This window comes from Limanda limanda, chromosome 7 (genome assembly GCF_963576545.1).
Source record: "Limanda limanda chromosome 7, fLimLim1.1, whole genome shotgun sequence".
In the NCBI taxonomy this organism is placed as follows: Eukaryota; Metazoa; Chordata; class Actinopteri; order Pleuronectiformes; family Pleuronectidae; genus Limanda; species Limanda limanda.
This window is the reverse complement of record NC_083642.1, coordinates 11,079,153-11,151,241: the sequence shown is the minus strand read 5'-3', so window position 1 is coordinate 11,151,241 and position 72,089 is coordinate 11,079,153. Positions and strand designations below refer to the sequence as shown.

The 72,089-nt window shown below is 40.9% G+C and overlaps 2 protein-coding genes across 2 annotated transcripts; one reads left to right on the top strand and one right to left on the bottom strand.

The window, feature by feature from the left end:
- Positions 1-16,456: 16,456 nt before the first annotated feature.
- Positions 16,457-37,241, bottom strand: slc9a8 (solute carrier family 9 member 8). The gene is made up of 16 exons (XM_061074244.1): positions 36,923-37,241; positions 36,029-36,207; positions 34,845-34,925; positions 33,693-33,751; positions 26,645-26,728; positions 26,337-26,438; positions 26,106-26,140; positions 24,499-24,642; positions 21,277-21,418; positions 21,074-21,179; positions 20,868-20,984; positions 20,696-20,778; positions 20,492-20,603; positions 19,769-19,989; positions 18,909-19,055; positions 16,457-17,725 (listed from the first exon to the last, which is right to left on the bottom strand). Exons 1-16 carry the CDS (start codon positions 37,150-37,152, stop codon positions 17,612-17,614), a joined length of 1,956 nt encoding a protein of 651 aa, XP_060930227.1. The 5' UTR covers positions 37,153-37,241; the 3' UTR covers positions 16,457-17,611.
- A 2,049-nt stretch (positions 37,242-39,290) lies between these two features.
- b4galt5 (UDP-Gal:betaGlcNAc beta 1,4- galactosyltransferase, polypeptide 5) lies at positions 39,291-66,026 on the top strand. Its single transcript, XM_061074590.1, has 9 exons — positions 39,291-39,879; positions 60,700-60,819; positions 60,989-61,102; positions 61,609-61,736; positions 63,462-63,578; positions 63,747-63,934; positions 64,017-64,139; positions 64,438-64,539; positions 65,195-66,026. Exons 1-9 carry the CDS (start codon positions 39,774-39,776, stop codon positions 65,340-65,342), a joined length of 1,146 nt encoding a protein of 381 aa, XP_060930573.1. The 5' UTR covers positions 39,291-39,773; the 3' UTR covers positions 65,343-66,026.
- The last annotated feature ends 6,063 nt before the right edge of the window (positions 66,027-72,089 follow it).

Genomic DNA, 72,089 nt, shown 5'->3' with positions numbered 1-72,089 from the left:
TCTGGAATCGTAAATATCGAAGCATATATTTTTGACGGACTTCTGAGCAAACCCAGAGAGAGCGAGCTGACTGGGAAGCGTCCCCACCAGGAAGTCACGTACTTGAACAGCTGCGACTGAAAACAATAATGCATGTCCAACTCACCTCCAGCTCGCGGTTCAAAAGCTTATTCTGGCTTCAGTCACGACTTCATATCTTTTTTCTTTTTCACTGCAAATCAGAACAAACGTGAGTCTCTCTCTCTCTCTCTCTCTCTCTCTCTCTCTCTTTGTCTCACAAACACATTGACCCATGGGCAGCCCTGGGAAAGATCCCTCCATGGTGGTTGACCAGTGGACCATGCAAAAATCAGCTTTGAGTTCAACTGTGCGTGTTGTCCATGCAGTTCTCAGCAGGCGGGTAAACCTCAACATATCCCCTGTGTGCTCGATACTCATGAGAGAGTATTGTGTGCATGTTCACCTGTCCATCACTATGATCATGCACCCTGCACGATTCCCATTCACCACCTGTTTGCAGTTACCTCAACCATGGAGGTGTTGTTTTCATCTATGGATTTTCAAGAAACTTGGTGGAAGGACAAAGGTCGAAAAAGAACCCGCTACGCTTTGACAAGGATTCGATGAACGGGACCGATCCAGGGATTTCTTTTTTTCGTTAACCGTGTAAAATACATAATTTAGTTGCTTTCTCACAGATTTCTCAGAATAATCTATGGATCTTAATAACAACAAAACAAACCAGGCAAATCTCAGATACAGATATCCGTGATTCTTCTGCAGGTTTACTGTGCACTTTAGAGGTATTCATCATGCTGCAGTTTTTCTGTTGATTGAATTTAAGATAATTTCTTCGGGGCAGGACTTTGGAGGAAAAAATCTTTTTTTGTAAATCCGACACTCTGGGGGCCGCAGATGTTACACGGTGTCCAAGGGGTGCGGGAAGGCCCTACACCATCTCACCCTGTCTCAGAACAGACAGGCTGGGTGCTGCTGGGGTCCAGGGCAGAGAAACCCACTCATCACTGAATCTAATTAATGCAAAGAAATGTACTGCAGCATAGTGCAACTCCAGCTTACCTCATTTAGAACAGTCATGTCCCATGTCCTGTCTTGCTTCCTTCTCCATGGGGCAAAGATTTTCTTTCTTCCCTGTAATTATCCCCCTCTTTTTATTCATATTGGTTAGAATTATCCTTCACTTCACAGCTACATTTCATAACCTTAATCAATGTGTCTCATCATTCATTAGAGCAATTCTCTCTTTGCCATATCTGCATGTCTGTGCCCCCGGAGTTCCAGGCACCTACTTTTATGAACTTCTCACAAAGATAATTCCACGAAATACTGTGATATTGGCATATTTTTACCAGAGTCCAGTCTCATACCATGAAAAACCTTGGCACACTCGGACATAGTCTTCACATTAACATTAATAGCAGAAGCAGGAAAGGTTACTGAGGACAGCATAGCTCCAGTTACAGTTCCCCTGAACTCCTCTGGAGCTTTTTAAATCATCGTCATTATCTTCTTTTTTATGTTCTGGACACAGGCATTTTTCTCATCTACACAATATATCACACGCATTGTATGTAAATCATACATAGCTTGCAACAAATCACATATACAACTAGAATGGGACTCAGGAGGGCACATACCTCTGCCAACACTGAGCAGTACGCTCAGGAAACCACATTTAAATTCATTACATTTTGTGTTGGAACTGCACCAAATTGCACACACTAATAAATATCAATCCCTTATTCATATCACTATTTTCAATAAAGCTCCATGAATTGTTTCCAAGATTTCATGGGTTCTCTCTTGGCCCATGTCCCATCCTTCCTCAAAGTTCTGTGGTAATCTGGAGGTTTTTTTTACATTATGCTAAATAGCAAACAAATAAACACAAGCAAATAACCTCAAATGAAAACATGAGCTCTGTGTGGCGGTAAATGGCACGCAGTAGAACACATACCTCAACCTAATATTTCCTGGGAAATTGGGTGCAATCCTGCTGATTGATAAACAAACAAACCAACCACCCGCCAATAAAAACAATCATACCCTCCTTGGCAGAGTTGAAATATACAAAATCTCCTGAAATCCAACAGGTAAAAGCTTAATTTCTCCTGTTGAAGGTTAAATGAAATAATTCATATCAATTCCGTATTAAAACAAATTCTTGGGTCCAGACAAGTTTCAGCCTTTGATCTCAACAGCAAACTCCAAAATGCAGGAAAGGCTCACCTGTGCATTTGGCTATGCACTGTTGCATTCTATAGGTCCTTTTCCATGCATTTGCATTAGTGTGGATGACAGCACACAACCGACCTTGTAATGTATGAGCAATAGCTTATTTCACACCAATTTTCAGCAGTGGTTGTATTTCAACTGAAGTCTTGTGATGGACAAACGTGCAGGGGGAGATTTGCAACCAATCTCTGTCCACCTGAAGTGCAGCTCATTGTAAATCCAATCACGCCTCAGAGTACTTTAGCCAGCCAGCACCCGACACTCACGGTCAATTATGATTCCTCTGTGGCTTCACAGGGGGGCTGTTTGGTCCGAATGCAAGGGATGTTTATGTTCAAGGTCAGCCCCCCCCCCCCCCTCCCCCAGCAGAGTAAATAACACTGACCTCCATCCCCCCCCCCCCCCCCCATCCTCGCCTGCTTCACTGCCCCCCCGGTCTTCTCTTTTCATTGATCCACAGTGGAGACCGTAAACAGTCAGGCCTATTTGTCAGCGTAGACAAAAGTTACAAATATGATAAATCCTGTGGAGGATAATCTGACTTCAGTGCACGTATGGACCTACAAGCCTCGGTTTAAGTGATCCTTAATTATTTTCCTTTCATCCACAGACGAGATATGGTATAGATATGGTTGGGCATGATTCAATCTTCTGGTGTGAAATTCTTTGACAAGAAATGTGAAGAAATGGGAGATAGGATGATTGTGTAAGTAGGACGATCACCAAGACTACAGTTTGAGCTTCTTTTCCTTCTTTGAGACAAATGTCTTTCCTGATACTTGACTTCATATGAGATCATAGCATTTAAAACACGGCGATACATGTCATGGAAACATGGAGGATCTTGGACAGAAAGGTTGACCTCGTTGGACCAAAGAGATTTCGGCCAATGTCAATATATAACTGTGGCGTTTCAGAGGATCCTTCATCCTTCCCTTTTCAATCACGGTGAGAACCTCAAATTAAAGTCTGAATTTAACACTCAAAATTAATCCTTTCTCTCAGACTTTTATGAAAACATTTAAGGGTAATTTTAAGGGAAAGAGGTTTCGCCGTTTCACAACTTAAGATCGTTAAATTTGCTCTCCATCCTTGAGAGGTCACTGCTTACACCTTCAAACACTTTGTCATTTCCCATCGCGTGGCACAGCATGGCTGTTGGAAATCTGTCCGTGGCTCGCACATGTTGAGGTTTTGAATTGATCCACTGACCAGATCTGTAATTACTTTTAAACCCATGCTGAAACAGAGAAGCTCATCCGGACCAAAAACATCAGACTCGGATCAACCATCGTTCAATTTCTGCTTTTAATAGACCATCTTAAATCTAACAAGCTTCTTTAACTGCACTGTTGCCTTGCACCCGAGGAAAAGTAGTGAAATATGACTTGCCAGATCTAAAGATTTGGAGTAGTTGCAATACGATTGAAGCAGTGAGCTTTCTATGACGATCTATACTCCCCTATAAAGAAGACTCTGACCATGATAGAGGATGTTGCAGTATTCAAGCAAGAGATGATGGATATAGTTAGTCAATAAAGGTTCCCTGAAGAAAGACAAAGAGGTAGAACATACGCTATAAATTCAGGCTCTATAAACATTGGACAAAGCCAGAGTGAAATTCTATAACTGCAGTCAGTGCGTGGAGATTCCTCACACATCCCTTCCCCCGAGGGCATTTGTGTCACACACACACGCCTATTGCTGTAATCTGCACATTTGTGGCAGACGAGGGACCATCATTTTTAGTGATTGGATATAACAGACACTGTGTGCGTTGGTAAGGTCCTCTTGGGACTTCCAGCGAAGGGGGAAAGGAAAGAGAAAGCAGGAGTGAGCTGAGCACGACGACATTGGTAACAACTGTTGTTGTGTTTACACAAGTGCACTTCAATAAATTCTCCTCTGTGCACTTTAACCACAAACCACAGAATGTTATGTCAGACCTGTGAATGAAGCAAGGACAAATCACAAGTGCATTTTTTCACATTACAAAGCTCAAACCTTAAGCGCAGATTTATAACTCTGCAAACAATTGTTTTGAAAAAACTGCAAACTCCAGCTAAGTGAAGAGGGAGTCCTTCTGCTGAACCGTTTCGAGTCAAGTTAGACAAAGACGATGGCGTTCTATCTATCGAAGGCTCCTGTCAATACCCAGCAAACACATCATACACAGTATGTACTATAAAAGCAGGATACAAAGAGAATGTACACTAAAGAATGTCCTCACTGTCTCACAATGGGAGCAGCAGCAGAGAAGAGAAAGATGCTGTGAATGTCTCCCTGGGCTTAAAGCCAGATCAGCACCATGGACAGCAGCTAGGGCCTCCACGCAGTGTAGAAACTGAAATGTTATTACCGAACCACACAGAGAATACATGTTTTTAAAAAACACATGACTCTGCTTCTCGTCAGATTTGAAATAGCCCAAATATCTCCACTCTACTGAATTCCTCTGACCCTTCTCTTGTCCTACAATCATGTGGCGGGAACTCTATTCCAGCCACATGATTGGTTCGGCATGGCGTTATTCTCATTATCATTGGCTGCTCGTGTTGTCTGTCAAAACATGGACAGAATGATCTTTTCGACGTTGTATTGACCATTGACATATATTTCTTTTGAGGAAAAGATATTTTGCTATAATTATCTTTAGCTATTTATCGCCCCGCCCTACATCACCACTATTAACCCTCCTTAACATGAAGCATTTCATCAGGTCTGCTCCTGAGTTGGGTCCAAGCTTTTTGGGTTGGGTTTCATTAGAGATACATTTCCCTGCTACATTTCTTAGATGATAGTTGTCCCAAAATAGATTTCTAAAACGATTTTTTTCTTTTGTCCTTTCCTTTTAATAATCTCACACCTCCTCAGATTTAGCCTGTCACCTTTAGGAGGAGGCAGACCCCTTGTTATTGCTCTCTTAACAAACAATGACTCACCTGGAGACCGGAACATGTCAGAAAGGATGTCAAGACAATTGAAAATAAAGAGGATTAGCAATTATTATACCCAGATATAAATCAAGAAACACCTAGGATTGGAGAAGTAGAAGCTACTGAGCCAGCCTTCACAGTGGGGCTGTCACACTCATCCTTCTAAACTACCAAAAACAGTCCAACTATAAAACTAAACAAACAGATAACTGGACTACTGAAGACCACCAGGCCAAAACTAAAGGAGTGACATGCAACACCCCTTGATTGTGAACCAGTGGGCTACACTACTTTAAGTGTATTTAAAATTGTCAAAACATACGATAAGCTGCAGCAGTAAAATGCTTGAGGTGTGTGTTCCTGTTACAAATCCTTATTCATAAAAAACTGTGCTCGATTTATGTAGGTTTTATTTTTGTCCAGCAGGGGGTGTTTTATGTGGACATAACACACTAGTATAACACTTGAAAACTATTATAAAGGACGCAGGGGCATGACCTCAATTCAGTTTGTTTATCAGCAGGATGATGGCTCGGCTGGTGCACACTTATCTGTCACTGCGGTGGCATATTGTCAATTATTGATCTGAAAAAATAACAGCTCCATTTCAATAATGTTGATATGACCATGACGGTTTGTGTCACTTCAGCCTTCAGAGGAAGAACCAGTCTCTTTCACATTCCTCCTCTCCATCAGTCTTACAGCATTTTGATGTATTCCTCCTTCTGTCACTCTTCCAATTCCTCTCTTTACCACCTTCTCCTGACTCACAGAGCTCTGATGCAATGCACACTTTGTCGACATGCTCCTGTAGGTGAGGCCATTTTTTTGATGACGCAAATCCCGAGGTTATTACACTTCTCTCTGTGCTTGTCAGAAAACACTTTAAATACTGAGTGGGGATTGTTCCAGGAAAATGCTGGGGATGCACGTCTCTCGTCATTCATTCACATGCCTGTAATGCTGCACGTTTACACACACTCTTTCTTATGTGTTATAGAAGCAAAGGTAAACATGTAATTCTCAGCATTGTGAAACACTATCTCAGGGGAAATGAAAGTCTAATATGTATTGTGAATGTGTGTGCGTGTGATTACGAGTCTCTGCACAACATAGGGAGTTGCTGTTATGGTGTCGCTTCATTTATGTGCAACCATGTAAGAGTAGATAGGGGCCGCTGACATAAAGAACATCCATGCATGCAATATTGGATTAAATTGCTTCCTAATCAATGCCAAGCTCACAGAAGAAGGAAATGAAAGTAGCGACAGGAGATGACATGGGAGCTGGATTGCAGAATGGAGAATTGATGGATGGTTCATCTGCCTTTATTATTGATATGAGTATTTGTATGATGACCCCACCATAACATACCGCCCATAGATCTTTATCTGTGATGTTTGTTAACCAGAAAATTACTGATAAATCCATTTTAAGACAGAGCGGATGATTACAAAAAGGTTGATCGGACATATGTTGCTTGATGTATATGTTCCGGTTGATGAGGCAAATGCAACGTCTGTTCAAAACAGAGCCGGCACATTGGAAATGAAACATTTCACAGCGTGTTTGTGTTTTTCACTTATTCAAATCTGAATAGTGTGAGTCAGATTGTCTCAAAGTATAGGTGACAGGAAACCATTTGAGGTGCACCTGAGAGAGATGTATTCACATTCATTTGATTTGCATTAAACAGGATAATTTCTATGTAATCCCCCTGGAGTTCTTCCAGTATTCCCAATGATGCCAAAACAGAAAACAAACAGGTTGTAGAAAGGTTTTGATTTTTTTGTTCATATGTTGCACTGCAGAGCTGCCTTCCAGTATGATGTAGTGCACACATTAACATCTATTCTCAAAAATACCATTTCACTTGCATTAATTCTTTCCTCGATTTCAGTTATTCATTTCATAGTAATTCCATTAAAAACAAACAAATAATTCTGATAACCGAGATGTACATGTATGTATTGACAAGGTGCAGCTGGCCAGTAGTGCTCGTGAAGGTTTGGAAGATTTGCGATGCCGGACACTAAATGAGTCAGACTGTTAGAATGTGTCGTTTGCAGCAGCAACGCCAGCAGCCATAATCATGTATGCACCATGTGTACACTTTCTTTCACGATTTTGTTCATTTATTAACTTGTTTGGAGGACGTAAATTGCAGAAAACGAGACTGGAAGAAATATTTAATTATAAATGCCACAGTCCATGTTTAAAGATGGATGAGGAAGAAAAAGAAAAGCCAGGTATCAAAATACATAACATGGAAGCAGCAGAACAGGAATAAACAGAATCAAGTCAACAGAGGAACTAACACAGAGGCTAAATACACAAGGGAGGCAGGTAAATGATAAATGGACGATATTTATAGAACGCTTTTCATGTCTTATCGACCACTCAAAGAGCTTTACAGTAAATCACACACACACACACACACACACACACACACACACACACACACACACACACACACACACACACACACACACACACACACACACACACACACACACACACACACACACACACACACATTTATATAGCAACAATTTATGACGACCCACTGACCTTCTGGTTCGAGAGAGCCACAGACAACCAGGTTAAACACAACAGGGCGGGCAGACAATCACATTCACAGGAATTCAGTAGTGACTTCTTTTAGCATTACACAAAAAGCGTTTAGACATAACCGCTCCCACTAGCACCTTTCAAACCTGACGAGAGCTGCTGTGGATTCATGATGAATCATGGTCATGAGGCTTTGTTGTGTGTCACCTCAAAGTCAACAGCTATAGCTGGTTAGTGTCTGTCACATGTTGTTCTAGTCATTATACAGTGAGGTTGACATTCATCCCACCTTCTTCAAATCAACCTCTCACCCCAAGACTCTCCCGGTTCCCTGTGAACATGCATTATAATCTGTATACTATAGATTTATTCACGTTTGGCATTCATAGGTGTACCTAAGGTCTGTGACCCCTTCAAATTAATATACAGTTAGGAGCTGAGCATCACATTCATTATGAGAAGGGACAATTATACTCAACACGCACACACACACACACACGGACACACACTCTCACACAAACGCACACACACACACACACACACACACAAACTGGATCATTTAGAATATAGGACATTATATTGAATATCTCTTGTACTATTGAAGGTTTTCTGCAAAATTTAAGTTACCAACTACCAGTAGATGATAGCAGGTGTTAACGGCCAACAACAGGTGTCAGGAACAGAACTTCAGTGGTTCCCCCTTACCTTCATCAAGTGTTTTGGTCTTGGTAGACGCCAAAATTACAATTTCTGTGATTGAAAGCAATACTATGCAACTTTTTTTACCTTAAAATATCAGATTGAAAATTTGTTTGACGCTACACTGAGTGGAAATAGGGAGATTTGTGCAGTTCTAATTCCTGCTCCTCACCCTGAAGACTTGTTTTTACTCTATGCAACTTTAGTGAGTTGGTCTCGTGTGAGAAGTGTGAGAACAATTTTGAGGTGATCAGGAGAACAGCAGAAAAATTGGGTATTTTTATCATTTAAGATTTTAGTTCCAGTAACAATCAACTCAGTCAGTATCGCTCAGTGTCAGTCATGACAGATGCGCATTGATTTGAAGTTTCCAATCCATTATTTTGATTTGGATAAGTTCGTTATCAGCCTAAATACTGACTTAAATCTATCACTGAAATAAAAAGACCATCAATGAACCACGATTAAGAAAAATACAAATCAAATCCGTTCACTATGGGACCATCAAGAGAGGAAAACTCACATCGGTCGTGTACACAGTCCAAACCTGAACGACTAAGACCTCAACCATGATGCCAATTCTGGTCTTTTATTTCATCTTTAACATCTTCTTGCTGTCTTCAGTAGTCTCAAACAAGACTTTCACAATAAAGCTTTTCCTGACATTCCTCAGATAAACTGTGGCTCAGTTACTTCATAAATGTGCATGAATCATTTATTTGTATTAATAACTCTTGAGCCAGCCACGGAAAAGGGGGAAGGCATTAAACAGTAAGTAGTTTTGGATTAACTGCATAACTTTCTTATTAGCGGAACTCTGCTGTTACTTTGACTCCATCTTCATCAACCCAGACGTGATGTATCGATTTGCTTTGGAAGGAATTTTCATCCTCACAAATGAGCAAACACTTCACAAAAACTCCCGAGCTCCAGCTGGTCAATACTGTGGAACAGTTTGAAGTTAACGGTTGCCAGACCGTACTCGAGTATCCCCCCCATATCTCAGTCTTTCTCTTCAATATTGCGGAAAACACACTTTTCAGAAACTGCCGAGATCGTTCCAGTGAGACAGAGGGTGGTAAGACTGTTTAAGATGGGTAAGTATATATTGATAAGGACAATTCCAGCCTCTGACATTGGTTGGGACACGTCCTCTTATCTCAACCAAATCTACACCCATGTATCTTACCCTCTAGGGGGGTGCAGTGCACTTGACACAAAACAACCGCCATATGTTGCGTTGAAAAAATGTGATATATGATAATGATACCTAATTCTCGGAAAACAAAGGTTATGGACGGCGATAGTGATTTTTTTGGCCACGGGGAGCAGCTATTGATATTCCAGCTGGACAGATGTCCAATAAAATGTCATTGTTGTTAGCCACCATAAGCCTCTTAATCCCATACTCCAATTACCACCGATACGTTAACCATAAATCTGTACTGTGCATTGTTAATCACTGTCATTGCCACCACTGACTTTCTGCTGAGAGGTCAATTCAGTCCACTCACATCTACTCCATGTACTCTCTATCCAAGCTACATCATATTTCCAAGTGGGCCAAGCTTTTACACACACACATACATGGAGACATGTGCAAACATTCTCACAGCTACACACACAGGCTGTAGGACGTATTGGATAAGTGGCAGACAGAGCAAACACACATTCACCAATCTGTCACCTCCAAGCCAAGGGCAATATCAGCCTCGATCAGCAGTCGTATATCATCATGTCTTATAACGCAACATGTGTGGAACAGAGCTTGCATTTGTCCCATTCATAACCAGACGATCAGCTCATAGACACATAGATCCATTAATATGGAGGTCATTGAAATCGTATTAACTGCAAACAGCAAACAACACTTTTGCTGAATTTGAAATAATATAAGTCAAAATCACTGCTTGATATCATTTGTGTTAGCTCCATGTTTTCAAGTAACATTAGCGTAAAATTATTGATTATATATCTAGGTTGGACCTTAAAGTAATGTTAATTTGTCATTAATTTACTACGTCGGTGTTACAATGTGATGAAAGATTTGTTTTCAAATCTATAGAAGAGACAAGGTTCTATCAATGTTCTAAGTTGCAGATCTATTGTATCATGTTCCTTTCCTCCTCCTCCTCCCGGGAGGGAAACTTGCTTGTTATGCTCATAGCCAAAGAGTTGTGTGTTTTATTTAGCATCCTCCACCTTCTACTGTCTCCCACTCCAGCCTGTTGATGGCACCTGATCCTCACAGTCAGTCCACAACAACAACTGCTTGGTAAGTGCCACATAAGCAAATCTGGCAGTAACACTGCTGTTGTTTGCATCATGACAAGGTCACATAGGGATGTATGATCTTAAAGTCATGAGCACATCCAACCCAGTTTTTACTGCCAACTTGTGATCAGCTTGCAGCCTCAAGAGGATCCCACAAGCTCTGAAAATTATCATTAATTACATTTTATCCATCTTTTTACATTTTTAAGCACTTTATTGACGTCCACCCTGAGACAGGAACAAAGGCCAGCCCGGTCATGTGGTGTTTAAGAAGACTGGAGAATGTACTCATGTACTTTAGACTAAATGGAGCCTGACACATCTTCCGGGGACAGGGTACATGACCTGCGGTCTTGAACTGGTAAACAGTTTTTTAACAACTTGTTGATTGTTTTGTAGGTTTGATTCTCCAAGAATTTCATTAGAAATGACAAAATAGAAGTAACTGAACGTGCTTAATGTGTAGGCTTTTTCAAATATGGTCATCTATTGGTAAAATTAAATAAGAGAACAGAATTCATGCAGATTGAGAACCTGTTCAGCATGAGGACTACTGCATTTTTATGGATTGCTTTGTATTTTGTCAGTTATTGAATATGTTTAATATTGTATTGGCTGGTGGCCGTGACTGAGGGGAGAGAGCGGTGGAATTCTAACCAGGTCAGCGGTTCAATCCCAGTCTACTCCATCTACCAATGTAATATTGCCCTTCATAGAAAGCGCTTGTCCATAAATGCACTGTATGAATGTGTGAGTGAATGAGGGGACAACAAAAACTGTACTGTGAAGTGCTTTGAGTGGTCATGAGAAAAGCTCTATATAAATACCGACGATTTACCGTTCAACAAAAAACAAATGGTTGAAGGCAATTTCTTGCCTGAACCGCTTACATGCTTGCAATTTTCAAAGGTTATGATTGTGAAATCTAATCAAAAGCTTCCAGCAATGTTTTAGTGTATAATCAGATTTCCTAGTAATTTGGTATACACCATGAACGGAAATTACACTAGGAACAGTACATAAACAATAAAGTGGCAGCAAAACATTTAAATACACAGCATAGTGCTGCAATATCTTTTACAGTAATAAACCGTTGTAGAATTAAGTAGGTACACTGTAGAATTACGTTTTCTTGCTGGCGACTGTAGTTGCAAGTAGTAATACTTTATTTTCTCACAGCAGCATTCATGTCTCGAACAGAAAGACCCTCAGGAGACCCCCCTTTATCTGTTTGAGGCTGTGAAGGCTGAATATGATAACAATATTTCATTCATGCACTTAAGGGTTGAAATATGAATTAATTTCACTTAAGTTTATTTCTTCACTAACACTCTAAGTGGCCCCAAAGGAGTAAATGTGGTCATGTGGGTCCACTTTCCTGTTGTCAATTACCTCAGAGAGTGTTTTAGCTCTGGTGCTGTGCAGCCGCTGCCCTCAGGCTACTGTCAGAATGCAGTAAGAGTACAACCAGTTGAGCGGCTCATATCAAAAACAGGTGGATGAAAGGACATGTCATGAAACCAAAAGAGGGCAAAGGTTTGATTTGTGCTCTGCGTTGTGATCAATGAGTCGTGCCCCTAAACACAGAGGCTCCCTGCTTTGCGAAAATTAAAAAACCTTTAATAAATTGCTCATTTATTTAAGAATTTTATTAATTAAATTTGTTTTTAATTTGTGCTAAGTACCGTGCCTTAGTATTTATAGATATGTTTTGTGTTATGAGTTATCGATACCACGCAAAGCCCGAATTTAATCTTGCTCCCTTTTTGTAGTTTCATGTTCTGAAAGATTTATTCTGTGTTTGAATCCAAATGTCGAGCTCCGAACCTTCTGGGCCTCTACTGCTTATTCTGGGTCTCTTGATATACTAAATTACTACAGAACTACTGCCACTGATATTATTATTGTAATATAATATAATATAATAATAATAATAATAATAATTGCAATAAAAAGACGTGGATCAACAACATCTTATGAAAAAAAAATTAAGTTTCTATTCAATTTTAACAATAAATAAATCACAACATGTCAAAGTTTGCTTAATATCATTACACTTCAGATATTATGTTAGTAACACAACCACTGTTCTTTATCTTTGGAAAGAAGTAAAATTGGTCATTTCAAGTCGACCCCGACCGATGCCACAAAATATCCCTAAAGATATTTCTAATCATTGATAATAATTAAGATTGATAAGTTAACATCTACTTGTATAACATGATTAAAGTAGTGAAGGAAAAAGAGGAAGAGACTCACTGTGTTTCCATCATAACACAAACCTAATCAGCCGCTCTCGATCAGTGTTCCTTAAACAAACATGTGCACATTGTTTAAAGTTCCCTTTTCAGTGGAAAGGCCAGATATGTTCCCAAAAATGTATCAAGCATTAATTTGTGTGTGACGCACTTTTACTGATGAGTTCATGATAACTTAGTCATTCGCAGAACTAGTATTTTTGTTCCAGTTTGCTGAGGTTCCAGGTTTTACTAAAAAACGTCAAGGAGATAATATAGTAAACCTGCTTCTTGGAAAAAATCCTGCTTCTAAATACGTTAAAAACACACACACACGGATTTGTATGAATATGCTCTATAAGGAGATGTTATAGTTGTTTACATCATTAAAAAACTATAAAAGGGTCTTTACAATAGTTTATTTAAGGTACAGTTTCAGTTGGAGAAGGTTTTTGCCTTTTTAAAATATTCTCTACAGGTTCTAGATCATTATCGTTGATATAAACAGAAAGGACCAGGTGGGTTTAGCTTCTCTGTTCGAATGAGCTATTTTTAGGAATCTCACTGGCACCAACTTTCTGATGTTGTTCTGAAAACCTTTCGTATCTCAAGAGGTCGACAAGGCTGTCGACTGTTCACGGCTAAAAAACGTATCGCTGACCTGAAGTCCGTTCCCATGGCAACTCACTGACCTTAAATCAGAGGAAGCCAAGTCTCTCACATCCACAGACTCGGCCCTGGCTGCCAGATACATAACCACCTGCATCTGTCTGCAGACATGAGGAGTTCAGCACCGGGCTCGCTCGCTCGCACACAGGACAACCAGACAGATATGCATCTGCTCAAGTTTGGTTCCTCCTGTCAAATGACTAGATCGACATGATAAAGTTTGTGTTGACTTTAATAGATTGTCCAATGACAGAGAATCTGTGTCCTGTTGGCTCTGGTTTATTTCCCCTGAATTCTTGTAAATTCAAAGAAAAAACAATGCAGTCCCTATAAATCCCAGATGTTCAATCAGGGAAAGCAATTCACACGTAATGATGATTATCCAGATGTAACAACCCTTATGTTTAACAATTAAACACTGTACTTACTGTAAGATGCACTTTAGCTGCAATGTTGGCTCAGCTCTAATATGTTTTTCAGGTTTTTTTTATTGTGACATAAACTACACATCCTCGTAGTCTGCTCTGCTTTCACTGACATTCAGTCTCTTCAAATCTCTCCACCATTAATCTTCTTGAGACAAATAACTCAGGTGAGACTGGAGCTAAAAACTGAAGATTTGGGGAAAAAGACTGAACACATCAAAGAGAACTATGAGCTCAAGTCTCATCCTTCCACCAAGTTTCGGAAATCCGTGCTTTATTCTGCTTTCGAGCGACGGTCAGGGGTGAAAGCATAACGTCCTTTGAAAGGGGCAACAAAGAGACAGACATCGGGGACATGTGACTGAGGTTCAATTGACCTCAGGTCATCCCACCGCAGCCTGTCTGTCTGAGTCCGCGAGCGCTTTTGTTGCTGTGGTTTTATAAGTTTATTCTTGAACAGTAGTTCTGCTCCGACCCTCTCAGCCGGCCTGGTGACTTCCACAGCAGGAGATCAGAAGCGGCCAGTGAGCAGGAACATGTCACATCTTTTCTTTCTTGCCTCGGTTCTAGAGGCTAACATCAACAGATAAGTTTTTCTTTTAAAAAAAACAAACAATATATAAGTAAATTCCCACGGTTTGTGGACGAGCCCAAACTAAAAGCTAAATTCATTTCTGGATGGAGTCTGAATTTACAGATGTTCAGCAACTTCAGATTTTTACTGTGGATTTTCACATCCCTCTATACTCAAGGCATGTCAATTATTATCACGCTGACGTGTTCACAGTCCAGTACATAATCAGAAGATGTCAGCTCTCTGCAAGTGTGAGCGATTAATCAATCACCTTTACAAACCAGTAGTGTAATTACATTCTCTCATTTACTCCACCAACATGTTTTATTGGTTAGTTGCCCACTGATCCAGCTGGATTCACGCTGTGCGCTTCACAACCTTTAACCTTGAAGTGCTGGTATTTGTTGCTTTCTGATTTGAAAAGATTTGACTCATGTATCTGTCCTTAACTTAAATAGAATGATCTTTGGGTACTTTGCAGTTTTACCCATAAGCCTATCCGCTAATGCCTGTAATTTCAACTCCACCACATCTTTGCAATGCATTGTGTTACATGTTCTCATATGCTTTCGATTTTTAAACTGGAAATTTTTAAACGGGAAAAGAAGTTGACCACATTCTTAAACCTATTTGTATTTTTACTTCAGTAGAATAATAAGTAAAAATACCCCCCCCCCCCCCTCACCACGGCTGATGTGTCTATAAAAGAAAACTGAAATCTGCGTCATTGAAACACATGGAAATGAAGAGCAAACAGAAGGAGGATTAACAAAATAGAAAGGTATCTTGACAGACAGATTACTAAAATAGCATTTCAATGTAGCAAAAGATAAACAAATATTGGGAAAATATTAGAATGTTTTGTAAAATTATCAATGAAAAACTTTAGTTTTTGCTGCAAATGTGCATCACTCACTGTCCAGCTGAGACTGGAAACTCTCATACATTCATCTGCCCCTCTTGAACTCTCACTTCCTATCTTTCAACCAGTTGCAGTGGACATATACAGTGGAGGAGTAACTGGGTGTAATGAATAGTAAATAATGCAGCAGTGTAATCCACTGCGACCCAGCCATCATTCATTTTTCATGCACCATGGTGTGGATTTAGACCCCCCTGCTGGTTATACATCCTCATTACACAAATCTAACCATCAGACAAATGAAGAGCAGTTGCACACTAGTTTGGACAGAAACGTGACAGAGCGTGCATCAGTCTCCTCACGTTACATAGACATGCACCACCCTGAGTTACAGTGCGGAGCCAACACCAATTACACCACTGGCTTCAACACTGATATGACTTCTCCCTTCAGTTTAACGCCCTCATCAATATGTACAATGAAATCCCAGAAAGCGTTTCAAGGGTATGTCAGCGCGTCGTTGAGTCATGAGAGCTTCGCCTGTTCCCCAGCATGACCACACATAATTAATTCATATTCTATTCACTAGACATAATAACCTCCAAATTTACAATGTGCGAATCAAATACCTGCAGATGAAATAGGTGTAGTGACAAGAATACGATTGCAGCTCAAAATGAAATATATGGATATATTTATGTTGTAAGATAAAGTTATTAAAGTCATAAATAACATTGATTATCAAGGTGACACTAAGACACTAAATCTTTACTGACTTCTTCTAATTCTCTTACGTTATCAAACACGTGGTAGAGTATTAACGGCACTTCTTTGATTTCAGTTCCTCTAAAAACATCCATAAATCACAAAAAGATGCAGTACTTCACGATACTTCTCTAAAAAAGCAGGAACTATTTAATTTTGTCACAAGACATTTGCAACCATGAATAGATATGTCTTCTATAAGTCTGAAATTGCTCATAGAGCTTGTATAAAAGCTTTCATCCCACAAAGAACACAAACATTTGTATAAATAAATAGGAAGAAAATACATTAACATTCACATGATCAAATTCCCAGTTACCCTCACATTCTTCAGTGGCTATATCCTCAACATAAATCCACGAGGAAAACTTACAAAAGCAACATTTCGAGTTCTATTTTATAGCTTGAATTCAATTAAACATTCACAGTGAAGAGGCAGGAACCTCACCAGAGAACGGAAACTGAAAGAGAAAAGTTGATTTAAGGAAACCATACTGGGACCATCCTTGAAAAAGAAAGCAATTTCCAATTTGCTTAATTCTTCATTATTATTCTCCTGTAAGCTGTGTTTAATGATATGAATGGTATTGGTTTACCCGTGCACATTTTGCTAGATTCAACTCTCTCCTGTATTTCTCTTTGTTGGCTGTTCGCTGGAGGGTGAAGCCGATAGAGCACATCTTGTTTTATCTTCAATACATGTATGCATGCATGCATACAGTATGTGTCCTTCAATAAATTAACTCAGAACCGTTACTCCACATGCATAACCCAGTGAGAATTCACTCTAGGAAGATATTCAAAGCAGCAGCTTGTGGCTTTTAACTGTAGAAACAGAGGCTGCAGCGACTTTATGTAGACAAGTACAAATTCCAGCAGATTTAAAATAAGCCGGTGCCACATAACAACGAACACAAAAGTGAAGAGAACAAGTTGAGAAAGGTGCTCTAGTATTGCTTTACATCAAAAATTGTCCACATACCTTCCTGATTCCCCACCCCCCCACACCAAACCTTTAGAAGAGAAAAGTTTCCCTGGATTAATAAAACTTCCCCTGTGCTATAAAATCTCATTTCGAAAAATATGGCATTCATTAGAGAAACACACAATTTCACAGATTTTTTTTCCTTCATCCAGTGTTATAACTAAGTAAAGTTCAACACCTTCCAGGCCACTGAGTGTGTTGAACAGCCACAGTGGGCACCGAGGAAAACTCCTTTGTCACGTAAACATTGTGGCAGGTGAACAAAAGAAGAGTGTCCTCACACACACACACCCCCGCCGCCCAGGGACACACAATGTCCGTCCATTGTTTTCATATGAACTGAAAGTGTCTGTTCAGTTTAAAGAATTTCGGCCTCATCGTCGTCATCCTCGGAGCCTGAGGGTCCCTGGCGAACTTCATCGTACCACTTGTTGGTCAGCGTCTTCATCTGGATCCGGCCTCGTAACAGGTCCTGTCAGACACAGACCAGTTACATACACAACACAGACCCACACATCGGCATGCAAGCAAGAATAAACAGGACCCTGCAGGAATACAGACATGCACAGGAGCAGATGGATGAACTAAAACACACATCTCAGAGTAAAGTACATCTGTGAGAACGCCTAAGTTGGTGAGCCCCTTGTGGTTTACTGAAGATAAAAGCCTTCTGAGTTTGAAATGTCTTTCCTTGGCAAACAATGTAATGTTGCTCTGTTAATGACCAGAAATTTAGAAAGTGCGTCCCATTCTAAACAGATATTTGCTTAATGTCAAAAAACAAACTGAGTCAAACTGTAAATCTCCATCATGGGAGTAAATATTACTGTGGTCGTGGGAAAATTTACCATGACTAATAATGTTAATGAGCCCAGCCGCAGTTAAATTGATTTGCATTAAGCGCTGTGAAATCAGATCTGAGGCTGGGCTGTTTAGACACAAGTGTTTTCTGCTGCTGGAACAGTAGTTAAGTGTTTTCGTCCAGGAGAAGGAAGTAAGTACAGTGTGTGACGAAATGTTAGATAAACGATGTGATGTTATTTTAGCTCAATAAAAAGATATATTAATGTAAGAGGGGATTTTCGGGAGTTCTGTAATAATCATTTTAAATGGCTTTAACTATATTACTGTTGTAAACATTCGCATAATTCCAAAAATCTTAGAATAACAATTCATCTTATAAGCTTTACACTTGGCTTGTGTGTTCTTCAGGGCCCAAAGAAGTGAGGTGTCCAATTTGATGTTTGAGCATTATCAATAAAATTGTAATAAACCACTGGAACTCATTGACATAAGTGACGTTGATCATGACAACAGCGTGTTGAAGATAACGGCAACTGGCTCTCCGGGTCAGGGTCCAGCTTCACTGAACTACACCAACAGGTGAAGCAGCCACTGCTTCAGGATTCTACTGACGGTGTCCAGCAGCCGGTCTTTACTCAATTACTGCAAGTGGCTTTTACAGTTACTGGTGAGTATCCTTGCACAGCTTTAAAAAAAATTACAAGCCTCATAAAATAGGAATTTACTGGCTGGGTGATGTACTGTGAAGCATTTCTATTTATTGGAATCTATATAACTGCAAACAAATGTAATGTGTTTAAGTGGTCGCGAAAAAAATCATGTCACCTCACAGGACTCCTGTTCTCACTCACCTCTTGCGTAAGCCTGCGAGTGAAGAAGGGGTTAAGGTACTTTGCATCAAGCCACAAAAAGCCCTTCAGATCTCGTCTCTGGTAGATGTGAGCCTCGTACTCCTCCTCTGTCAGTTCTGATAGGTGCTCCGCCTCAATGGTGTTACCCTAGAGAGTCAAAGGGAGAAGAAAAGAGGGGCAGAGAGTCAGATAGATGGATAAAAAGAAATGAAGGGAGATGTGCCAACAAATGAGACAAGAGGTGAAAGACACGGAGGAGAGAGGAGGTTTGGTGCAAGGAAAAGTCATAATGACAGGACAGCGCTACGGGTGCAGGAGAGTCGAGATCACACGCTGAAGGATGAGGGAGAAGGAGCAGAGGGAGCAAAGAGCGAGAATCACATCAAAGAGGGCATGAGAGCCGTAAGAATAAATGCAAGATCCAGTCGCTGGTACCCTGGGGTGTAGAACTTCACTTTGGAAGACATCAAACATGCAAATACTGTACACACAAGTTATGCAAACACACACACCACAAGCTGCCTGTGACATCAATGGGAGGATGCACTTAGAAAGACCCATCAACCAGAGCCAATGGAGTCTTGTGAAATATTTAACACAACAGCTTTCAGTCAATTCTGGTGAATTATATTTTTACTAGTTGTAGGGTTTTATCCGTGCGTGTGCATCTCTGTGATGAGAGTGCTTTGCTTCCCACTGATTCAGTGTCTCTCACAAAAAACACAATAAACCCTTTGATGCTTCTCTCTCTGAAGAGGGCAGTAAGTGTCTGATGGCAGATGGGAGGAGGGCACAGCGACCTTCAACAAATTGTCTTTATGTCAAGCAAGCAAGTTGAACCAAAGTGCTTCACCCATTACCATTTTCTCTGTCTTGCTGAGATTAATGTCTTTCTTGCTCTTCCGCCGTGTCTGGCTTTCCTCAATGTCCATGATGCGGATGAGCGGCATGGTCCCGCCTCCCATGAAGAGGATGGTAAAGAGCACGATGATGATAGTGGTGGTGCCGATGAGCTGCCGCTTCTCAATGGGCTCCAGGCCCAGATGGAGGCTCAAAGCGTACGGGATGGCTCCTCTCAGACCTAACAGGGAAACAGACATGAGTGAGACTCTGGAACAAAAACATGTGATTATGTAAACTGAAACCTGATACTTGTACATATACAGGAAATGTTTTAACGCTCGTTTGGTTTTCAGTGAAAATATTAGTGCTGACAATATGGATTTTTTTCTTTAATTCATTATTAACAACACAACCCACAGCTTTATGAAATTATCTGCTGGTATATTCTCGATCTATAAAATAGCAGAAAATAATATAAAGTGGCCTTCACTGATTACAGAATCCATCAGGATATCTTTTAAATGTTTTTTCTGGTCATAGGTCCAAAAACAAAGTCTATGAAATGATGACCCAAATAGCTGCTGCTTAATTTTCTGTTGATCTAATAAACAATCATCACTATCTGTTTTAACCTCTGGTTGTTACTACTTTCACTTGGTGCCTGAAACGGGCCAATTATGTTAGGGGAATGATAGCCCACTGGTAACACACTGGTAAAAAGGTTCACTCTGTCATCTCACCACTAAACCACATGATGAACATCATTTTGGGTGTGATCTTGTGGTCTCTGAAGAAGTTCAGCAGGAATGACAGAGGAAAGATGTTCACCGCTCGGCCGAGAAGAACCAGGAACTGTTGAGAGAACAAGAGCTGTAACACCGACTGTCATGGCAACAATCTCAGATGCCACTCCGATAAAAACAAGGAAGTACAAGAGCACTTACTATGCACCAGCTCACAAAGGATAATTCAAAATTATGTGGGAAGCTAAAGATGGAGAGACCCAGGAAGGCAAACACACACGTCTCTGGGGAGAGAAATTGAGAATTTGTGATGAGAACGTATTTTAAAAATGAAAACAAAGAGAAAACAGGAAAAATAAGAATTGCTACTGACCACACATGAAGGCTACTGTGCGCAGTGTCTGCTGCATGAGGATCTGGGTGACAGGAGACAAGTTGTGATGGGTGTAATGAGACATCACAATCCCCGCAAACAGGATGGACATAATCCCTAAAGATAGAGAGAAAGCATGGTATTACAAATCAGTCCTAAAAAGTCTAACGTGCAAAATGCTGTAAAATGTGCCTGTGTATGCTCACCAGATAGTTTTAATCCCTCTGCCAGGCCATAGGGTAGATATGCAAATATGATCATCATCCCAAACTCCAGAGAAGGAGTCTTCCTTAGGTCAAAGTGTTTCAGAAACTGGTCACAGAGTTAGGGAACATTTAACAAAACCAGACAATACAGAGAAGACTGTCAAGTACACAAACACACACGTGCACAAAAGAAGTCAGGATACAACGGCCGAGATGAGTCCGGTGAGGGTTCCCAGAGCAGCAGATCCAAAAAACATTTTGAGAAAATACCCCAACGCTTGCACAAAAGTCTCCCAGCCTGTAACCGTGGAGTTTTCTGAGTTGGAAAAGAAACCCTCTGCTGTGCTGAAAGACAAAAGAAAAAAAGAAAAAAATGAGTGAGTGACGTGAAGTGAAGCCCGATCATTTTTGTTATACCTCTATCTGACTCTAGAGGGCAGAAACACTCCACCACTGAATCCTCAAAACTCAGCAGTAGAGAGAGAAAGAGATAGAGAGATCTTATTTTAACATAGTTGTGGGGTCCAAAAACAAGGAGCCCACTATACTCAGACCTGTCCAGTTAAAATGGATTCTTTGAGGGTTAAGACTTTGTCAAGGGAATTATGAGTACAATTAGTTTCATGGACAGGTCTCCATAGCTTGTAATGTCATCAAAGTCATGTTGCCTAAACAGAAGTTAGCTGAACCACCCAAGTGACTCTCCTAGAATTTAACATGAAGGAACTTATAATTCTAATCAATTTATTTTTGAATGTTTTATGTCCATTACTTCTTCAAGAGTCGTATGTACTTGTAAACACATCAGGAACTGTTAAGCAGCAAAACTTTAAGGCAAAGATAAACTATTATGACAAAATAATGCTTCCTTATTTCAAATACAACATCTGTGACTTCTCTTGTAGTAAATACAATCCCATGTAATGAGCTACCAAATTCTCCCACTTGACTCATTTAGTTATAGACTTTGGACTATAATTGGGTGAAAATAATCAATAATTATCACCATGTCCAAAAAGTTGCATTTTGGATAGTTTATATTTATTGTAGTGGGAAGTAGGAACAGAAACAATCTCTTTGTTTATTTGTCAAATTGAAATTCTCCTTAAAATTGACAGTTATTCAGACAAACAGTCGTAATTAATAATCTGGTTTTAATGCTCAAGTTCCCAAGTGAAAGCTTTAGCCGTGTGGTTGCATTGAACAAATGATCCATCTATAGAGTAGCTTTCCAAGAGCTTGTCTGCGAGGTGCTATCAACAAGCAAATTGCCAGGATTGTTCAGCCAATCTATTATTCATGTGTTCATTTACCCAACATGGGCACGCAGACACTTGAGATCCGTTTCACATATAGCTGGTTGTGAGCAGGAGAGATAAAGCCAGTGAATACTGAGACAGAAGATAAGATGAGGTGATATGTACAAATAAGGTTTTCCTGCCAACTGTCCGTTTCTGTCAAACCTGTCTGACAAGACTTTGTTTCTGTGTTCATACTGGGCCACCAATCTGACAACAGTATTATAACAGATCACAGTCAGCGCGGTCCTGGTAACACACGGTGATACTACAAATAGACTGCTGCTCAAGTATACAGTACCCTTTCTGACAGATGTGAAGATCTGAGGGTGTCAAAGGGACTTGTATTCTCTGATGAGTGAGAAGATGATTTTCTTATCTGACACGAATGCTATGAAAACCTTCCAGTAACAATTCAACAAACCTTATCTGTGATCGCCATGGGTGTCATCCACATTCATCTGCTTGACAGATTGATAGAGCAAACAGCAGGTGGCGTTCAAAGGTTGAAAGATGTCACTGACATCTTCCCTTAATCACCACTGTGTGTGAGGTGTACTGCACTGGAGGTGATCAGTGCAGCAGAACAAGGACAACACAAGTCCTCTTAGCATCAAATGCAGTGTTGGGAAGGATACTTTCAAAACGTATTCCGTTACAGAATACAGAATACATGCACAAAAATGTAATCTGTAACGTATTCCATTACATTAACTAATCTGAGTAACGTATTCTGAATACTTGGAATACTTCCGGTTCGTATTGCATTTTTTAAGTGTATGATTGCGGCGTTGTTATAGTCAGTGGAGCAGCAGCAGTTTAAACTCTCTCTCCACCGATGCTGCGGGCCCGCTGGATGTCCGGCTCCCATCCACTCCCACCTCTGTGCGGGTCTCACCGGAGGCTGAACCCCCCCCCTGCGCCAAGGCTGCCTCGCGCCGTGCAGCGATCGTTTCGGCGTCGGGTCTATTTTTTGCGCTTGACGCGAGCATATCGCTCCAGGAAACACACTGAAAAAGGATTTTAAACGATATTGATGACATATTTTATATGATATAAATGATAAAGCATGCATCCCATAGTTTGTATTCCCCTTATGTTGTCCTGGAGTTTTAAATAAAGAGAGGGGGGGGGGGGGGGGCGGAGAATACGTAATTTACCCTCGACACCCGACATTGAACGGAGCAAACAGCGGAGAAGTTCTTGAAGATGGATGACATTAAATTGGGACGCTGTTGCAGTTAATGTTGGAGCAACAAGTGACCATATGCTTTTATACTACTGGGTCAACGGGTGATATTATTTTAGCGTCGCTTCAGCGTCCGGTGTGAACCCTGCGTGCCTCGCTGGTCTCCTGCAGAGCCATGACAGCGGAGCTCTGGGAGCGCAGGTCGGTCTTCTCTCACCAGGCGCTGGAAGGGCAGCTTGCGGATCAGCAGCTCCGTAGATTTCTGGTAGTGACGGAACTCTCTCAGAGCCAAGGTCCCGGGGCCTGTAACGGTCCCGAGCGGGTAGCGGTGAGGCTTCTTCACGCCGCCGGGGTCCGGGCGCTCTTACGGCAGCCCTGGTCTCCAGCTGCTTCCTGGGGGCTTTGCCTCCGGTGGATTTACGAGACAGTGATTAAACTCGTGAAACAGAGAAGTACCGTCATGTAATCCACTGATTTCAACAATGTAACTGTATTCTGAATACCATCTATTTAATTTGTAACTGTAACGGAATACAGTTACTCATAATTTGTATTCTAAATACGTAACGCCGTTACATGTATTCCGTTACTCCCCAACACTGATCAAATGATAAAATAAATATAAATATATTTTCAAAAACCTGAAAACTTAATTACAAGTAATTCTGAGAGTCTGGGGGTGTTTTGAGACTAGTCCCTATCCGGATGTTCATCACTAACCCTAACGTATCATCACCAGTCTTTCTGCCTAAACCCAGGCAGGGTAGGTAGAATGTACATCCACCTATGACTCAGAGGGTTTTTCCATGTTCACAAAATTTAGAGGGTAGTGATGTGAAGCTGAGTAAAGTTCAAGCACGGGCAACTGTACAGTAAACATATCCAGTGTATGTGTTGGAGAACAAATAAGCCATGAGGGGGCGGATAGGGGCTCTTACTTGGTGAGGACAATGGAGACGGCGTCATTGAGTATGCTTTCGCCAAACACCAGCATGTTGAGGACCGGGTCCACGTTGAGGGCATTAAAGATGGCGATGGTTGCTACAGGGTCGACTGCTGAGATCAGCGAGCCAAAGGCAAAGCTACAGCAGGGCGGGGAGGACAGAGAGTAAGTGGAGAGTTACAGTTTAATAGTGGTGAAAATAACCTTTTACAGGCATGAACGTACCTAAAAAGCATTCAGAAACAAACATTAATGAGCAGGGACAAAACATCTACTAGCCAACAGAGACAAGGTATGCAGCACAATCATATTCAGTCATTTGAATCACATAAATATGCCTCTGAAACAACCTGAAATACCGCATCAAGGTTGTATGCCTCCACCAACTACTGCAGTTTCCTTCTATCACCCTTTTTTTTATTTCAGATTCACAATTTCAGTCTAAGTGAATGTTTGTACCAAATTTAAAGAGAAAGTCCCTCATGTAGATCTGAGAAGAATATAAACATACGTTGAGGCCACAGTGACCTTAATCTTTGACCTTTGACTAACAAAATCAAGTGAGTAAATCCTTGAATCCAAGTGAATATTTGTACCAGTGTTCCCGAGGCATTTTGTTACTCTTTCTATGAAAGAGTAAAAAATGTCACAGTACAAATGAACAGCTTTTTAAAAGGTTATTTACACAAAGTATGTGCCAGCACAGTGTCTATTTAGGGGATTATAGAGGAGTATTAAAGTGTGTAGGCAGAAATTGATGGCTTGATACAGTACAGTATGTGCAGGGACAAGAACAAACCAGAAAACAAAAACAGTGTAAGTCATAACCTTTTGGGACTTTCCCGACCAAATCTAATCTGTTCTTACTAAGCCCATGTCCTGAATTCCCAAAAATATCATTAAAATCTGCTGAGTCATTTCCGCTATAAGGACAAGTGAGACTATAAACATTCTCATTGCAAACGGCAACACCCTGCTTGAATACATAACAACACACACACAATTTTTTCAGACTGTGTACAAACAGGGATCTTGTGTACATTTACACTCCAAAGTTTCACCAAAAACACATGGGTGTGGAAAAGCGTGAGTCTCAGTTATAGTATCTCCAGCAACCCTGCCAATGAATGGAAGTCAAAAGCTTTCAAACTTAACAAGAGACTGAGGGGTTAACAGTGATGCTGCTGTAGATTAAGAATGTCCCTTTATGTTGCTTTTGACAGAAAGAGTGAAAAGTATAAAGGTACAAAAGTGAAATCTCTAGAAGTGTGTAGATATTCTTAATCTACAGCAGCATCAGGTGAGGGTTGGCACAACAGGCTGAGGCAGGATGTGGAGACCACATGTTTCTGTGTACAGCACATCGACGTCGGGCATTATCACCAAACTTTCTTTTGACATCTTCATCAGGGTATCCTACGTGTTTCATACACAGATATTTGTGTTCTGGAGAAACTGCGGAGAAAGTCCTAAGCCTCTGAATCGCATATTTTTGTTCTAACATACAGCCGCCTCCTGAGAATGTCAGTAAAAGCATCCAAAGTATGTCTGAAAAGCAGCTTAAGCGATACATGAATGCTAGTTAAGGGGTAAAACTCTCACCTATCAGTCATTGACATCTTGTAGATCACATCCACCTGAGGAAACACAAAGACACCCACATTTACACAATTGTAGCACAACTGAGACAAGGGAAATAGTCTAAGATTGTAAGAAAAATAAGAAAGTATTAATGGTATTAAAGTCAAAGAGAAACGCATAAACAATGTTCCCGCTCACAAAACAGTCCCTGACAACGACAGAGCTGAAAGCAGATGCTGTTAAAATCCTTACCTGTCCGAGAAAATAGATTCCTCCTCCGACGATGAAGGCGGAGATGGTTGTGCCAATCACAGCGAAGAGGGTGATGGAGCCAATGTTCTGGAAGAAGTTCCCCTGAACGTACATGGACACATATTTTAAGTATTCATGGGCATAGTAGCATGACATTTGAAGTAGCATGGTGTTAGATAACATGTAGCCAGCATTAAGTAGGGCACAGTATAGGTACAGAGAAAAGGGATATAAGTCATGGAGCTGAATGCATCAGAAAGAGGTTTGGAGGTTTGTCAGTTCAGCTTCATGCGCACACTCGGTTGTACCTTGTGTAAAGAGTATCCAGACTCGAAGATGATGGGAGGCAGCAGCAGAAGGAAGAACATGTTGGGCCGGAACATTTCCTCCTCCTTTAAGAGAAGAAGGACAAAGTTACAAACAAAAAAATTCACATTCAATGGTACTAAAGCTGCAGGGTTAAGGTGATAGATTATTAACCTTGGCTTTGAGATCCACGCTGGCTGGCCAGCAGAAACAAATTGTTAAGATATGGGGGAAATTCCACTTTAAGTGAAGAATAGAATAGGAAATTCTTATTCAAATCATACACACTTTGAAAAGGGAATGTAGCCTTTTTAGTAAAGTGAACAGGGACATTTTGTATGGAACAATTTAACTTGGACATGGTTATTACACATGTAATACTGCAAATCAGCACCGTTAAGTGCCAGCAAATTATATATGTTTTATGTTTTATTATTATGTGTGTCACAGAATAATAAAACATAAAACATTTTTATCACATAAATCACATGCTTGTGGTTATTATTATGTAGTCCTCAACAAATACTACCAACTATCTGTCCGACTGATGAAGGTCGGTTCAGTGATAATCATAACTTCATACTTAGTCATGAGAAAGGGGAAATTGTGATGAGGGAGGCCATGAATGAGGTGTGAGTAACACCCCTTAATGTGACAAAACTCATTTGGAAGTTGACCCAAGGATGATGATGTGGCACACACACACACACACGCACGCACGCACGCACGCACGCACACACACACCCGCCCACCCACACCCGCAACATTTGAAAGGCTATCTTCCACTTGCTTTAAACAGGATGTGAATACCAACATATGCTTTTTGTACTTCTATCTTAGTGAGGATACTTATTGACATAATGTATTCCCTAGACCCTTAACCTAATCTTAACCATCCAAATGAAATGCCTTACCCTAACCCTTACCTAACGCTAATTCTAACCCTAAAACCAAGTCTTAACCCTCAAATGATCTCCCAAATTGTCCTCACATGCTGAAAATGTCCTCACTCTGTAGGGTCTATGTTTAAAATGGCCCTCACAAAGATATTGGTACACACACACACACAAACACACACAGAGTGAGAGAGAATCCCTGAGACCTTAGCCCTTTGATTATTTCAGCGATATAATGAGATCATTGTTGCTTCTCAGTTAAATGGGCCAACCTCACAGATCACACGTAGGAATCATGTGCCTATGTGTTACGCTCTGGCTGCCAATGTGTCTATGGATGACAGTGGAGTGTGTGTGTGTGTGTGTGTGTGTGTGCGGTCTAAGTATTGCTCAATGTAATGTACTAATGTAAATGAGACACGACAGTGTGTGAGTGAGTGTGTGTGCATGTTTATATGAATAAGGAGGATCTACTTCTAAGCTGTGATGAACGTTAGTTGTGTCTGATGAAAGGATGGAACAGAGCAACAATCTCTCATTATATTATGTAAGCAAGCTTTGACAGTTGGTGGAGTCTAACACTAACAGGAAGTTTCATGTGAGTTTTTATCAAAAAGGAGTTCATTCACATATGTTTCTGTAGAAAAGAAACAAAAAACTTTTGCAGAGAGAAAAATCTAATTTTATGATTTTTTAGACTGAATTTAGCAGGGATGCCATTAAGTCTTCAAAACCGTATCAACTAACCTGTTAACTGATCGAGAGATTACTAGGATTAATATTGATATTATTATTGATTAGGCGATTCATCACTTACTTAATAAATTCTAAAAACTATTTAAAATGCACATCACAATCACTTAGAGCCCAAGGTGGCATTTTCAAATTGGTTGTTGTTTCAACCAAACAATTTCAGAATATATCGATTAACAATGATATAAAGAAAAACAGCAAACTGTGACATTTAAAATGCAGATTTTTTTTGCATATCTGCTGGATAAATAAACAATTCTTTAATTTATTCATAAAAACTCTTGTTGATCAACTAATTATTCAGCAGGTTTAGAAATCGCCACATTGACCTCCTGAAACCACGAGGAAAGTTGTGGACCTATGAGGGGTGAGATGTCAGGAACATGGATGCTGAAAGACAGCAGAGAAATAAAACGTGTTGTAAAAGAAGGAAAGATGAAATGAATCCAGAGAGCAGAGGAGGGGCGTACTCTTGGGAAGTGCTGAGACAGAGATTGAAGTAAATGAGAAAAGATGAATGCCAAAGATGAAGAGAACACAGTTAAAAGAGGGTCGAAAGATAACAGGAAAATATGAGCGGGAGCGACGGAGAGACCTTCATTCAGAGTACAGGCTCCCTGAAGGATCAGCTTTGACACACTGTGACATCGCCACATGGGAAAAAGGCCCCTGAAACCACAATTAAAACTGCTCTCCTTGTGTGTCTCTCTCTGCGGCATGGGAGATATCTATTAAAAGTATGTGCTGCCCTTTGGGGCTTAAAACACACCACTGCAGTCACTGAGGAAAAATGAAGAGCCTAGATTAAACAACGGATGCTAGAATGCCAAAACAGAAAGCAAACCAAATTATTATCTGAAGCACACTGGAGATGCAAATATTTTCACCTATGCATCTCTCTCTGTGCTTTGCCTGCAGAGACAAATTGCTGCTAGCGAGTTGCTTTGCACTAGCATGCTATTTCTTCTTCAATCTGTGTCAGAGCACAGGGGAGAGATGGGCAGATGAGAGAAAAGGAAAAGCAGTGAATAGTAGCAGGAAAGCACATGCGGGCAAAAGAGCTTCTCTTCACACGCTGGATTGTACGAAGGGGACTGAAAATAGAGCGGTTGGTTGGAGGAGGAGGAGGAGGAGGAGGAGGAGGAGGAAAAGAAAGCAGATTGTTGGTGACAGGATGCTGCCGCCTACGGGGTTTGCACACCCTTGGTGGTTTGTGAGGAAATCCTGGAGGCTTGCTAGATTAGCCAAGTAGGCCAGATTTAGAAACGTGCTACTGACTGGAGATGTCACACGGCTTGAAGGTTATACACACACACAGGTCTATATATATATATATATATATATATATATATACACACACAATATTCACTGCCACTAGATGTCGCACCAGCAAAAGAGAGAAGGAAAAAAAAGCTTTGTTGGTGACACCATTGGCTTCACTTGAGCTGTAACTCCCCATCCCCAATGAAAGCACAATGAATTTGGTCCCTTAACACAAATGAATAAAAAAAATCCAGGTAGCTTGTGTGTATATATATATAAATATAGATTAATTGATTGATTGTTGATGATGCATAAAAAAGGTTGCCAGTGGATGTATTCCTTCTGTGATGGTGAACCTTTAAAAGGTTCCATATGAGATTTTAAACATTAATAAGGCCAAATATATTCTACTCAGAGAGTGAAGTCACACTCCCTCTGTGTGTGTCTTGTTATCTCAGCATCAGCATTGTTTGTTATAGTGGCTGGGCGAGTTCATTTCAGTGCAGTGTCCTGCCCTGTAAAACGGTTGGCCCCTCCCATGTTTATAATGTGTAATGGCACCATCTCTGATTGGCAGGGATAAATTACATCTAGGTAGTCAGCAAATAACATTTTTATATTGTTCTGAGATGCTAGTGGCGACATCAAGTGGCAGCGAATATTGTCAATAGCCGATAAATAAGTGCACTGTAGACACAATTTCAAAAGAGTTGAAAGTGAAAAAAGTGATGCTGATAGAATGACAGTTTTTCCACTGGCTGTGTTAGTCACTTACAGGTGACATGGCACACCCTCCTCTAAGGGGCTCGCTCAAATACAAATAGGTCAGACATAATAGATTTGCATCATGGCCTGGGTCTCCATGGACCTAGTTTACATGCTCCTGCAAAGAAGCTACTGAAAATCACAGTGTAACCTCATAACGCTCTACTCAGACAGATTTTTTATGAAGTTGTACAGAGATAATGGATCATGAAGCCATGTGGATGGATGAGCAGGTATGCTTACTCAAAGTTAAACACAAAAAAAGAGATATCGGTGTAAAAATCCACAGGACAGGGGCAAACAGGGGAGAGGGGCTCCAGGGGCTCTGGTTACTAGCGCTGATGACTCAGCAACACCCTGGGGCCCCCAGGATAAAAAAACAATGGCCCCCTGTGTGCAAGAAACACTAACACAACCTGTCCTGTTTTCCTCCCTCCCCCTCACTCTACACATCCCTCTTTCTACCTCTCTTGTTCATTTGTTCTCTCACTCAATGGCATAGAATAAGGAATGTTAATTAAAGGATGAGATCCAGGAAGAAATAAAGGAGGGCTCACAGGGACAGGCAGGGGGAGACACCCAGCAAAGAATAGCGGATGCCATTATGGATAGGTAACGGGGGGGAGATAAAGAGATGGGATTTGTAGCAAAATAAGCGAGCAGGAAATGAATGACTGAGGAAAACAGACAGGCACAGAACCAGAGATGAAAAAGTGCAGCACAGGAACATCACATGTTTACTGGGTTTGGGTGGGTAGGGGATTTCCTGGTGAAATTTGCAGTGGGATGAATTGTATCATTCAAGAAATAGGGAAAGCCGGTTTTCAATAAACACACACTTCAGCGTTTGTGTTAGAAAAGTGATAATAGGCCCTGTATGGATGTGCATGTGTGAACATAACACAAAGTGCTTTGACTGGTTGTTGAGACTGGAAAAGTCCTGTATAAATAAAGTCTATTTATCATGAACCGTTTTCACACCAGAAATGTTAACATGTCACAAGAAATTGTAAATGAAAATTAAATGAATGTTGGTTGAATTTCCTTCAGCTGTTTCAGACTCTTTTTATGTCAGCCATGCAAACCTTGTGGTTCAATAATGAAATGGCTTATCCTGAAAAAGATCTACTATCTACAGCAAGGTGAATCCGAGATTTTTGTCACAGCCAATTTTAATATAAATACTAGGGGTGGGAATGTGACGATTCAATAGTATTGCGATATTTGGGCCACGATTCAATAGTATTGCGATTCTGCGATATATTGCGATACTGCAAGTATTGCGATTCGATTCTGCGATATATTGCAATTCATGTCCCCCATATTATTCAAAGGCATTACAAAAAATGAGGAAAATAAGACTGCTCAACTCACTTCAAATGTCACATTTAATTCTGTGAACAACATTGTCTTCTACACATTAACTGAAGTGCAAAAACTAAGAAAGGGTAGTGCAAAAACTTTGTCCTTGAACATTCAGGACACAGGACCTTTGTAATTTTTTCCAAATAGGAGACCTCTCACATGAACACTGAGCTCAATCATATAAATAGAGTAACCTAGAGCTTCAATCAAATTGAGACCTGCAAGGTCATGACCCAAAATGTTAAATTAATTTGGGAATAATGGCATTTTTGTTCAGAAAAAGGAGTTGGTCAACATGCTCATATGTTAAAGTGCTCCTCTGGGCCGTAACTATATCTCCTGCGGTGGAGAACATCCTTTCCTCATACACACTAGGTATCTTTTAAACTCTGAAACTCTCCTCGTCATGCTTTGCCAGCCAAGGGATCGATCGATATAATCGCGGGCGCAAAATATCGCGATACTGAACTGAATCGATTTTTTCCCCCACCACTAATGAATACGTCCAAATTAACCATTTAAATTTCTCCGGCTGTGCTGATACTGTTTTAAAATTATGTTTGGACATCTGTAGGCTTACTATCTTCAGCTGCAGTACTCACACCATCACTTTTTTTTTCTTCTAAAAACTGGTGGCAAAATAACTGCTTTGACATGTCAAAATGAAGCTGGTGGAATCAAGCATTTCACAAGACCAAAAACACTAATTTTCCCAACCCTGGAGGAAGTGTGGCTTTTCTCAAATTGCAGCCGTTGATTATTTCCAACAAATAGGACAACCACACCCAAAGCCTGCTGCAAGCTGGCAATCCATTTGATTTCAGATTTCCCGCTTTTATTTCGATGTAAATGTGGAACAGAATTTAAGACACTACACCTTTTTATAAACCAGACCACTCAATTTTCAGTGGGCAAAATTAAAAGGAACAAATGGTCTTAAATTAAGGATTGATTTCACAATCCTTGTTTGAAAGAGCAACATCAAGCCTGAAAACCATCGACTTCCTCAAACTGTTGCATTCGTCACATCCTTTAACTGCAGACTCTTTGGTTTCCTGTTTATTTTTGGTCATTTTTTTCAAGAGGAATCTCATCTTAGGAAGGGGAATGCTGTGCTTGTGATTAAGGTCTAGTGATTGACTTGGAAAGTCTAAAACATTAAATTTCCCCTAGATATAAGCCTTTGCTGTGTTTTGAGTTTCAGTCTTGCTGGATGATGAAGTTTCTCCTGATGAGTTAAGCTTCACCTCGCTCTAATTTGGTGACAAAATGTTCCTGTGGACATCAGAATGCTGTACTACCATCATGAGTTACCTTATCAATAAAGATTAGTGAGTCTTTCAGTGTCCCAGGAGAAACAGCCATCCAGGCTTAAGCCATGATACCACCTCAATCGTGCTTCACAGAGATTGTTTTTTTCTGGCTCGTGAGCAAATCTGTTGTTTCTCCACACTTTGGCCTTTCTCTCACTTTGTAGAGGTAAATATAAGATTCATAAAACTTTATTTCACAACTGTTGTGGCTCATCTCAATACTTCTTAGCAAATTACAATTTGGCCTTTTGATTCTTATGGTGTTTTGCATCTTGGTGGTACGAGCTCTACATTCTGCTCTCAAAGTCTTTGAACAGTGGACTGTGAAACCTTGACCACTCCTCTGTGGAAGACTGTGATTTTATGTGTTCTTCACAGCTTTCACAAAGATACTTGTTCGATGTCTGTTGCTCAGCACAACAGTTGTTTGTAATTGTTTTATCGAATTTAGCTCTTGTCTCATATTCATCTTTTCATTGTAAACCCAAATGCCTTGGTATTGCCAAAAATGTATAGAGGCTGTGTGTCTGCTGTTCATGTTTGTGTATGGAGGACTGTGGTTGTTTGACTCAATGCTAAATTAATCAAACCAAACTAATCACCATTCATTGCGATATCGGTAATTTATTGTGTAGTGCAGCCAGTGCAGAGTGGAAAGAAGAAGAGAGGCTGTGTCGACTTGTCAAACACTGTACCTTCCAGTTGGCTAGCTCCTGGAACTCGATAAGCTTGATGAAGCCTCCCATTAAAATCCCTGGAAAGAACAAAAGATATGAAAAACAATATCACTGTTTAAATAATATACAACTTCATATGGACATTTCAAAAAAAACAGAACACATAGAGTGCAAACCTGAGGGAAAGGGCTATTTTAGTGGTTAAAACAAATGGATTTCTGGCAAATGACCACCATAGTTCTGGCATAAATTAGATACAAAGGGTATAAAAGGGCTATAGTCTTAGTTTTTGTCTTTGAGAGAGTCCCCTTGGGCCTTCAGCTCTCCTCTAACACGGCCCACAGAACATTAATTAAAAGGGTGAGAGAAACACAAAGATGTGTAAAGGGCAGAGAAAAGGAGAGAGATAAGATTGGAAAAGAAATAAGTACAAGCATCAAAGCTCTGTGTAAGACCCAGATTTACAGGTGCTGGCAGGAGCTAGCGCAGGGGAAGACACTGACAATGACTAGATGAGAAAGAGGAAGTTATGAGGAAGGAAAAGTAGTCCTTCCTGATTTGTAAGCAGAGTGTTATCTCTATACAGCAGAGTCCCCTGCGCCAAACACTGAGAGGAGTGCCGTCTCGTGTGCAGCATGCCGGGCATGCAAGAGGAAAAGACCTTCAGGGTCAAGACAGATGTGTGTCACTGAGTTTGAGAGAGTGTAACTGCACAAACATGTGAAAAGGGAGACAGTAGAGGGGTTTGGAGGAAGTAGAATTATCCTCAAGTGACCTCAGAAAAAAATTCAACTTTATCGCTCTTTCTCTGATTACTTCCTAAATCCATTTTCGTTCTAAAATACACATTTGATTTAGATTTAAATTATTTGTCTGCTATAAACCTTACAAAACTTTAGAAGATGAACACAAACAGTCAATAATGTTAGGAATCAACTATGACGTACAGTCTGGTTTAGAAAGGATTGATAGAGCACAAGATGTAAAACACTAAGGCATTTACTTCATAATTTAATCAGGCTCTTAAAAAGCTACGTTTTTTCGGGAAACTACCAAACAAGTTCAACGTTAAAAAAAAACATACTTTCCTAGAGAACTCTTAAGTACAGAAACATTTTACACTCCTAGATTCAGCCTGCACAGAGGAATGCTTATGTAAGACTTACTCACCCAGGGACACAACAGCCACACTCTCTGGAAGCATATTCAACTTGAACTTGATAAGCAGGTGCACCAATATGATGCCGATACCTGAGGAGAGGAAAAAATAACCGAGTGAATATTTGGGACAAATACATCCATGTCTGCACTGCCACATGTCACACCAACTCAGATCAGCCCAAGTAGTCCCCACATCATCTAGTGTTAAGATCTGGGCAAGGATGTATTTGAAAAAAAAAAAAATCTACTTGCTTGACATAAATAGGACTACCATGTAGTGGTTTGATATTAAAATCTAAGTTGGGAAATGGTGCATTCAAAGATAACTGCCCCAATATAAAACATGTAATTCACTTCTGACAGTAGCCAAGGAAACAATGTTTATCAATGTGCTAAATCCCGTGTATGCATATTTGCATAATTATGATGACAAATCCCAGGGCCACAATGAAGTAAGTAAGCAAAAAGGCAATTCATACATATGGTAAAAAATGCAGTGCAGCAAATGAGATCATCATACGACACTGCGTTGGCAACACGAGAAGTTACAAAGGTCAGTCCATCAAGAAAAGCATTTACACTCAAAGGGGGAAATAAAACATCACAGGAAGCTCTATTTAGGACTTTCTAGATGGTTCTTTGTAGATTGTGTGGACAGTTTACCAGTCAATCCACTTTGTGAGTTGGTATAAAAGACGAAAAAACGTTGTGCTTCTCAAAATCAACAGAATGTTTTTCATGATGAACTATTTGGACCAAGAGAAAATACCATGGTCGTTTAGTAGGGAACAATAGGCATTATCTATGTATAGAGTTAGTTAGTAACCCTATGCATGATTTATGCCACTTCCATTCTATAAACCCCCACAGTGGTAAGCGTTTGACTTAACCTGCAGTGAACTAACTTGCCTAATGGGCACTTTGTGAGCCTGAAGAAGCATTTCTTGACCTCACACATGTTAATGTTCAACCACATCCTCTACTTTGTCCACTTCCTCCATCCGGGATCATCCACACTTAATTTAGTTAAACACTCAAATGGCTGTACATTTGCTGTCTATTATCCTTCGCATGAAGTCTAAGTAATGCATTTTTTGTAAACCACATTTTTATTGAGCATAACGGATTGAAGCAGAACCAAAAAAAAGAGTCAGGTAGATATTCAGCAACACTGTAACAGAGAGTCTACCTACCAATAACCAGCAGGCTGAAGAATATGGTCAACCCATTGGACTGCTCTTCTTCTTGGGCCTTGACCCCCGTCTGCACAGGCAGAATGGGTTTGGGGCTTGGAGGAATTGGGGTGGTCGGCTTGACAGTAGTTGTGGCATTGCGGAGGGTCTCATTGCCGTAGTTGTCAGTGCCATTAGACCTGTGTGAGAGGGAATGAGAGGGAATAGTTAGTTGTCTCTATGCGTTAGCACCGGGATACCCTGACAATCTGTCCTTGGTGTACCCCGCCTCTCGCCCCATGTCAGCTGGGTTTTGGCTCTTATAACTCTTGTAGATAATGGATGGATGGATGAGGTGGAACAGCCGACTAAAATGAGGAAGACTTGGAAAAGCGTAGTGCAAAGATAGGTGTCAGAGGCAGCTATGTGAAGGTGGTCACCTGTTGTGTTTGTAATCACGACTTTGAATGATTTCCTGTAAGGTGATGCATAAAATCCACATCCTTTGCATGGAATACAGACAATATATTCATGACTCAAATCAACATATATAAACTGACATGAGCATATTCATTAGTAGATTAGTAGAGTGTGTATATTATACTTGTGAGGCGGTGTGTACATAGTTGTATGATTTCCAAACTCGGTCAATTTAATGTGCTGTAAGATTCAGGCAGGTATACATGAGGGAATATTGAATTGTAGTTGATTCATACTTCACGTATTGCAGTTTCTGTTATAGTACGTGTTAGGATACATATGCACAATGTCTATTTAGCTACATTAAATGGAAATATGCAGTGAATGTCAGGTGATAACAACAAGGTTTGTGATTGGACTGCAGTACATGGGAAATACTAAAGAAGCTATCAGCTAACTAGCTTCACAGTGCTACTAGTGTTAGCTGTGTCCGACCTGACAGAGTGTCCGTCCTCTTGTGGGACGTGTGAATCGACTCCGTCTTTTTGCTCTAGTTTCACAGGTGTTTGTCGGTTTTCAGTGGGAACTTGTTTCACGTCTTCTCCGTCGACATCTCTCTGGTGCAGGTCCAGATGCTGTCCTCGCTCGGCTCGCACGGGTACGCACGGGTTCAGGAGCAACAACACCAGGGACAGCAGCAACACGTAATGGCCGACGCCACTCATCCTCGAAACGGTCCTTTTGAAGCACAGACCCGCAGCGTTTTGTTGTAAAATGTCACTGACAGTTTCATGTCGACGTCTCCTTGGATCTGTCGACATCACCGCTCCACTTCCGGGTTGAAAGTGGCGCCGGGAGCTGTAGTTTCAACGCAGCGTGTCCAGTATCGAGGAGCAGCGCAGAAACAAACACACGTTGTGTTTGTTTTTGCAGCTGTTCGGTTTAAAATGTGCTTGGTATAGTTGAAGCGCTTCAATTTTAAATTTTCAACTGTTCAGATCAAATGTTAATATTCACAATCATTCCCGTACTCAGTTTCCCATCAGCCATTGCAGTGTGTAGTCAGCCTTCCGCCCGCTGGTTCATGGATGTTGTAGTTTTATCGTAGCCTGCACTTCCTGCAAATCCCCTGCAGATGTATGAAAACTACACGTCACCTTGTAAGGAGTCACATTTTGTTGGACGCGAATTGAAAATTATATTAAATAGGCATATTGTTAATTAAATAAAACAAAAATAATAAGTATGACCCTGTATAAACAATAATCATATTCTTATAATAGTTATGGATTTTTAAGGTAGGTAGAAACCACCATAACAGTATAGTTTCCTAAGGCCAGAAAATATGTGATGAAAGTTTCAGGAGAGTCATTAAACACTCAATAGAATGACCTCTGATATTTAGATCTAAACCTGAATACAGTTTCAGTGTAAATATAGAAAAATAATTAGTTGTTTTTAAAATATTTTTTCTTAATTAGTCACTAATTAGACCTGAGACAGCAGAATCTAGACAAACTGTGGAGTAGAGGGATGGTTTTAAGGCTTTTTGCCAAAAAGAAGAACAGAGCATTTTAAAGCCTTAATCCTCTTATCATGACAACATGAATAAATATTGAGCCTCATTTACTAACACATGTCACTTATGTTTGTATTAAAGGGCATCTGATCTAGGGAATTTTAGGCCATTCCTATTAGGGCCTTGTGTCTTATTTATGTGTAAAAACTCAAGTCAACTTTATTGTCAATGCTGCAATATATGTACAGGACATATATATTGAAATCCTGTTTCTCTCTAAACCCCCGGTGTAAACATATAAATAGACAGAACATATAACTACACAACAAAGTACCCAGAACATGGTAGACGGTACAGATATAAGGCACACAGTGGCACAAATTACTTGTGGTAATCTTATTACTTATTGGTGCATTAATCAATTGATTATGTAATTATAGAAAACAGATGCGGCTAATTAGCATCATTATTAACCCTTTGATACCCAACATGGGTCTAAAGTGACCCGGCTCAGTTTTTATTTTCTACATCGTTGCAACTTTTGCTTTTATTTGGAAATAAATGTATTGTATCATCTTGTATCTTGTTTTTGATTTAAAAAAAATCATTATTTTCCTTCTTACTTTCTAAACAAACTTACATTTTGTGCTTCTAAATATATTTTAGACACATGGGTCACAAATAACCCATACATCTCTACGGAACACCTGTCATACATTTCACACAGCTGCTTTTGCACATCTGATGCGTGAAAGTCTTATTTTACCAACCATTACCAGTGAGAAAGAGAAATATGTACAGTCCTAACTAGCTGTTAGCTATCTTGCTTCTTTTCGGGCTAGCTAACCATTGATATGAAAATATGATTTCTATTCTCTTTATCCAGAGTGTTAGTGTGACTGGTCGCAATCATTTAAGTCTTAATGTTGACTTGTTCATAAATATCATCTTCCGTGTCACTTAGAAGATTCATTGTCAATGCCAGAAGGCTCCTATGATGGCAGAGACTGTATGCCATCATAGGAGCCTTCTCATCAAAGGAGGGTGAAGAGAATGCACTTGCACTGGCCCTTCTAACCCAGGATGCTCCTTATTAATATGTATTAGAACTGCGGGTCACTCAGCTAGTCTATAACTGTTTTTCTTCGTCAATGTGCACGCCACGACGTCACGGTGAGGGGGGGCTGTCACTCTCACTGCGTTGCTACGAAACCTCGGTCGCCAGGTTACGCTGTTGCGAGCGCGTGCACGTTTTTCTCTCTTCTTTTGGTGAATACCGGTGACGCCCACTCGGGGTATTGCTCATTTTGCGGAGGGGCAGTTCCATTCATAGGGCTGAGAGGCAGGCAGGCAAACCGCCGGAGCGGCCGAGCACCCCGACAGCGACGTGTAGTGTGTGTGTGACCGGACCCGATGGTGTCTCACTGACGAGGAAGACCCACAAAAAAAACACACAAAAAAAACCACCAGGCCAGGTTCCGACCGACCGCTCTGCTGTCACCGCCCGCGCTGCTGTCACCGCCCGCCGTCTGCACACCGGACGTGAGCCGAAGCCTTCCCCTCGGAAATGGAGTCTGCGTCGTCTTGACTGAAGCCTGGAGGTGCGCTTCTTCTTCTGCCTCGACCTGTCGCGGAAACACAAGGACTTCCTCGTCGCCTGGTTTCCTCTCTCGGCTGCCGCAGACCCACCGCCTCCACCCGGCTCCACTCGGCTCATTCAACCGGGAGCCCTCCACCCACCGCCGGCCCCCCCCCACTCCACCCCCCCTCGACATCTGGACACAACCCCTGCATCGTCGCCGCTGTGTTGGCCGCTGCTTCGCCTGTATGATGCCGACACATCTGCGGTTCCGGAGAAGGATTTTAGGGCTCATTTTCCTCTTCTCGCTGTCCACCACCGCATTGTACTTCATCTACTCCGCCCCCGGAATCGGTGAGTCCCCCCACCCCCCCCCATCAAAATGCGCTGGTGTTGTTCGAAATGCTCGGAGGTTTTGGGCGGTGTACGGCTGCTTGTCTCAGGTCATGTGTGACAGATCGGCTCGGGGGGGTTCATCCCGATCCGTGAGGGGGGCCATGCGCCTCTCCCGAGCCCCGATCGCCCCCCCCCCCAATCGATGATGAGACCAAGCTGGATGCTGGAGCTCAGGCCGGTGGTATCCATGTACCTGACCATGCTAATAATAGGGACTCGAATGAGCATCATGGCGACTGTGATCGCACTGATGTTAGCAGGCCTGAGAGCTGTGGTTGTGAAGCATATAGCTGAGGCCACGGGGAGGAGGGTACGCTGTGTTGGGTTATGGTTTTTGGGGCTCGTCGTTAGCCCGGCTCACCCATGTGCACGCCACATGCCTCACCCTGTCTGTGGGACTGTGTTTCTGTCCTGTCAGAGGTCACGTTATGACTCATGGATTCACAAGCATTCCGAGCGGGTTGTATTGAAACCTGAGCAGAGGGATGACAAATCATTCCTTGCACCATCTGCTGCCTGTAAGTAGCGTGCATTTTCGTAATATCATGTACTGAATCCCTCTTATCAATAATTCATCAATGTGGCTCATCTCCTCCCTCCCCTTTCCCCCTGTCGCTCATTGTTTGTGTGGGCACCTCAGCCTTCTGGAGTAGCTCACCCTATCCTCTCTTGGATGTCCTCCAGCTCGCAGGCCCTGGTCCGCTCTTCCTGTATCAGCCTGAACACACGAGAACAATAATTCATGCTGTGTACATCATTATCTCCCATGTGATGCCCAAACGTCTGCTTCTTTATTGCAGCAAATCGGGAAGAGCTTATCTCCATGAAAAGCACTAATGACCATTGTAAAACTTGGACTTTCGACAGGTTCTGTCCTTGACTCTGCGCCAACCAGATATGCATTGACTTTCCACCTGTCCACCAATATGGATCAATGTCTAAACGTAATAAGACAGTTACCTCCATATTTATATTTATGTATGTATATTTTTGGGTAATGAGGAGGGAAGTTCACAAATACATGTTTGACGAAACACTGGCTTACAGTTGAAAATTGGCCACTCCAACATTTACCTTGTTTAGTGCTCCATATCCTGTTGTGCTGGCTGAAGAGACATGCTTGTCGAGGTCAGGCTTCCTTGTAGCATGCTTTAAACCCTATCTGCTAACCCCCCCCTCCCCCCCCAACAACATGCACCTCAAGAGGGCATGGATCAAGTGTGAGGCATATACACTAATAGCCCCAAGTTGTCAGAAGCAAGACAGAAATATTTCATTTTCCAATACGTTTACAATCAGCATAGTAGTCACAGCCAATAATGAGAGCCTGTCATTGGTGAAACAGATGGTGTCTGTGCGAGTGAAATAGTGCTTTATGTCACACAAGTGCAGCCTTTCTAAAACATTAAAGAGAGAGCTCGTCCCTCTTACTCATCAAAATGGGTATTGATTCATTCACGCTTTTTACCTGCTCTGGACACCCAGATCAATAATTGAATCAATTCTCATATGGAATTACTGACAGGAATGTTACTGACAGGAATAGCCAGCGGGAGTCCCAGTAACGGGGAACAATGATTCCCCTAAATGGGAAACAAATGAGTAAATAAGTAGCTGAGTGACTGGGCTAAAAATAATCCTTTATTCACTTGTTCACTATTTTTCCAACTCAGGTATTGATGGTGTCTTGTGACTGACTAAGAGCGGCGCTAGCCATCCTCCTGGGTGTTGACTAGTGCAGTGCTGTAATGGCCATGTGGATTGCTGGGGGTTAGTTCAGAAACAGAACAAGCACCAGCAGGACCAGTCCATAAATTATAGATGATAACCAGGAGCAAGGCGGCTGTTCTGTTCAACTGCTGCTGCTAAAAGCTACAGTTTAGTCTGTTACACTCGGGTTACTTAGTTTTAGCAGCAGGCCTGAACAGGGAAATCATTTGGGGGTTGGGAGATGGTGCGTTTTACATAAGGAGATATGATTTACTTTCTGGTAGTGATATTGACGTGTAGACATTGGCTGAGGTTTCATCTCCTGTGGTCAGAGTTCAACCAGTGAGCTTGATGCTTGCCAGACAGGCAATTGGTAGCAAATGGGCCCAGATAAGAAAATCTTTTGAAACCACAACGCAGCATTAGCATTCAAATGAATTCTCCCTAAATCATAATACGTGTCATTGAGGTGCTTTTCTCAGAATTTTGAATACTGTGGAACAATTGAAGAAAGAAAAGCATGATTCAGAGAAATATTTGACACGTATCGACAAATTTTTTGTCTGACAATATTACTGGTAATTTTTACTAATATTTCCAGTAAGTATCTTTAACTACTATTCTGTATGGAAAATCTTTTCCTCTAAGAGCAAGCTAAGACAGATTGAAGTTCAAAGTAGCAAGTAAATCATTTATTTTACCTTATCTGCATTCTCCATAAATTAACCCATTAAGAGTTCACATTGCACAAGAAAGATCTGACATCGGTTCATCACATATTTCTTTATACTCCGCTCCATCTTGTTCGCCTAAAAGTCTACTTGAGTAATATTACAGGAACTTAATCTGCTTCAGCATACAAATAGCCAATGGCACAGGTTTATTGGACAGTTATTTGACAATAGTAATTAGCATTTTGGTCGATAATTTGATTTGCAAATGTTTTATACTTCAATCGCCATTTTACCAAATTGCTCAGATGTACAACTTTTAACAGAGTTGTATATATCTAGGAAAAATAGCTTTACGAATTCAGATTCAAAGACAAAATCTATCAGTATGTGACACAATATGCAGTTAATGGGCCTAATGAATTGACAGATGTCCTGTTTTAAGATGTTCATAATGTCCACTGTCATATTCTGCATCAGAATCAGGCTCAGATAAGGATGGATTTGAGAATCAGTTTTGTTCCCTTTTAGTTAGTTACCTAATTTTACAGTTTGCTTTCACAACCTCCACACTTTGAGGAGGCTGCTCACAAGTGGGACAGGGCATTGTATCCCTCGCAGGCTTCTAGACGTTCTGCCAATCAGAAGAAAATGGGCTTTTAAGACCTCAGCTTTTAAAAAAACGCCTAGTATTTCCTGTTTCAGTCAGAGACTCGACTTAGGGGCATAACAGGCAGTTTGAGATAAATATGGACTTTATTTTTGCCCTTTTAAATAATACAAAGCCACTCTAGTGGAGGCCGAAAAAAAAGTAAGAGCTGGAACTATATTAAAATAATAGGTCTGCTTTAGCAACAACATCGTACCATCTTCCTATATAGCCTTTATACTGCACATCTCTCCATCGTGTAGGAGTATCGGCCACAACTGTGCTCTTACCACAACACCTTTAATGTTAGCAGATTTCTGAGAGGAGAGAGGGCATTGCAAAGGTTAAGCAGAATATTTAAGAGTACAGATAGTAAATAGAAAAACGGGAAAGGGCAAGGGGAGGAGGAGCAGGAAATGGAGGGAGAAGGATGAAAGCGATGAGCTGAGCTCCTTTCTTTCTGCTGGTTTGCACATCGGGGAACCCATCCAGAACACCTGAGCAGGGCTTCCTAAGATACCCAGGTGGCTCCAGTGCAGAATGCCCCATTTCTACAGCTTATAGTCTGTTTCTCTCTATCTCCCTCTCTCTCTCCATGTCTGCCTCTATCCCTCCATTTTCCTCTCTCCATTTTTATGACTCCATATACTCATATGCACTGACACCCCCGGCCTCAGTGTTGCCCCTGAGCATTGATGCTGACTGATGCAGGCTGGGGATGCAGGGCACAGCTGGGCCTGATTGCAGCAGTTTATTTAATTAAAACATGAGAGGATCCCACCGGAGCGAGAGGTAGGGAAGACACAGGCTCTATTTATAGGTTTGAACAGCAAACACACACACACACACCTTAATGTCCGGGGAGAGCAGGGAGCCAGGTTGCCTCGGTTTGTCTCTGGAGAACATAGGATCGTACTTTGATATGAATGGTGTGTTGAGGTGTTGTGTGTGTGTGTAAGGCTTAGTGTATATCAGTCGCTAAGACTGTGTATATATATCTTGGCATGTATAGAGTTTGTTTCTAGGTGGGATCTTAAGACAGCCAGAACAGTGAGTTGAATGTTTTTTTAGGTTGCACCCCAGTTTGAAGTAATGCATCCACACAACTAGTGAGGAATGGAAATGTCCAACAGGGAGCTAGAGAAGCTTTGAGCTATTGTCAATAGATGGTCAAACTGTACAAAGGTGAGCTGAGGAGCTGCCCCCTTGCCTCACTTGCTAACAGCAGTATACCCTTTGCTTAAATGCTATAATAACCATATAGCTCCTAATTAGACATGTGGCTTAGACGTGAACTTACACCTCCTATTTAGTTTATTGAAGCCTACATATGCCCCATCTGCTTTATCATCATTTTCACACAATCGTTGTGGAGATTGCCAGTAAGTACACGTCTCGGAAGCAAATTATAGCCGATACCTTTGGTCGTAAGCACACTGCCTGCCTTTACAGCCAGGAAATAATTGCAGATCTACAGGTGTAATGTGGAAAGGCAGGTCCGCTTCACTGTGCCAGCAAACTGTCATTTCGAAAATAACTAAGGATAAACATTATTGTCTGGCTCGTGAAAAACAAAAATATTTAGAATCCGGTCATTGCGTGTTATCCTGTGATGCCTGGTCTCAGATGTATTATTTAGTTTGGTAATTTCCTACCTGCTTCAAGGGATTGAATTGGAGGGGACAGGCAGTTTTTGATTTGTGTGTGCCTACCTTTCTTACTGTACCTTGACATTACTTTTATAGCAGAGCTCTGTGTTTTCACTGAGTCCAAAAACATGTAAGAGCCGTCCACCTCACTGTCTATTTGTTTGTGCAGCCACTTCCTGCAATGCTGTGTGTCCAGCTCCACATTGACTGGCAGCCTTGCCCCAGGTACATTTGAATCATGATTTGAATAAAAGCTGGCTGCTGAGAGGCATTCGAGTAAGAAGGTGCTTTTAAAGATCAGACAGATTATGTTTGGTGCTATGTGGTTCGGTGCTTTGCATTAGAAGGAAATTGAAAAGCCACCTGCAGCTAGCCTTGGTTTAGAGATTATCATGTGTTTGTGACATCGCTTTGTGGATGCTTGAACCAGTTACCCTGGTTGGCTTATTGTTATAAATCATTAACTTTGTTTAGGAGGAAGGTGTATTGTTTAATTTACTGCACATTGAACTTTGTTCATAATGCTAGATGGATTAAATATCAGATAAATAAACTACATTTCCTGTCTACTTCTTAAATAAGACAAATCATTACTTGCTATGGTTTATCTAGGTCATTTAAGGAAGGTGTTCTTCACAATTTTATAGGTTTTGGAAATTCTGGCTTTGTTGGTCACCACTTGCTGTGGTTATAGCCGTATCTGTCTTTTATTACTAGTGTGGTGCGGGACTGTGCTTGTGTTTATGTGCATACAAGTTTCGGTGTGTCCACAGAAAGTACCGGTTAGTGTCTCAGGCAGTACTTTAACCCATGTGTGCCTTTTGGGCCTGCTGCTTCTGTGCTGATGCTGCTATTAATGCAGTCAGGCTTCTCTGGAACTCTTAAAGCCTTCCATCTCTGGTCGTCAAGGCCCACTCTATTACCCCCCCCTCTACACACACACACTCGCACACTCCTTCTGCCCCTTAATCGATCCATCCATTTAGGTCAATCCAGTGAACCTCCTAAGGCTAATTTCCAGAGGCTAGGGATAGCCAGGGTAAAATATTAACTTGGTGCCAAATTCCCTCAAATAGATTCCATTGTAAACAAACCAGTATGCTACATAGCAATGAATAATGCAAGTTCCCATTTATTTAACTTGTATATAATATAAATTGTTAAATAAGTTTTTTCAGCCATTTAAAACACCTGATTTAGTAATAATGAATTCAAAACTTTGACATCTGAAGCAAAGATGGAAAAATGTGGAAAGCTAGATAGTTCAATCACCAAAATTCCTCTGGCTGAAGCACTAAAGGTCTGGCGTTTGACATTTTCACTGCAGTTGCCATGGTTCCCTAAGGGCCTGTTCCCATCCATGACTGACTTCTTTTTATTGTCACGGCAACCACAGAAACATGCCATCCTTGTTTCCACGATGATCTGGGTGACAACAAATCCCAGAGGAAACAGTCATTACAGTCGTTTTGGGACAGAGCCACTCAGTGTCTCTTTGTCTGGGACATCTGTACACTGCAAACAGGTCAGCACATCAAGTATAAATAACTTCAAAAGGTTCTTCTTCCTCTTTACCGCTGATGGGTCAGAACAACACATGTCACATTAGTTAAATAAACAATTCCAAAATTGTTATTTCTTCTTCCGTCTAGACCATTAACACTTGTATAAATCTGCCTGCCGTAGAGGTCTGTTACCTCTCAGTGCTGTAACTGTGAGTGCACAGTCCAGGGACATGTGACTCTAAATACTCTATTAACAAAGGAATTTAGTTAAACATCAATAGAGTTGGAGTTCATTGCACCTAGTGAGTCAGTCGGCGGCATGAGCAATCCTTTTAAAGCCTTTCATTGACCATGTGATACCCTTACCCTACTAGCTTCTCCCTATCACACGCACACACTCGCAGTCCAAATATGGCTTATCTGAATGCACAGACACATTAATCCCTAAAAAGACATGGTTAATGAAAGTGTTTGGATTGTGAGAGAAGTAAAAACATTTTTCCTTGTGTTTTGCAACATAGAGAGACACTAAAATCTTCATTTAAAATGTACAATTGTAAATTATACAATGTATACAACATAGGAAACCATTTAAAGGTTCAGAGTGTAGAATGTAGTCCCATCTAGTGGTGAAGTTGTATGTTGCAGCTGAATACCCCTCACCTCACCCTCCCCTTCAAAACATGAACTAGAATCTCTGGTAGCCTTGAGATTTCATAAGAACTCAAAAGGTGTTTAGTTTGTCGAGTTTGGACGACGGTAAAAAACATGGCGGCCTCCGTTCCGGATCTGAATATAAAGTATTTAGATATGAAGGGCCCATTCTAGGGTAAAGACAACAAAAATGTACACAATAATGAAAACAACACTATCTTACAGATCCCTTTCACCTAATTTGTACTCACTGAACCTTTAAGCCTAAGTTTAAGGGAAGTTCTGGGTACATTTTTGGATCCTTAGCAAAATGAGGAAAACAACAGATTAGTCTGATGTAAAAGGTGACAACATATGCTATGTAAGTTCTTTGCACCTATTGCTGCAGATGCATTTATATTTACTTGCGTATACAAGCAAACATGATGTGGCAGTCTCCTGTTCAGACTGGATAGATTTGCATCACAGCGTTACGTCACAGAATAGAGCAATTTGGGCTTATGGCTTCATAAGGGAGTTGACCACCTAATTCAACTTAGTCAAAGACAAACCCTAAGAACATATTTGTCTAGCTTTAATAAAAAGGTAGGGTCTAATTGTTAGGTAGAACCCAGCTTAACACAAATAACCAGTTGATTAATTGATTTGGCCAACCCTTTTAATGAAATAGCCACTCCATACAATAGCATGGAAAATTCAAAAGACTGTGTGTACACGATATTCCCTGTTTACCCACGGCAATTCCTTTTCAATCTGTTTAATTATCCTATATGAAATGGCACAATGCAGACACATTGGTCAACGGGTTATCTACTGTTCAGGATTTGGACCTCTTTGGACATGGACAGGCAAAGTGCTGAACTATTAATTAATTAATTTTCCTTCTCAGTTTAATTGATTATATATCCACTGTTTGAAAAAACAACATCGTATTGTATTTCACAAGGTAAAACAGTGTTGAAATTGTAACAAATGCTAATAAATAAGAATAAGAACTATGTATTTTTTTTTCTTTCAAGTGAATTCTTTTGACATGACTCCTTTTTCATGCCCAACCCCAAGGTGGGAACTGCGGCCTCACTTTATCTATTTTTATCCGTGGCATTTGTGTGTTAACTTGCTTGTTGGTGTATTTTATTTTTAACGTAGTCAGGTGATCTGTGAAAGCTACAATATCTTCTTTTTATGTATTTTTAGAACTCAGATTCTATTTAATAAGAGTTGGTCACATATTCTTTAGCTTCTGCAATTTTCATGTTGTATGTTGATCCTATAGCTTTTCTAAATCTAACTTTGTCTTCCTAATGTAGATGCTTCAACTGTAACTCAAGCCTGTTTGGTCTATGAGTAGAAATACTCAGCAAAAATACGAGATCTTATTCTTAGTCTTATACTGCTGACTGTAAGATGACCCTCGTCCAACACCTATAGTCTGGATATTTGACCAGAGACAGATGGTGCGACTGAGTGTTAAGGTGGAGGGTTGTGAGTCATTTCAGGGGCGGACTGAAGGACTTGTGTTGAGGCACTAATCATTTATGTAACCTAATCACCCATCAGGAGAATCCCAGTCTTTGTTGACCTGGTCTGGGCCTCCCTTTGTTATTGAAACGGTTACTGTGGTAACGTTTGTCATGTGGTTGAGGGCGGTCAAACTGTAACTTGTGTGATGATGCCAGGAAGGCTTAATCCAAAAGGCAACATTGTGTGGATGATGGGTGGCGATGGTAAGGATTGTGATGACAGCACCTGCTGTAATGTTTGCCTAAAAAAAGTGTTTAATGAAAGGCGTCTGAACTTTACTTCTGGACAGGTGCAGACAGCCTGCTGTTTTCAAATAGACATCATGCATTTGTAGATTCAATTAATTACATGATATTATATATATTTATAAATCATTTGACATTGCCAACCAACCATGCCCTTTAAGAAGTAGTAGATATTTTATATATGGCAGGATAATTTCTTTGTCAATACCCTGTTGGCCTTTCAAATTAGTACTTTTAAATGCACAACATTTTGTTGCTATATGTTTATGATAGTTTTTTCAAATCTGTCTTTAAACAATGATCAAAATGAACATTATATTTTATTATTGATTGCCGTCAATGTGTATAGGATTACTCCCTCCTGTCTATACACACTATGAAGGGAACCCTACAAACTGTGGTTTTGATGTAGGCAATAGAGGACAAAACCTGCAGTCCTCATTTCATGGAAAAATACATTTTAGACCTCAGTTGAAGCTAATGCGCGTCAGTGGTATGATCAGTTATATCAAGAGAGGATCTTGACATTTACTGTCTTTTTCCTTGTTGAAGCAGGGGAGGAGGGAGAGTAACATAAAAGGAATTTCCTTCTCAAAAGACTTGAATGTTGTAAAATCCACTCGATTTGACTCTACGTCTCCTGAAGCTTTTATATGAGCTTTTATAGCTGCCATAGAACTGTTGGCCTCCATCTTGTACATTGGAATGTCTTTAGGAAGGGCTCTCTTCAGCGCCAGTGTGGAAACTCTATGAATACTCCAGAAACCAAATTGTAATATAATTATAATCTAAATCCATATGACAGATACTTTTGCTTTGATCTATCATTTATTTAGATTCTCATCATCTTTCAGACATTGAATATTATCTCTTTGTCTTATTTAATATATGGAAACCCAATAAATACACTAGGGGGAAAAGGCTGTGACTTAATATTGCACTCAATGCAGCCTCACTGTTTGGGGATATCTTAGTGCTATACCTTCTATGATACACATGTCTCAATCTCAGGTATTCACATCAACATTTTATGGAGACCAAAGCAGCAAATGCAAACAATCAGCACAGAACTGACTTCATGTTGGGGCTGCTTTAGAAAGGCTTCTCTAATAAAACCCAAGAGGAGCAGCCGAGTTGGGTAACAAAGCAAAGCTGAGGCTGGAGCTGATGCCACTGTATGATGATCAGGCAAATTCAGTGTGGGATAATTACCAGCATCTTGTAAATAGTACTTGACTATAGCCTCTAAAATTAGAGGCTAGATGGTGAACTCATGTGACACCATCTACTAGATCTGTATTTGGAATTGGCTTGAAAAGGCTCAAACTGCAAAGAAATAAGAAGTAATAGACTAGAGTGATGATGATGTTGAGAAACCTAGATTTATTTCAATTGGTTTATACCAGATCAAATTAGGTAATTCTCATCGCTGTTATTTTCTAATTTAGAACAACTTTTTTACCGCTTTTAACTATACACATAATTTCAGCCCATGTTTCTGGACTCCCCACCAGGAACTAATTTGTATTCAAATCCCACACTACAAGTCAAAACCCTTCATCGCCCTTTTTTTATGCACAGCGAAAGAAACAAATAAACAGCTTTTCAATTAGTGTCATGACCCTGATTCATGGTGGCATATAGTCATCTGTAGCTAATTTTAAATGTATTAATCATTTTTACTTCCACATTGAGCTGTTTACATAACCCCCAGTTAATGAATGTGTACATAATTATTTAATACAGGCAGTATAACACAACAGAGTACTGCAGTACATGGCTTATAGCCTATACCAAAAAAACACTTTTCCCACATTTTAAGAACAGGTTTTAATCTAACAATTGTACTATGAATCAGATACAACCCCTGCAGCAAACACAGAATGAATAGATACTGTAACAGAAATTGATACTTTTTAGTCAGGTCAGCATGTAGAAAGACATCAAGATGGTCTCATAGATATAGAAATCCATTGGGAGATGTTTGTGTATATTTTTTTTCTGCACCTTGCTTAACTATGTAGCCACTGTGGTAGTGCAGTGGTATACTAGCTGCCTGCTCTGGCCCATTTGTTCAGTCAACAGGAGTAACCTCCAGCTGTGAGGAGACCTCATCCTCCTGCTCGGGGCGGGGATAGGAAAATAGGGCGAGCTGGAGAAAATAGGCAGTGGCAGTATTGTGTGTCTGTGTGTGTGTGTGTTGTATGTGGCAGGTACCCATGTGTGTTTGTGTGCCTGTCTGTGTATTACCAATCCTGTGCACTGAGCGACTGCAATAACACAAGAATGCTCTGGAGAGCTGCCAAAAATAAAAAGCTTGCTGAAGTGGGCCGGCAGAAGGGAATGACGGAGCCACTGCAGGAATCAATCACTGCTCACCGTACCCACGACTAAATGTCTCACTACTTTAAGTGCTGCGGATGCAACTGGACTATGTGTGCAACAATTGTTACAAGTTATTGCCAGGTTAAGTAGACAAGATTATAGTTGTAATTATATAGTGTGTATTTATTTAGTAATAAACACTCTTTGAAATCAGGGGTTGTGAAAGGATGAGCCAGGGTTTGATTAGCAAATGAAGTCTTAAGCAACAGACAACTGAAAAAGTGTTGCAACCAAAACAGCAGAAGATGGTGGAGGTACTTCACCACCACCTGCAGGCCCACTTAGTACAACAGCCAAGAGCCACTGGAAAAACTTGACTAACTGCTGTTGGTCTTTAAGATAGGCAGGTGCCTTCCCCTGCAAGCCTTCAAATGTAATCACAACCATCTTTGAACTTGATTTGGAATTGGAAGCAGTGTTACATGACTTACGTGACTTGGTCAGAAGCTTGGCAGCAGCATTTCGAACCACTAGTAAGCAGTTCTTCAATGGGTTGCTGAGACAGGCAAAAAGTGAATAACAGTCATCAGAGAAGGAATTAAATGCAGGTTTAATCCTCTTCCTTTCGCTAGCTATGGAAACAATACGATTTTAGCAGCGTTCCTCAGCTAGTAGCAACAGCATGAGCCAGACAGTTTACATGCTGGACTAGCCTCAAAGCCTGGCCTGTAGAGATACCTAGATTAGAGAGGGGACATTAAACAGAAGAAGATAAAGGGCCATCACCTCTGGGACAGTGCCGAGGCAGACTTGCAATTTTTTATTTTTTCTGTATTTAGTTGTAGAAAGTAATCAGCTATCCATGGGTCCATATAATAAAGACAATTTAGAATGTCAATTTAGACATGTGTTTCTGGGAATATGTCCTTTACATATTACAACATTTAATAAGGGCTGCATACCAGTGGTGGTATACACCATTAAATTACTAATTATTTACCTGAGAGGAAGCAAGAAAAATACAAACAAAATTTGGCCCAGTACAGAACCTTGGGGAACACCACAAGTCAGGGATTCAGCCGATGAGGCAATTTGAGGAGTAACAGTAATTTATGTCAGATAAGTGACGAAAGCCACTCCAAACCTGATCTAGAGCTGGCCATCAACTACCTTAGCCTCTCAACCATAATACGGGGAGTGACAGTAAGTGAGAACAGAGAAAAATGATCCTGAATTATTTGCTAGCAAGGGTAGTGTAATCAGGGTGGTAGTGGGATTAATAACTAGTCATATTTACGCTTCTTCTTTACAACAAAGGAGAAGTGAGAGTTGTTGAGAATAAACAGCAGAACAGATACTTTTAAATACTGACCGGATTTTCCCAATGATTCATTTTTTTAAAAGTGGGAGGAGTCTTCGAGCGGGAAACCCAAGTATATCTGACTCAATAAATACACCATGTTCACCAGTTAGCCACTGTGTGTGTCTGAAAAAATGTCAATACTTCTATAAACTTTTGCATTTTTTCAGTGAATGTGGGTAAAAGTCCTGAAGAACTCGCCTTAGTTTTCCTGTGGATTAAGTAAGTGTTGTGTGTCCTTCATGTGAAGAGGAAGGCTCCATGATGCTGAGATCAGGACTCAGTGGGGTCAACGCCATCTGATGCAGGATTCCTTGTTCCTCTTTTCCACATTTCTTTGTGACTCTGTCTGTATGTCTGTGATCATTGTCATGCTGCAAAGTGAATCTCTCCAGAGCTCTAACCCAAACATGCATATATATATACACACAATCTGTCTGTCTCCCACTCTTCATCTCTCACTTTCCGTCCCTTAGATCTGTTTCGCAGTATTTGCCTGCAGCAGAGTAAAAACAAGGGCCTGGCACCACCGTGTCGTTTATGTAATTCTTCTCGCAGCGTCTGGTCCCTGCGTTTTGCTGCGACGTAGTGGCTTGTCAGACACAGTGATTCAAGGGAGGGTCAGCGTGTGAACACATACACACACACACACACACACACACACACACACACACACACACACACACACACACACACACACACACACACACTTGGGACAGGAGAGCAGATGGAGGAGCAGAATGACAAGTGCAAGACCAAAATTGAACTCAAACTAGATCTCATGCTGTCCCTGCTGGCATGTATTTGTATAGGCTGTGTCTGAGTGTGATTTGCTATTTAAGATCCTTTTTTCTTTCTTTTCTTTTCTTTTTTTTTATCATCTACAATAGATTTTCCATGACACCTAGTTTCCGATTACACTGCATATCATGGTGGGTTACCACACAGCTCGTAAATGAATGTTATCAACTGCTCCAACTGTTTTATCTTGTGAGTCAGTGGAAAAAGTAAAAGAATCTTTACAGTGTCCAGTGCAACTATTTTGTTTCCCTAAGATAGCAGTGTTGTTTTATCTCTGTTTGGAGGTTAATCAATCGATGGTTTCATTGATTAACCAGGGCTGTAGGAAACCTTCTTAAAGCTGAGGGGTTAATTAAGATGGAAATCGTGGTACAGAGCTTAGACACTAACAGTAGGCTGTTAGGAGATGTGAAAACAGTATGCATATTCAGGCTCTGCCCCGTAAATGGCAAAATAAAGTTAGGTGTAATGCTTCTGAGAGGTGGCCACCAGTTGGCTATTACTGTTTTAGAGTAAATGAATGGTAAAGTGAATTCACAGTGTTATACATTAGCGCTGATCTAAATAAGAATGTTTTCACATCCATCTTTAGACATTATACAGGGAGCTTAAATCTATTTTGGGTTTGTTATCATCACATTTGGCTCCAGCTTCGATGCAACCTTCAAAGGATAAGTGGTATAGGTAAAAGATGGATGAATTCTCACGTGTGCTCTTTTAAACACATTCTTCTTAAAAACACAGACCGGGAACGATACGACCCCTCAAGTTTAGCTTGTACAGACCTCACTGTCCCCCCACTGAACACCTCTTTCGCAGAATGTGGTTCTAGAGTGACGTAAAAGACGCACTTAATTCCAACACTGGTCACACGGCTGTTCAGACTGAGGTTGCATTTAAAAGAATATGTGATTTAGAACCACATATGAAAGTGGCCCAGATCTGATTTGAAAATATCAGATTCCATGTGATTTGTGCTGTTCACACTGTCATTAAAAAATCTGATCTGGGTCAGATAGGGGATGTAAATTTGATTCGGGCCATTTGCGCTGCTGTGTGAAGGTAGTATTAGTGAACACCAACAGGCTTCTATTGCTGTTAATCGAGCAGGCTAAGGGTTTGACTGAGAAAAGCTTGAAGTACAGTATGTGACCATAATGTTATCATTCTTGGATCTGATCATTTTTTGTGGATGAACAGGGTCTTTCTTGTTCTAATTGGTTAAAGATCATAAACGGATTTAGAAACTAATTTACCAAGTTTTCAGTCCTTTAATTCAGTAAAGTCTGGACTTTGGCTGGGACACTCAAGGACATTTAGAAACCTGAAAACACTCGGAGCATTGTCTCCACTGTACACTTGAGGTCAATGTCATGCCAACAGGTCACGTGCACTCTGGAGCAGGTTTTGTGCAAAGATGGAAGGTTCTGAATACTTTCAATTGCTGCATGTGCACGTCACTTTAGCATGTGGATGAAGGCAACAAAAAGAAAAACAGCGTGGTGATGAGTAGCGACATAGTACAAGTGGTCCCAGCTGAGCGAATGAATGACTGAATGAATGAAACTGACCGTGAGAGGAGGAATTTGGAAAGGAAGAAGGGAATAGAAGTGGTATGGATGATCTCAGGAAGTGGGTGGGATGCCAGGGACTGAGTGCTGACATCATCTCTGCTGCAGTAAATGAGGAGTACTCAGCCCGTCAAAGAGACATCTGCTCTGAGAATCTTGTTTCTTGAATTTTTTTTTCCTCCCATGAACCTTTTCATTCTCCGTCTCTCATGTATGCCAGTCAGCCTGTTTGTGTTTCAGATCAGGGAATGAAGCTCTTGGCAACGTTTCAGAATTCCTGTTAGTGTGACGTGAGGATTCTGGTTAATGCAGTCATGATGGTTTTCGTGTAATTCTAGTTCCCCTCTCACTTATTTTCACGCAGTTGGGGTGTGGTGTGAATTGGGTGTTTGTGTTTTTTGTGAGTGTGAGTGATAGTGTGTGTGCGCGCAAAACAGTTTGGGGTTTAAGCACAGCCTCATGATCTACTGATGACTTGTTTTGTGACCACAGCTATCCTTGGCAACTTATATTGTTCCCATTATCAGCCAGTCAAGAGTTTATGTAGGTTTGGGTCTGTTTGTATACTATAGAAGAAAAGATTCAGAGAGCAATTTTATTAGGTCAGATCCTGCTATGGCTGTTGTGCCCTAACTTCCTCGGAAGTTTTAGCACGTCACCACATCCTCCTTGCTGTCTAACCACCTTTCCTTCCTGCCTGTGGTTAACTAAGGTGGTTGGGTCTTGGAAGCTAATCTGATTCTTGTATTTTGTTATTCAGGTGTTTTTTTCATCATTTTTCCTACCATGGAGTTCATGTTTTTGTCTGCCTTTCTTTGTTTGGGTATCTGCCTGTTTGTTAGAAGGATTATAATCTACCATACGGGTTATCATTAAACATGAAAGGATGTAGTATGGGCCAGGAAACAACCTATTATATTATGGTGCAAATCCGGATCAGGGGCTGGATCCAGGATTTATTTTTCTCACTTTTTTTAACATCAAGATATTGGGTGTTTTTCAACATTTTGGTTGATTTCTCTGAGAATAATTAATGAATGTTTGGATGTTAAGGGGACTGATATACGGGTGTACAATTTGGTGCAGATCCAAATAAGAATGAGGATCTAGTGAATTTAAATGTGGTTTCGTAAGGAAACTGGTTGGGCCTTATGTTTTCTAGTTTCGCCCTATAGTTGTCCTGTAATTCTGTATTTTGTGTTGTATAATTTCTTCATAATTTCAGTGCTCGATGAAGCATGTAGAGGCAAAGTTTAAATCCATGTCAATATTTCTGGCAACTGTGGTTTAATGTTGATATTTTCACTTTAAATAAATTCCTCCTTTTTTTCTAATCTGTTAACTTCAGAAAACGATGGGTCTGACATAGAATACAAGAACTGTATGGTTTCTAAGTTTTCAATTCCCAAGAGATTTCAATGTACCAGTATATGAGCTTTGTGAGATAAAAATGTCACAACTGTTTTTAAAGCAAAGAAAGTTACAGCAGTTGAATACCTTTTGTATTTGTCACACAAAATGTGCATATAATGGCCCCTTGAGAAAGCATTAGGAGTGGCTGCTGCTTACGTAACCCATGACAATATAATGGATGGGGGGTGGAGGTGTAGGAGCTGGTCAGATATGAGGAAAAGGCTGGGTAAAAGATAAACATAGACCAAAGGTAAAGACAGCGAGTGAGACGGAACAAATTATGAATGGGGAAGTGAGAAATTCCATATTTGAGAGCAGTAATCTTTTTTCCATGAGAGAATGAAAGATAGGATCAATAAACTTTTCAGTATAAGTTCCTTGTTTTCCTGTCAGCTGGAAACCTTTATCTAAATGCTTCCCAAACAGAAGAGGAAATGACATTGAATCCGTTAATCAGGTCATTACGGGAAACTGGCTTCCTGTTTTGGTACAACTCTACAGTTTTTGTTCCTGAACAATAAGCTGTCGGTCATTTTTCTGTTTGCACAATGCAATTCTTTGGTTGCAACCACTTCAGCAGCTGCTTGTCAGAGGTAAAAATAGTAGGTAGTCATATCAGCTTTACCCGTGACTTTGTGTACATGTAATTTCGACCCCTGGTGGTTGTATGTTTGTGTTACTGGTGACAGAATCAAAAACTCTCAACAGAGTAAATTAATGTTCTTTGAGGTTTTGCTCAGTTTTAACAAAGTATTCCCCCTACAGAATTAATATATAGGTAGTTTTGTTAAAATAGACAAATGTGTACAAACTTGACACAATATACAAATGAGAAACAAAACTTTGCTGCATGGTGAAAAACCCAGATTACAGAGGAGATTGTGTTGGGCACTCATTGGTTAATGAAGGGTGATTTGCTGTGGTCACAAAACAAGTCATCATTTTTTTAAATAAAAATGTATGAAGTGATTTAAGAAAAAGAAAAATATAATTAGTTGTGGGTATGTGTATGGTGTGTATTGCCCAAGAGGCCTCTGTGTGTGCATCAATCCATCATAGCCTCAGGATTTCTTGGCATCACTTACTTACAGAGGGTCACAGGAGGTAATAATATGCTTGTCCCTTGTAGTTCAGATCCAATAATCTTTTAAAAGGAACACGCATATTTTATGTCTTTTTAAAAAAGTCAGTTTACATCCCATCAGAAATCTATAATCCTCATCAGCAACTCCTGCCAATCCCAAAACATCCTCGACAGATCAATGCGCTCGAATAACAGTGGCTGTTCTAGTTAATTGTGAGGGATTTAGTGCTGATGTTTTCAGTAATCGCCTCCTTACTTTCCAATAAGGTGCTGCAGCAGGCCATGCATGGCTAATTTACAGCATTACAGAGCTGATAGTGTGATTACTTCGGCCTTTGTAACTCTATAGCACACGTTCAGCATTCACTGATGGATGATATGCCTGCACACACCCTGCCCCTGCTTCCCGTAGTCTTTGCGTGTCAGTGATCGGCAGTGGCAGTAAAAATGACTCTTCCTGAGAGTGACAGCTTTAAACCCTGAAAGCAATGATTCGATGTATGTATGGTGTTGTGTGTGTGTACTTGCATAGCTTGTGTTTGCTTGTGTTGGCAGCAGCCATTACTGCTGGGTGCAAAAAAAATGGCCTTTCAGCTCTTATCAGGGAGCTAGCAGAACAGGGACGATCACCTCCCACTGCTGAGCTATCAATGTGGAGTTAATTGCCTTTCAGAGGCAAAGTGGGGTAGGGTGTTGTGTGTGTGTGTGTGTGTGTGTGTTTTTTCTTTTTAGTTTTCTTTGTATTTTCTTCCTCATTGGCCTTTTCCGTTTTTTTGTGATTAACCTCAGTAAAGTGCGGCGGAGGATCTTTGCCTGGAACTGTCCCCTTAAGCCTGCAATACATTGTTCAGATTATTCACTTAAACAATTGGAGCAAACGGACCTGACAGTTAGTGATACAAACCCCATTACACAGAGACAGCAGCACAGGGGGACGAAGAGGAGAGATAGAGGGAAGTGCAGATAAGTATAAAAGAGGGAGGTGGCGAGAGAGGGGGGGAGGTGGGCCAGGCTTGGCATGCGGACAGCGTCCTCCGTGAGAGCTATAGAGTGCAAGGTCGTTCAAGGTCTCTAGTCATGCTTCATGGGTTACAGTGGGGGGTTCTAATGGGATGAAAAGCAGTTTTGGGACGCGGGGCGGGGGCACTTGTGTATCATGTGCTTGCGTATGAATGCAATGTCCCTTGCCAGTGACGCGTCAGAATGTTCTGTGTGTTTTATGTCTCCCTGTGCCCCCTCATGTGCCTATATGTGCGCCGCTTATGGCCTAGTGTCGGATCTGCCACGTTAGCTTCCTCTAAACTCCAGCTCTCTCGTGTCTAATTGCATTTGTCACAGTTTGTAGCCATGAATACCTCAGCACTCACCATTACTCCAGTCTATAGAGTGCTTGTTTGATGAGAGAGGAGCTGTGTGCCTCTTGGTCTTTGTACAGTAGATCAAGTGTTTATTTATATTCTCCATCTCTGGGCATCAAGACGAGCTGTCGTTTAAAGGACCCAGCAAGTGACGTTTTCAGAAAGAGACACACAAATGCTTCAAGGAAGAGATTCCAGTTTCCTTTGCTCTGAAGCATACCATAACTACATATATACCCATGATTCCATTCCATCTACTCCATTTTGTGTTTCCTGGCAGGCATGAGATACCAACATGTAAAAATATGTTGCTGCCTGCAGGACTGGATCACACTCCAGAAGCCTCACAGCATTATCTCATCATATGATGCCTCAGAAAGGCATCAGTGAAAGAGCGTGTGTGAGCATCTGTGTGTGTGTGTCTCAGTGTGTGTGTGTGTGTGTGTCTCTGTGTGTGTGTGTGTGTGTGTGTGGGTGCATGTGTGTGTCGATCCACTTTTGCATCCTACAGCAAGAGAGAGAGAACAGGATCTACCCTGTATTCTTTCTTTTCTTTTTGTTGTTTCTATCCTGCATAGATTCGCTCCAGCTCCACAGTAATATTTGCGTGTTACAGAGGTAAAATGAGAACATTGATTTCAGTTACTGCTCCGCCACAAGTCTCTAGTCCTGCAAGCGAGGCAGTTTGTATAAAACAAGATGAATGTGATGGAGACTGTAATACAATTACTAATGGCAAATCACTTCCTGTGGATTTCTAGCTCAGCATTATTATACACGAAGCAGAGACACACATCTGGAAGCACTGGCTTGCTGGAAGGGTGTGGATTATTCTGGCATTGGTTTAAGAAGAATGTTGAATAGATCCATGGCCGGAGAGTTGGATATAGATTCCCTGAGGCTGTAACCCACAGTTTGGCTACATTGTGCTGGCCTGCTTCTCCAAACAAAGAAACAGGAGAAGTAAATGATCCTGAATGTTAGTCCAGGACTTGTGGGCAAACTGTCCCTGTGTCTTGTTTTGGCACCAGAAACTTGCGTGAGTCACTTCTCCAGTAAATCAGCAGCACACAGTTGTTTACTGTGCATATATAATCACCTTAAAGCGCACAGTTGAGTGAGTTGTGCTGAAGAAATCTGGTCAGCTAGACCACATTTCCTCTTTCCTCTATTCCACGAAGCTTCTGTTTGGCAGGTTGGCCTTTGTTGTACTTATTTAGGTCAGCACACACCGAGCGGAACTGGTACTAAGCTTCACTGGTAAACTTCCCAATATAGAATAGAATAGAATCCATCATGCTAATCTACTAAACAGCAGCAATAAGAGATTTTTTAACGTGATTGGAGGATGTAGTCATGCCTGGTGCCGGTTAATGTCTCTGATGCAGAACATGGCACAGGCTTTCCAGGAAACTAAAATACAGGCCGAAACGTTCTTTGCTTGAACCGCTCACAGGATATATTTTACCCCTGTCAGTTTATTTCTTGGTTGGTTTGTATGTTTGATAGTTTTTGAGCAAGATTACACAAAAACAACTGAAAGGATTTCCATGAGGAAGGAAGAACACAACTGGTGGGCCTGGGCAGAGGTATGCACTCTACTGTGTGCCGGCCTTTTTTTTTTTCTTTACCTGTACCAGATAACTGAATCAATTTTTTAAATCTGTGACTAAGAGTACAAAAAAAAATGTCAAAACACCGCAATTTATTTGCACACAAGGAGGAAAGCTCCCAATCAATCACGTTTGTTATCTCAGTCTATTTCCGCCTGTTTGAATTGTATCTTTCTGCTCTCACCTACCCCATCATTACAGATTAACATTCCAGTAGTTGGCTCCTTTGAATGACCCGTAATGTGTGGCTCAAAAATCCCCCCCACCAGCGCTAACTGACCAAGGCAGATAATCAGTGTGGGCCAGATCAAGTGGAAGAGTGTGTTTTGACTCCAATTTTACCTTCCTGCTCTAAAGTCGGTGGGGGTGTAAGGAGGAAAAGTATTGTCTCTATAAATATGATTTTGCATAGGCGAGGGTTCGAAATGATTGAAATGCATCAGCTCTAGATGTATCTGTATGTGCTGTTAGCGGGGATCTGTCCAAATGTCGTCTGGACCTAAAACACCTTCAAATACTTTGGTTGTTTATTTTGTGTGTAGAGAAATGTTCGACTCGTGTCACAAAATAATCTATAGTCGGACTGTAAAGTTATGTACACTGTCTGAAACTAACTTTTCTGTTCTTCCATCCCTTCTGTCCACAGTGAATGAGTATGTGTTCGCGGTCCAAGCCCGAGGGATCCAGATCAGAGAAAATGTGAAATACATCGGGTCACAGGTACTGGAGCAGGTGGTGAGAGGGGCATACAGCGTCAATGGCACAGGTAAGAACATACAGCCTGATAGGGGTAATAGAAATGAATCCTGTGAGTTGTCCGGTCTCGTTGTTGTTGACTCGTTCATGCATCGTACAGTTATGGTCCCTTGAGAGATTAGAGATGAAAAAAACCAAGGCATTGATGCAGGTAATTTAATTTTTTTTTGTGATTGCAGATTATACCTACGATTTCAACTTGAGCGATAGCGATGGTCCTCCCCCAACATACCTCCCCCAGGGCTTCACCTACCTCCCATCTGAGGTTTGTCCTGCCAGGCTTCCCTCCATGAGTAAGTAAACAAGGTTAAAGTTTTTGATTTAAAGTTGAGTTTTAATGCTTGGCATTGATCTTGGCGCATGATTCTTTAATAAATTGACAGCATCAGACAAGGAAATCTCCCTCAGTCTCCTTGGTTGACCTTTTAACCACGTTAAACAGTGACTCTTCTGGTTTCTTTTGCCCATGTTAAATGTTCCCTCAAGGGGATTTTCATTGTGCCTTTGTACATATTTGTCCTAATAAGGAGTAGTGAAATGGTTTTAAGTTTGGGTTTTATTTCAGCTGTGATTGATGATGCATGCAAATATGTTATAATAGCACAGAAATGCTTTACCCAGCAATTCATGTTCCAGATCGCTCGACTGTTACAGGCTTTAACAAGCGTTTTTATTTTTTTATCCCCTCCCTCCTTCCTTTTCCATATCTCTTTCCTTTCAATTTTCCTTATCTTCCTACATTTGATCTTTCTCTTTTTCATTATTTGATCTCAACACACACACACACACACACTCACAGAGGGCAGGTTGCAGGTGAACATGAGTGAGGTGTCGCTGGAGGAGGTGGAGAGATCCTTGCTAGAGAAGGAGCCAAGCATTGCCCCAGGAGGCTACTGGAAGCCCCACGATTGTTTACCTCGCTGGAAGGTAAGTTGGAGAATTGGCTTCAGTGTTTATCCGCAGGTTGCCTTTCACACATGAGCAACATGGGGAGGAGACGTTTTCACAACAGCAACAAATCATCTGCATGACGCAGACAGGGGCAGGAAGTGCTATATTAAGTCTGCTGCTGTGGTCAAATTATTTCACACAGACACCCTCATCAGTTCTTTTTACCACAAACACTATAGACATCTTCGTTAGCGTCTTTTTGAGAAAAGGTGTGTGCTCTCGTACACTTCTAAAACTTACAAAATGTTTATAGGGAGCATTGAATCTGTTTTTTCAGTCATCTGCATCTGAGATGGCAGAGCTTGGAGGTAGAGCAGGTCATCCACAAACCAGAGGGTCAGTGGTTCAATCCCCGGCTTCTCCAGTTCGCATGCTGAAATGTGTTCTTGGGCAAGACACTGGATATTAATTGCCCTTGACTGATATTTCCATTAGAGTGTGAAGTAGAGTATGGAAACCCAACCTGAGCCCATCTGGATGAACCAGAGGGACCTGATGAGTAGGGCCAAGTTGAGACAAAATGTTATGGTTCTGGTCGGGATCAGTCACATTGTTTGTTATTATATGTAAAAAATCATAATTTAATTCTGTGGTTTTTTTTGGTGGCTGCAGTTGTTGAATTGTGTTGTGTATTAGTGACAGGTAAATCAGTTGTTTTGTCAACCCTATTCATATCAACAGAAACACCTCTCTGCAGTTCAACAGCACCTGATGTAGGTTCATCCTTCAAATGACTGTAAGGTTGAATCAGCACATCCCTGAAACAGTTTCAACATATGAAAGCAGGGGCAGTATGATTTACCTCATTTTCCACATGAAGTGTCATCCTCACTAACCCCAACAACAGTACATTGGAAAGTTTAAAAGGGGCACAAAAAAGCTGTTACTGATAGTAGCCATTGGATTATTATCTTGAGCTCCACAAATAATGTGCAGCAGCTGATATCTTCACACTTTTACTCTGGAATACTGAACTGAACCAGCAGTAGACAAATCATTTGATTGAAGTCAATGGAAAGTGCGAAGAGCCCCGGCCTCAGGCGGCATCTTGTCCTAGTGGCTAGGAATAATGCAGAGGAAAGATGGCGAGTCAGAGTGAGCACCAGGGTTCACCGGATGGTTGAAGCAAAGGACTTTGATCGTGTCAAACTTAAGCTGGGTTGTTACACATTGTTTTTGAACTTCCCTGTAATGTAAGACTAGAAACATAATCTCAAAGAGATGGAGTGCACATATAGTGACTGCATGTCGAACACGTGCCTATTTTCAAGTACAGAATATGTCAGCGTCATACTTTAGCTCATACTAGCTGTTTTACTTTGTACCCTACGCTGCATAAGAGGAATATGACTTTCTTCCAGTTGACAGCCACATGTAAAAATGTACATATACAGTCTATAAGGAAAAATGAAGTCCTTTCATAGACATTTTAGTTTGTGGAAAATAATGGAACACTGTGCACAAACATTCCAGTTTACTTAAAGCCCCTTTTACACTGCATGTTCAAGATGGGAACGTTGCACCTTTTTTCTGCCCCGCTGTTCAGTTTTAAAGTCTATGTAATCGGGTGAGTATGGACGAACAGGATGCCTGCATTGTTGTGTCACACATCTCGCTGCCGTGCTATCTACCACATTTTCTTGTTGATTTTTGTTATATTTATATATATATATTGTATTTTCCTCCATTCTGTGTTTCCAGGTGGCAATCCTCGTCCCATTTAGAAACAGACACGAACACTTACCAATCCTCCTGAGACACCTGGTGCCAGTGCTGCAGAAACAGAGACTCCAGTTCGCCTTTTATGTCGTAGAGCAGGTATACGCATACATTTATTTGCAGGGTTTAACATGTACCCGTGTGATTCCTGACACTTTGTCAGGTCTGCAGTAGATATTCGCAGTTTGAAATGATTGAACAAAGCTACCGTCAAAAACAAGAATTGCTATAATACGAAATCATCTCTTTGATATATTTTTTCTTTAGGGGGGCACTGAGCCATTTAACCGAGCCATGTTGTTCAACGTGGGCTACAAGGAGGCTATGAAGGACCTGGACTGGGACTGTCTCGTCTTCCACGACGTGGACCACCTCATGGAGAACGACAGGAACTACTACGGCTGCACAGGCATGCCCCGTCACTTTGCGGTCAAACTCGACAAGTACTCTTACATGTGAGTCTGGATTCTGTGACCACGTCTAGTGAATGTGTTCCTTCTTTAACATGAATATAACAAGTGTAATTGTCCCTCCAAGGCTTCCATATAACGAGTTCTTCGGCGGTGTCAGTGGCATGACGGCGAAGCAGCTCAAGAAGATTAATGGATTTCCTAATGCGTTCTGGGGCTGGGGAGGAGAGGACGATGACCTCTGGAATAGGTGAGGGAAGCTTTTGTATTTTGTATTATATATATTTTTTCTATTGTAACTCCTTTAAGAAACAGCAGTTTCGCCGGCCCCCACTCACGCAGCTCACAGGCAGCTGTACTCACCCATGGGGGCTCTCAACATGTGTCTTTATTTAGCCTAATGATCCCTTTGGTGTGCAGTTACTTTGAGCCTTCCTCTATCTCTCTGCCATGTCCCTCGTCAGTGTCATAATCGTTACACTTCCTGTGAAAACAATACCGCCTGACTATTTATTTTGCATAAATGACCTTTAAATATGTTTGTGCAGGGTACAGTTTGCCAATTTCACAGTGAGTAGACCGCGGGGAGAGCAGGGACGCTACATGTCCATTCCACATCACCATCGCGGGGAAGTCCAGTTCCTGGGAAGGTTAGTTTGCATGCACGCACAGCTCCTTCCCACGCAAACACACACACACACACCCTTTGGTTAAATGTGGAGGCTGATAATTGGAATGTGGCTTAGCCTCATGTGATGTAAGCCAGTCACATGAAAAGCAGCAACTTTGAGAGAATTTCCACTCTTTTAAAGACTTTGCATGTGACATGTTTGTACGCATCAGGGCTGAATTCCGATCATTGCCCCTTTCTGCTTTCTGCTCAAATTCTGAGTTACTTAAAACAGCCCTTAGAATATAATGTTTCTTTATAAACAGCCCAAAGAATAAATGTTTCTTTATTCAGAGGCAGAGACAATGAAAATACATACGATTTTCTCTGGTAGATTTTCTCCAGTAGATTTCTCTTATTTAAAAAGCTCATGATGATAGAGTCCCACTGAGGGAGTTATCTGCTGATGAATCGCTCCCCAAGTAAAAAATATGCAGGTGTCACTCTCTGTCCAAACCTCAGACAGCAATGTTCTCATCAATCTAGACACTTTGTAGGATAATTAAACCTGTTCCTCTTCATATTCATTCCCTACCTCTTCATAATTGAGTGTGCTAATTGATGTGACTTATGTAACTTGCACTATGAATTACTCAGAGTGAAACAAGGTGAAACCTCTCCTCTCCTCTCCTCAGGTACAGTCTACTACGCCACTCAAAGGAGAGACAGAAAGTGGATGGTCTTAACAACCTCAACTACTCCCCCTCGTTGTCCAGGAGGCCTCTCTACACCAACATCACAGTCAGCTTGAGCAGAAAGCTTGCACCCGTAGCCGTCTACTAACGTAGGCACAGCTGGACTGCAGACCACATGGGAATCAAAGTCCTCCGGGACATCAGCCATATATCACCAGTTGCAGTACTGCTTATGACTTTTTGGTTGACTGATACTTTGCTTTCTTTCTTTTGTTTGTATGCAAAAAAAAAATGAAGACTTAAATAAGTATGTTGGATAAATCATATTAGAAAATAAGGATTAAATGCTGCGCTACAGTCCATCACTCCTCTCATCTGGGCTTATCTAGTCTTCTCTCTCCACATGCCTTTTGCACCATTTTGGCCTTCAGCATCCATTCATTCATCCGTTCATTTTCTGATTCAGACGGTCAACGTTGAGTTCGGCCCTTCACTCTGTGCTCGTTTATTACAATAGGCCATGATACACACGCTCATTCAAGTGCATGCGCACGCACACAAACAGTTTGATTTGCATGCGCTGACACGGTCCATGAGGCTTTGATTTTTGCTTTGCTCTTTCACTTATTATTTTACACAGCTGCAGTAAACCTGTGAAAACGTTGAAAACATTCGCACACACAGACACACACACACTCCAGACCTTCTAACCACATAGCTACTTCAACCGCGTTGATTCCTGCAGCTGGTTCTGCAGAGGGTATGCCAAATCTACAACTGAAGAGAGCAAGAGAAAATATATAAAGAGTGAGTGCTTTCATTCATTTATAAAAAAATCTATATATATATATGTGTATATATATATATATATATGTATGTGTGTATATATATATATATATATATATATATGTGTATATATATATGCATATATTTATAAACTGTATGTAAAATAATTTATCCTAAGTTTGGAGAACATTAATTCCTAATTAATCATCTCTTAAAAACTATAGTTTGTCTTGTGAAAATACCATTTACAGACTGTGATGTTTGTGTTTGCATAGTTGCGTTGGATGTTCTGGCTGCCTGGAAGTGGCTGTATGTAGGAAAGCAATGCTCATCCTGTAAGCAATAAGCTGTAATAGCAGACAGCAGACTTCCTCACTATACAGATGCAATAGCACGGGTGCTCGCATACCCTAATGGGACTACAGAGAACGAGTGACTGTGTATGCAAACTTCACATTCAACACACCTTTGCCTAAGCAAACATGCCACCCTTTTCAGTACCGTGTGTGTGCGTGTGTGTGCGTGTGTGTGTGTGATTAAAGTGAGGGAGAGCTATGCAAATGGCCTGTGTGTAGTCTGTTGTCAGTGCGAGGTCTTCAGGGTGACCACCACAATCTTCACCCCTGAAACTGTGACCGACTTGACTCCAGACCTCACATTTGTGTGCGTGGTGGAAGTCCAGGCCAGGGAAAGATAAACTGTCGCCTTTTTTTCTTTACTTTAGTTCCAACATCCTCGATGTTTACTCACCTTCATTTTTACAGAAGAGGATTGGAGGTAGAAAATACTTGATTGCTGTCACTGTCACTGGTGTTTACAGAAGCTTTTTTCTTTGTTATTTTTCAGATTGTCTTGTGTTTGTATATGACGTCAGCCCTCCTTCACTGTGGGTGCCGTGAAATCTCTTCAGTAATGTATCTATGGCTGCCTTTGTTTAGGTTTTTTACTGGCACTTCTTTATCGTGACTTGGAAATGGGGAGTAAAAAAGCCGAGCTCAATGCTTCTCTGAGACACCAGGTGATAAACCACTGATTATCCCTGGTAGCTTTTAGGCATGTTTTGTGAATCAGACTCAAGGTAGTGGTGGCCTCAGCAGAGTTTTTGTCGCATGGCATGAAACCTAACTGCACAGACTGACAACACTATGGCAGTTTGCAGCCGTTGCTAACATTTTCCTCCCTGATTTCTGTGTTTGACAGTGTTGATTTCGAGTAAAATATCCCAATACTGTACACGTAGTTCCTCGAAAGAAAAAAGAAAAAAAAAAGCAACACACGTGCATATACAAACATACAGACACTCTTTCCTCACTGGCTGTCCTAGTCATGCAGCTACTTCATTTCACACAAATCGCCTTGTATGCATTTCTTAAGATGTATCTATTTGGGGAAAATGTGGGTGTTTGACAAACTGTTGTGTTCCCACAGTGAAAAAAAAAACAAAAAAAGAAGCAAAGAGGCTGGACCTCTTTTTATTTATTTGATCTTTTATGGATTATTTTCTGGAATTGTTCAGTTTTTATTTTTCTTGCGATTGATGTGATGATTTAGTAGGTGACATACTGTATGACAGTGTTAGATGCACTGAAACCTGTAGTAATGTGTATATGTGAGATCGTGAGGTTCGGGTCTGTGTAAACTGGGAACTGTTGCGTTTCATTCAGACGCACGGGTTTCCCTCTCTTCAGATATGATGGAGGGGGGGTGGGCTGGTTTTCGGTAAAACGGAACGGTGTGTATTAATCTGCTGAACAGACACGTTGGAGGAGGCCATTTTGTGTGACAACCACAGGAAGAGAAAGACGCCTAATCAGAAAATGCTAGTGGTCACTGTCTTTCACTGGGCGCCGCCTTTATTCTAATTGATAATCAATGGTGCTGACCTTCCGGAGCTCTTGTTGAAGCGGAGTCTCTCTCTACGTGCTTACTGGAACCAACCCTGACATAAAGACTAGTATCTACAGGCAGAGCAGCCTTGCAGCTTTTACGGCTTTTGCATTTGATTCCAATCCACTCTGAAGTGGCGTAGATGTTCTGTGTCTTTACATCAAAACATGCGTTAATCCTGATGCCTTTTCATCCTGCCAGGTGAAGCTATTATGTGTATTTGTTGCCACAAGCAGAGGCACGCGTTTACCTCCTCGCCAGTCACCCGGGAGGCGCCCAGTGGAATTCAAGGACAGTGGTAGCGTGTGTGTTTTAGTTTTCTTTTCCATGTGTGTTTGAGTGAAATGGCTAAACCTGTCCTCCATCTGGAGTTTGAGTTTGTTTTTTATTTTGCTTTTTTTTTTTCCAGCACTGATAAGAAAAATGATCTATGACCTGGTTCTCACAGAACTTGCAGGTTTATTTTGTAGTTCTCGACACAAACATGATTACATTGTATACTACCTTTTGTTTTCATTGCTTTAAATTAAAAGCTCGATGGACGTATAGCGGAAAAGCCAAATGGTTTTAGTTTGAGTATTCAGGTGAAGATTCAGGCGCAGAGGGACCTCTCGATATCAGAAGGCCGTCTGGATGACATACAGTAGATATTCTTGTAGAGTCAGTATTGAGCTCTATACTCCATAATGTAGAATGAGCAGCTTAATCACACCACGTCCAAAAATAGGAGGGTTTTCTCCGACTGCTGGACCGCTTTGTCCACTAGATGGCGTATTAACAGGAGCAAATCAGCCTCATGCTTTTTATTAAATACAGGAAATATTGTTAGCATCCTGGCTAGTCTTGTTCCTGTTACATATACCATGTATGTGATCTCAGTCCAGAACAAGACCAGGCCTGCTGCTGTCAAACCATTCTTCATTGTACCATAATCTCACCTGCTCTGATCCATTCTGTGCCAGTTTAAATGAAGGGACCATTTTTTTGGGGGCATCTGACAAGACTGGCAGCCTTAAAGCTTCTTAATTTATTGCAGTGTTGTTTATTTTTCACTCAAGTTGTGTTTTTTTTATAAGCAAAAAATATTTAAATTGAAAAAAGTGCATATCATATTGATCATTGTAAATATTGTTGTGTGTACTGTTTTAGAAATTCTATAAGGTCTTAAATCACTACAGATGCTAGCGTTAAGAACAAGTTTTGGAGGGGTTTGGCCCGGGGGGGCAAATTATCTGGTGCCATTTTTAAGTGCTAGTGAAGCTTACACAGCGACATCAATGTTTTTACATCACCGCTTCTCAGCACAAAAGCCTTTTTTTCCCTTCTTTTTTTAAATAAAAAATATACTTATCCCATGAATCTTAGATTCCTCTCACTATTTCAGACGTGTTCCGCATTCCGGAGGCCTCCCCGCACTTAGTATGCTGCAGCGGTAGGAGAGACGTATCATAGCAGGACGTTGGCATCAATCTTCAGATGAAATCCAGTGTCCTTGTTTCTGCATGTGAAGTCTCTTTGATAGTGACGGCAGTCGGGGTGAGGTGACGGTCAAAGGAAAGCACTGCAGGATAGCGATGTGTCAGCCAAAAACACCATATGCTTACAATGCAATGAAACAGAGGCACCCAAACCAGCGACATGATCTACTCCAAAATCGACATAGATTTTTTTTTGTATGAAAGCTAACTACTTAAAAATATACAGAATGCAGATTGGTAAATTAAAAATCTATACTCTCTGATTGTAAGGAGAGAAGCTCTCCTTGAATTGAAGCCATTTGAAGCTACTTGTCAAAACTTGATGTCAGCCTTACGTGGATCTGTTTGTGTATTGGCATATTATCTTTTGATTATTGAAATTTGTATGATGGAGATTTTCTTTTATACCATCATTGTTATTGTCAAAGTACACCAATAAAACTTGTAAACATACTGTATCGCTCTCTGTGTGCGTTTGTCTGTTAAGTGTTTCCTGGAACCAATGGCACTAGCATTTCCTTCGCTGTGTGGTTTGTGGGTCTATTTTGATTCTTCTGAAAATGAATGTGGTTATGCTGCATATAACAGCTTCTGCACTTCCCAAGTGTGTATGCTTGTACACACGCATGCCTCCTGTGAAGAAATATTTAGTTTTCCCCTCTTTGCTTTGGCTTCTACCTCCTCCAAGGCCTAACAGTCCCCTTCAATTCAATCCAGCTGCACCATGTTCTACACACTTATTGATATCAGTCCTCTAAATAGGCCTGATTTCTTCTTTTTCATGAAGATCCATCAATCTTTTTTTTTTGCAAAATCTAGAAATAGGGGGACAATTGGGTAATCGCTGAGGGTCTCCAAGAGATTTTTCTGCAAACATTTTAAATATCTCTCTCTTATTAGGGCCCGAGCACTGACAGGAACTGACAGACTGTGAGTCCCTATTGAAATTGTAAGGATTATTTTCATAGGTCCGATCCTCTGTGGACATGTCTGGCTCAGCAGCGACTGAAGCGCCGCTTGCTGGCTGCACCCCGCACCCAGGGCTGGAGGTCAAACCCCTGGACCCAGACCTCAAGGGTTACACAGGCAAAATATACAATAAGTAAAACCAGCGGAGATTCTAGGATCTACTGGGGCCCCACAAAAAAAAGTCCCAAGGGGGGGCCCCTCAAAACTGTTTATCAACATGTTATAAATAATCCTAAAGAAGCAGAATAAAGGAGGTAAAATCATTAAAAGAGATGTTTTTAAAATGTTTTAAAGCAGCTTTATTCTATTCCTAATGCACCCGAATTCCACCCTAGCTTTTAACAATACTATGGTAGGCTACACATTATGGTACATTAGTTCTAAAATAAAATAAAATAAAATTAATCCTGCGCAGAAGCGACCTGCGCACCTCCTGCGCAGACGCGTTATTTTATTTTATTTCAAATGCAATTGAAAGCAAAGGATGTTAAAAACATTCAGATTTAGGGAATAATGCAGACTAAATAAATCCATGATAGAAACAACATCAATAAAATAAATTTAAGATACAAAATACATTTAAATTTTGTTTATAAATAATGCTTATTAGGTGGATTTCAAATTGTACGTTTTAAAATAATCTATATTTTCAGCTCCTCTCTGATTCTTGGGAAGTAGTTTCACCAAATGTTTTGATTCTGCTAAAAACAGCTGAAAGGAGAAAACCCTGTTTAACTAAGTATAAACTTTCCCTCTGAAATATGAAATACCATAAAATATGAATATCTAAGTGAAGCACAAGTATTAGTTACTTCTGAGTATTTCAGCGACAGTAAGAAAAAGGTCAACAATCATGTGAAGTACACATATTAATAAGGTAAAACAGAGGAAAAGTATAATTTCAAACATTTTCATGAGATATAATGTTTAAAACAAAATACATCTGACAAAAAGGAGACGTTATTGTCATTACAGCACATTAGAGGATGTGTAACAGAGCAAGATGGGAAAGTTAATGTGACTCAGGGAAACATAACCATAAAAACAATAACCATTAAAGAAACATTTTTCATCTGGAAACTCGCTGCAGCATTTTTAGATTTTTGCTCACGATTGTAATTGTCTCTGCTGTGGTGCAGAAAAATATATACTTTTGTATTACCACATGAATTCTTAGATTCCTTCGAAAAGATCTAAGTGAGGAAAATGTATTGAATTTCCTTGGTCCGAGGGCTGAATTCCTGTGTGAGAAACCCGTGACGTTTTGCAGTGTGAGCAGGGATATAGACGGCATCACATCCCCTCTTAACATGCTCTCACCCAAACAGAGGATTATTGTGTGTGTTTGTGTGTCGGACAGCATGGCCGAGGCTCTTGTGATCCACAGCTGATAATAAAATCCCCACATCTCTGTTACAGTTTCCTCAATGTTGGTATTCTTCTTTGTGGTGCCACTCTCTTCTTGACTGCTGACTGTCTGTGTGTGTGTTTGTGTGTGTCCATCCGCATCCCGAGACAGAGGTGATGTGTGTTGGAACCGTCCAGCCCGTCGTCCACTGAACAGAAAGAGATGCTTTGACCAGAGATTGAATCAGAGCAGCCACAGGCCTGTGGCATTTAGCACATTTACTGTGCATCTCTGTGAGTTGGTGTCAGCTGATAATTGAATTATGCTCTCAGAATAAAACATTTTTAAATGCTAAGTGTCAGGCATGAGATATGCACATGGGAGTTTAAATATATTCCACACAATTTCTGCACCGTTTCCCACAGTT

Coding starts and splice junctions, on each gene's coding strand:
- b4galt5 (XM_061074590.1), top strand. CDS start 39,774: ATGATGCCGACACATCTGCGGTTCCGGAGAAGGATTTTAGGGCTCATT. Junction 61,103..61,608: donor TGCCAGGCTTCCCTCCATGA/GTAAGTAAACAA, acceptor ACACACTCACAG/AGGGCAGGTTGCAGGTGAAC. Junction 64,540..65,194: donor GAAGTCCAGTTCCTGGGAAG/GTTAGTTTGCAT, acceptor TCCTCTCCTCAG/GTACAGTCTACTACGCCACT.
- slc9a8 (XM_061074244.1), bottom strand. CDS start 37,152: ATGAGTGGCGTCGGCCATTACGTGTTGCTGCTGTCCCTGGTGTTGTTG. Junction 20,985..21,073: donor AGAGGGATTAAAACTATCTG/GTGAGCATACAC, acceptor CTCTATCTTTAG/GGATTATGTCCATCCTGTTT. Junction 19,990..20,491: donor GTTCATCATGTGGTTTAGTG/GTGAGATGACAG, acceptor TTTCCCTGTTAG/GTCTGAGAGGAGCCATCCCG.